This window comes from Erythrolamprus reginae, chromosome 3 (assembly GCF_031021105.1).
Source record: "Erythrolamprus reginae isolate rEryReg1 chromosome 3, rEryReg1.hap1, whole genome shotgun sequence".
Lineage (NCBI taxonomy): Eukaryota > Metazoa > Chordata > Lepidosauria > Squamata > Dipsadidae > Erythrolamprus > Erythrolamprus reginae.
Window position 1 is genome coordinate 241697621 of NC_091952.1, and position 72089 is coordinate 241769709.

Below are 72089 nucleotides of genomic sequence, written 5' to 3' on the forward strand. Positions count from 1 at the left end.
TTCCGGTTACAATTTCCTCCCAGGAGATTCCTAGAGAGGCCCCACAGAGGCTTCTCCCTGCCTTTTTGAGCCCTGTTTCCTCTCCGGAGATTCCTAGAGAGGCCCCACAGAGGCTTCTCCCCACCTTTTCCGGCCCTATTTCCTCCCAGGATATTCCTAGAGAGGCCCCACGGAGGCTTTTTCCTGCCTTTTCAAGATACAGTTTCGGAGCCTAGGATTTGTAAGTGGAAAATGGTTCTTGACAAGAGGCAAAAAAATATTGAACACCCGGTTCTTATCTAAAAAAGTTCGTAAGTAGAGGCATTCTTAGATAGAGATACCACTGTACTGATATGTTGGTGTGATCCTATTTTTAAAAAATACTGAGAGAAGGGTAATGAATGCCACCTTCTGACATTTTGAAAGCAGAAGAAGCTAAAGCAACAGAAATGCCAGTCTTTTATTTTAAGAATTATTTTATTCATAATTTCAGTGTCAAAAACAGTTTACAAAAAGGAAAAGAAATAATTGCTACTTGTATCAAGCAATCGGTGAATAGTTGAACATGCAAGAAAAAGAATGTGCAAAATTTATATAGAAGGATTTTCAGTAGCCTGCAAAAAGGGCTGCACAAAAGGATTTTTAAAATTACATAACAAACTTTTAAAAAAATCTTTGTCACCCCGTATGCCATTTCATTTTAAAAACCCTCTTCAACAAATATACAAATATAGGCAGGTGTGTTGTGTGTATATATATAGCTAATTAGAATCTAAAATGAAAAGTGTGAAAAAAATACAGTAAAATGTTAATTTACTGGATCATTGGGGGGGTGCCTATTAAATCTGAATATGCCTTATTTGCATAACTAAAGTAGCATAATTTCAGTAAAACCTCAATTTATTTGACATATGCTCTACTAACTGGACAACATGGATATTAATTTATTAAATGGGAGTGAAATCTAGAAGAAATCCAGTATTTGTGTATTGCACTCAAAAGTATAAACTTAAAGACCCATTAAATTATGGGCTTACTCATCTTGGAACTGAATTCCTGGCATTATGTACAGCAAAATTGTAAATCCAGAACTACCTGTACTAAGTTCAGCATTGTAAGATTAAACATTACAAGATTTCTGGGTCCAAATATGTTTCGAATAAAGCTCGAATGCTGAAAATGCATGCTTTTGGAGAAATTTGGGAAACAATGACCAAAATCTATGATTCTACTTGTGGCACATTTCTAAGCAAGAGAAAAATTAGAGCTTCTGCCGATAAGAATATTGTAACCGCCATCTTAATGGTTGGTTTTAAGAGTTGTAATGTAGCTCATTGATTTCTGGGCTTAGTTGCACTCATTTTGTGTTATTTTGTATCCTGCATGGGGATGGTTTATAGATATCTCCAAAGTTTTCAAATTATGGAAATGGGGGAAAAAATCTGGCATTGCAAGAGTTATTAGCTAGATATAGAAGATACAGAATCTACTATAGTGTTTTATCTGACAAGTGTTTGAATTTGCTTCCAGATTTTTTTCAGATTCTTCCTCCTTATCATCATCAAAATATTTTTATACCTCTTCTCATGGGCAAGATCCCAGAGTGATTCAACAGAATATATATTAAAAAATAGAAAACCAAAACACTCGGTTCAAAAGATAATATGTTGATGGAGTGTTAATAGATATCTATTTTAAAAATAAATAAATAATCAGTGCAGCTAATTTCCCTCCTGGATACTTTTATGGAAAGGAAAAAGACAACTAACTAGCAGTGAAAAGATTTGAAGAGAACAATTAAAAATATTTTGCATTTTGTACCTTACATCTCGTACATTACAGCTGAATTTTAGAATGCCAAATCTTAAAACAGAAAGAACCATCGTAAGTGAAATAGACCAGAAATTTCAAAGTCATAAAAGCATCATATTGACAGCAGGGCTGTATTTCTGCCAACAATTTAGCAAACAAGGGGAACTGTTTTCACAAAGAGCGGCAAGATATTGTGTCAAACTGCAGAGCTGCTAAAATGAACCATCAACAGGTTGCTGAGAAAATGTGTCAAGGCTGTTTTCCCTTCTGTAGTGTGTGAATAGGAGCCAAAGAAATATCAAGATTTCGTAGATACTGCACTTGCAAGATTCCAGGCCTGTTTTTTAAAAAAAGGCAAACAGGACCCACATCTTTGTGTGTTTACTGTTAATTTGTAGGGAAGCTTAGTTAACTGGCAGTGAGCCATAATATTCCTGGGCAAATTTGTGCAAAACCAGAGATTTTGCTAAATGATTCCCAGAAACATATACCTTAGAATCCTACTCCAGACAAAAGGTTATAAGAGCAAACTATTCTGGACTATGGTTTTTATCCCTGAAGTTCATCTCGAAGTCCTAGATTCACTTAAAAGTTATAAAGTTAATATCCTATGTAAGTGATGCAGATTATTATTCCCAGCCTTCAAACAAAATCGGAGCAACAATTAGTGAAACACTGAAACATTGATGTGTTTTGTCAAATCACAAAGTTAAAGATTCACCTCTGAGCCACCAAGTATTTCGAGTAACACGTTTTGGAAAAACTGGGTCGATACAGGTAGTCCTTGACTTATGACCACAATTTCTGTTGCTAAGCGAGACTTTTGTGAATTGTGCTCCATTTTCCGACCTTTCTTCCCACAGTTCTTAAGTGAATCACCGCAGTTGTTAAAGTTACAAATCTGGTTGTTGAGTGACTCGGCCTTCCCCACTAATTTCAGGTGTCAGGAGGTCTCAAAAAATTGATTGTGTGAGCCCCAGGTCACTGCAACTGTCACAAATATGAATCAGTTGCAAACATCTGAATGTTTTACCACGTAACCATGGGGATGCTTGCAAGTGTGAAAAACGGTCCTAAGTCATTTTTTTTCAGGGCCGTAGTAACTCCGAAAGGTCACTAAGTGAACTGCTGTAAGTAGAGGACGACCTGTATAGACAGTATTTCACAGTGCCAGAAGAATAAAAGATTTACAGCGTATGTGGAGTAATTTTTTTTTGAAAGTTGAGTGGTACAGCAAATAAAAATGGCTTCACACACATATATTTACACAAGCACACTTTAAAATCCCACTTCCCATAAGCATCGGCGGGAATCAGGGATGGGTTCTTCCCAGTTCGGATTGGATCACCTAAACCCGCTGGTGATGTCACAATGGCGTCACAGATCCAGGTCAGTCGGTGCTGATCTGTGAGGGAGGGGCCGCCATCTTTAAAAAAAAAATTTTTCTCCATATTTTTTACTGTTTGGAACTTATTTCCTCTGCCCCTACTTGAAAAGGGGCCTTTCCTCTCACTCCTGGGTTTATACTCACATTTATTCCTTTGCCCAAAGCACAGCTGATCAACTCCTCAGCTGTGTTTTGGGCCGATTATAGCTAGAGTATCCGTGGAAGCAGAATTGAATGAGGGAACTGAGCAGGCCCCACCATGTCCATATGGGATTTTTTCCTACTATATACAGTAGTACCCCTAGATACGAGCATAATTTGTTCCATAAGGGAGCTTGTATCTCGAGGCAACTCGTATCTGGAACAAATAACTTTTTTCCCCTCCGAGATAACCAAAAGCAAGGATTCTTGCGCCACCTAGTGGACGCTCGGCTCGTATCCCGAATTTGAGCTCGGGACTAGAACAGAAATGTCTCTCCCCTCGTGGCTCGTATCTTGAAATACTCGCATGTAGAGCAGCTCATATCTAGAGGTACTACTGTAGTGGGAATGCCTCAAAGGGAAAAACTAAGGTAAATGCCTTGGTGATTCAGATACTCTTTCTCAGCTATGGTGAAATCTGAATTTGAGGCTAGAAATGCCATTATTGGATAGGCAAGCATGCATGTATCTCTTAATTTTTTCTCTTAAAATCAGATATGTCATCTACACTCAGGATTCAAACTCTGTCTTAGCAAACAGGAAGGGGCTTCCTAGTAGACTCATCTTTTATCCGGAGAAGGCTTTGGGTATAACCCACATGGCATCACCAATTTTAACATCAAATGATACAGCAACTGCCAGACTGGGTTCATGAAATCATAGGAACAGCCATGATGCTCTCAAGGATAAGGTTGATATTCCTGGGTTGCAAAGTGTGCGGCTAACCAGTAGATGTCAGCAAAGAGTTAGCTTAGAAACAGTGTCTCTTTGCTGACATCTAGGGGCTGCTCGTATTTTGCAGCCCAGATACTGCAATCCTCATTGAAAGATGATCTTCCACATTTAAATTGCAGAAAGATTCTGGTTTTTTTTTTTTGTTAAGATAACGAGTAAACATCTGCAGTAAGAGTAAAAATCTGCACTGCATGCAAAGTTGAAAAACCAAAACATGTTTCTAGAAAAAAAACACCCAACTACTCAAGTAGTTTATCCAGCTGCCTAAGCCGCACTTACAACATAAGTCAGCCTTCAATGGTATCCAAGATCCACCTAGGGAAATTTCCAAATTTCCCAGAACTCAGTTACTTTGAAATACCACCAAAAAAAAAAAAAAAAGACAGCCAGATAAATTAAAACTTAAGCGTTAACAAAAAGCAGCACCAGGAAAGCTACTATCAACAGTTTCTTTAAAAAAAAACCCCCACAATAACATCTCTTTAGATGATGTACAGATGCTTCATACCGAACACTAGTTTATTTAGAAAGCTGTTTCAGAGGTAGAAACTAGGATATTATTTTCTCTGGATTCAGTTCTTTTCTTTTTAAGAATAAAGGGATATATCCTTGCAAATTTCTTTTTTAAAAAAGTTTTAGGTATAAATATATCCTGCAAACAAATAAAAAAAGCAAAATAGGGAATCGTCCCAAGTTTTAACCTAATGGTAGTGTGTCATTCCTCCGGCTTTGAAAATCCAGAAGACATTTTCAAATATTTTGCAGAGTGACTCTTCTTCGCATTTCCTAAATTGATAGTCCCCGAAAGCTTGCACAAAATTCTCACCAAGCTTAATATTTACAAAAAAAACCCCAAACCCTTGCCTTTTTACATATGTCCTAGTAGGAGACTATATTCTCTTTGAGAGTCCAAGGCCACGAGATTATGGCTACTTTTGCCTCCTAAAAGTCTCTTGTCCTGTTTGACTCAGGAACAATCAAGCCGTATTTTATTTACAAGCTATGATACAAACGGAGCCATTCTGCTCAGCCGTGTAAAAAGTGTCCCATCGGAACAGTACATTTTTGGGGGACTCAGAATCTGAACAAGTTGATAAAGTCTTGTGGTGAAAGAGCAGTCAAGCAGCTTTCCGGGTTGTTAGCCGTACAGGGGTGATCCGTGCCCTACAACACAAGAACATCAAAAATTTAAAAAGTTGTATCCGGTAGTTCTATCAGCACCAGGAACAAAATATAGCACACTAAATGCTCATCAATCATTCATCGATCATACTAAGCTACGCGAAGTTGATTTAAATTCACCTCCTTTTTATTTGATGGGTTTTTTTTCCCTTTACAGTGTTCCCTCGATTTTCACGGGGGATGCGTTCCGAGACCGCCCGCGAAAGTCGAATTTCCGCGAAGTAGAGATGCGGAAGTAAATACAACATTTTGGGCTATGGACAGTATCACAAGCCTTCCCTTAACACTTTAAACCCCTAAATTACCATTTCCCATTCCCTTAACAACCATTTACTCACCATTTTTACTGGTACTCACCATTGAATAAAACACTTAGTGATCCTGATATTTATAATCGTAATTATTTATTAACAATAATTATTATTTTTTTGTTATTTATTTGCAAAAATTATTAGTTTGGCGATGACGTATGACATCATCGGGTGGGAAAAACCATGGTATAGAAAAAAATCGCAAAGTATTTTTTAATTAATATTTTTTGAAAAACCGTGGTATAGGCTATTCGCGAAGTTTGAACCTGCGAAAATCGAGGGAACACTGTATTACTTTATAAACCACTCAAGGCAGTTTATATTATGGCTCAGGGCCAGGCTATTTACGCATACCTCCCTGAGACCAATAAGAGCTCACAGAGTTGGCCTCCTCTGGGTCCCGTCGACTAAGCAATGCAGATTGGCGGGACCATGGGGGAGGGCCTTCTCTGTGGCTGCCCCGGCTCTTTGGAACCAGCTTCCACCCGATGTTCGCACCGCCCCCACCCTGCTGGCCTTTTGTAAGGCCATGAAGACCTGGCTATGTCAGCAGGCCTGGGGGCTGTAAATTTTACACCCTAGATGGCCAATTTTATGAATGGTGTGCATGTATATGATGGTGACTGTCTTTTTTATGGGGTTTTTCGTTTTATAATGTTTTAGTTTTAGAAATGTTTGACTTCTTTTATCTTTTGTATCTATTTTATTGTACTTTTATCATTGCTGTAAGCTGCCGTGAGTCCCTTGGGATTGGGCGGCATAGAAGTTGAATAAATAAATAAATTAAATATAAATAAATATCACATTTATTTATTTATTTATTTATTTATTGATTGATTGATTGATTTGATTTCTATGCTGCCCTTCTTGAGGCGACTCAGGACGGCGTACAACATTATAAATGTAACAATATGTAAGAAATCTAAATTACTATAAAAAAGGATATACAAATTACTAAAAAATATATCAAACCCCATGGACAATCATAGGCATTCATCCATTTCAATCGTACATGGTATCGGCCGGAGACCATCACATCACTCACGGCAGAGGTAGGTCTTCAAAGCTTTACAAAAGACCAGGAGGGAGGAGACAGTATGTATCTCCGGAGGGAGTTCATTCCAGAGGGCCGGGGCCACCACAGAGAAGGCTCTTCCCCTAGGCCCCTCCAGCCGACATTGTCTGGCCGACGGGACGTGGAGAAGGCCAACTCTGTGGGACCTAACCGGCCGCTGGGATCCATACTCCTCCCTCCCTCCTATTTTCCCCACAATAACAATCCTGGGAGATGGATTGTGCTGAGAGTGAGTGACTGACACAAAGTTCCCAGCCAGCTTTCCTGCCTACAACAGGATTAGAACTCAAAGTCTCCTGGTATTTGGCCCCAAATCATCCCAACTGGTTTCCTGCCTAAGGCGGCACTAGAATTAACAATCTCCTGGTTTCCCTTGTTAATGGAACATTTAGAATATGCATAGCTGAGATAAGAAAAATAGTGTCTCTGCATTTATTAATCTATCCACCATTATATGAAATTTAATTATTTTTTAAAAAAAATGGCCTGAAAACCCACAAGATTGCCAAAAGCAATGAATTATGTAGACAAAACAAACCCCCCAGTTCTACGGTGTATTTTAGTGGAACAGGAGAAGATGGCCACCTACCTTCCATGAAAGGATGTGACAATGTCTACAAAGCTGCAAAGTGTCTCCATATTGCTCTTTCCGTGGATAACATCTCACAAGCTTGAAGTACATCTTCTTCCAATCCAAATGCCCTTTATCTGACAGTATTAGCCGCTTGCGTATCTAAAACAGAGAAGAGGCCACAAAATTATAGATTTGCAAAAGTATACAGAGATAGAAACATAGAAACATAGAAGACTGACGGCAGAAAAAGACCTCATGGTCCATCTAGTCTGCCCTTATACTATTTCCTGTATTTTATCTTACAATGGATATATGTTTATCCCAGGTATGTTTAAATTCAGTTACTGTGGATTTACCAACCACGTCTGCTGGAAGTTTGTTCCAAGGATCTACTACTCTTTCAGTGAAATAATATTTTCTCACGTTGCTTTTGATCTTTCCCCCAACTAACTTCAGATTGTGTCCCCTTGTTCTTGGGTTCACTTTCCTATTAAAAACACTTCCCTCCTGGACCTTATTTAACCCTGGCTAATGGGGTGGTCGCGCCACAAGAAGAGAACCAACGAAGAAGTAAGTACGAGGGAATATATGCCTCCTTAAAGCAGTAAGTGCGAATGTGGCAAGGCTTAAAATTAGAAATAATGTCGTAACAGGTCAAGAATCAACAAAAGAAATGCCATATTTTCAGAATATAAGACACACCTTAGTTTTTGGGGAGGAAAATAGGGAAAAGAATCTGTTTACCAGATATCCTTAGTCTGGTCAGTTTCACATTATTTTATTCCCTGGTTAGGGCTTTTAAGAAACCTTATTCAGAGAGAGAGAAACAATGAAAGACCTTGCAAGCAAGCAAAAAAACCCTGCAAAGACTTAGGGCTTGGAAAACATTCTTTGCAGAGAGTAACAATGAAAGACCTTGCAAGCAAGCAAAAAACCCCTGCAAAGACTTAGGGCTTGGAAAACATTCTTTGCAGAGAGTAACAATGAAAGACCTTGCAAGCAAGCAAAAAACCCCTGCAAAGACTTAGGGCTTGGAAAACATTCTTTGCAGAGAGTAACAATGAAAGAGTTTGCAAGTGGGTAAGAGCTGGGAACATTGTTAGCACCTGGTTAGGGCTGGAAAGAAACAATTGGAGCAAGTTAGAAAAAAAAATCTGCAAAGACTTAGGGCTTGGAAAACACTCTTTGCAGAGAGTAACAATGAAAAAGCTTGCAAGCCGGTAAGAGCTGGGAAGATCGTTAGCACCTAGTTAGGGCTGGGGAGAAAAAGCTTCGAAAGAAGCTACATTCAGAGTTTAAGATGCACCTGAATTTTCAGCCCCTTTTAGGGAGGAAAAAGGTGTGTCTTATACTCCCAAAAATACAGTAATAATTGGAAGTATCTACAAGGAGTTCCTTCGCCAAGGATGGTGTGAAATTAGAAAAAAAATGTCCTTTATGAAGGGCACGAAGGAAATGGAGGATTTAAGAATGACCGGCATGCCACCATTGCTTTGTGGACAACAAAAGGCTCTCAAGCTTCAGAGGCAAGTTAGTGTCTTGTGTAATAGTCCACCTAAGTTGAATAAGCTTCACGATTAATCAAGAATGGATGGTGAACTAAGGATGTTTCCAAGTTATTTTCTCTATATACTTCAGTATACCTATATAACACCTACGCTCCGCCAGCTGCACTGGCTACCAATTAGTCTCCAATCACAATTCAAGGTGTTGGTTATTACCTATAAAGCCCTACATGGCTTAGGGCCAGACTATCTACAGGACCGTCTCCTGCTGTATTCCTCCCAAAAACCAATAAAGCACACAGGGTTAGCCTTCTCTAGACATGTACAAAGTCCCGTCGACTAAGCAATGCAAGTTGGCAGGGCCGTGGGGGAGGGCCTTCTCTGTGGCCGCCCCAGCTCTATGGAAACAACTCTTCCCTGATGTCCGCAATGCTCCCACCCTGCTGGCCTTTCGAAAGGCTACAAAGACCTGGCTTTGCTGGCAGGCCTGGGGACCATGAATCTTTCATGGCCAAATCATATTGAATGGTATGTTTGTGTTGATTGGGTTGCTGAGTTGTGGGTTTTCACTGGGATTATTGTTTTAGTTTATATTTGACTTCTTTTTATTGTTAATTGTGTTTTCATATTGTTGTAAACCGCCCTGAGTCCTTAGGGATTGGGTGGCATAGAAGACAGATAGATAGGTAGGTATGTAGATAGGTAGATACATAGGTAGGTAGGTAGCCGCCCCGAATCTACGGAGAGGGGCCGCATACAAATCAAATAAATAATAATAATAATAATAATAATAATAATAATAATAATAATAAATAGGTAGATAGAAAGATAGATAGATAGATAGATAGATGGATAGATTGATAGATGGATAGGTAGGTAGGTAAGTAGTTGGAGAGGTAGACAGGTAGGTAGACAGGTAGATAGGTAAGTAGGTAGGTAGATAGATGGATAGATAGTTAGGTAGGTAGATACATAGATAGGTAGGTAGGTAGGTAGATAAATGGATAGATTGATAGATAGATAGGTAAGTAGGTAGGTAGGTAAGTAGATGGATAGATGGATAGGTAGACAGGTAGATAGACAGGTAGGTAAGTAGGTAGATAGATAGATAGATAGGTAGGTAGGTAGATAATCTTTGGAGCTTCCACAACATCACTTTCCACTGCCGTTTACCTGTCGGTCTGTGAAATGGTAGTGGCAAAGTTTCTTCCAGAGGAGTCGGTCTTCACTGAGCACCTGAAGACTTGGCGTCACCTGCCCAAGGCTCACAATGTCTCGCCCATCTGACAGCCGTTGCATGATGTCTAGTTGTAAACACAAGGGCATGTCTGTGAAAGTCAACCCTTTGAAATCAGGCTGGAGAAATAAAAGAGAGACAGAGAAAAAAAGAATGGGTCACCACATTGAAAGACGCCAAGGTTTCTACGCAACTTAGTAAGAAGGTTCCCCTATTGCACTAAAGCTGCCTTCAAGTTGGAGCTGACAACCTTAGGACGTTCAGGGGGTATTGAAAAGGTTTCCCATTGTGTATTCTTTCCACAGGTTGTGTCTCCTTGTTCTTGTGTTCACTTTCCTATTAAAAACACTTCCCTCCTGAACCTTATTTAACCCTTTAACATATTTTAATGTTTCGATCATGTCCCCTCTTTCCCTTCTGTCCTCCAGACCAGGGGTGGGCAATTAATTTTGCCATGGGGCCGCATGAAAAATTGGGATGGTTTTAGAGGGCCAGATTAATATAATTAACTCAGTTCTACCCAATACTGTATATTATTGGGTAGAACTGAGTTAATTATATTATAATTATAAATTATAATTATGTATTATATTATATTATATTATATTATATTTATATAATTATATATTATAATTATATTACAATTATACATTAATTGCCCACCCCTTCCTTTCTTCCTTGTTCCTTCCATTTCTCCTTCCTTCCTTCCTTCCTTCCTTCCTTCCTTCCTTCCTTCCTTCCTTCCTCCCTCCCTCCCTCCCTCCCAACCTCCGCGGGCTAGTCACAGACAGCAGGCGGGCCGCATCCTGCCCCCGGGCTGCACTTTGCCCAGGTCTACTCCAGACTATACAGATTGAGTTCATGAAGTTTTTCCTGATAAGTTTTATGCTTAAGACCTGCCACCATTTTTGTAGCCTGTCTCTGGACCTGTTGAATTTTATCAATATCAGAACTGAACACAGTATTCCAAATGGGGTCTCACCTGCGCTCCCTACTGCCTTACCGCACTGTTCATGCATTTCGAGACTGCCAGAAATCACTACCCATAAATCCTTCTCTACTGAAGTTTTTGCAACTTGGAATAAATGCCGAACAAATGATCATTAGCAATAGCAATAGCGTTTAGACTTATATACCGCTTCATAGTGCTTTTACAGCCCTCTCTAAGTGGTTTACAGCATATCGCCCCCAACAATCTGGGTCCTCATTTTACCCACCTCGGAAGATTGGAAGGCTGAGTGAAGTTTGAGCCGTGGTGAGATTTGAACCGCTGAACTACAGCTAGCCATTAGCTGAAGTAGCCTGCGGTGCTGCGCTCTAACCACAGCGCCATCCCGGTTCATAAATCATTAAATGATTCCTGCGATTGCTGCCACCTAGCTGGGCACCGACCCACCTAATGAATTTTGTCAGAATCTTCCTGATGAAAACTGTAAAGGTCAGCACATCGTCAGGTGGATTTAACTCTACTTATTGGTCTTGTTGAACCTATACAGCTTTAGAAGTAAACTAACAGCAGCTCTTTGGGTCAAAGAGTCAAGTCCCTTTGCTCACCTTGGTGATCTGGATATGGTTCAGCTGGTGCTGCCAGTAAAGAATCATCTCCATTCGGTGAACCCACATGTTTATGTTGCCAACCAGCACAGACTTGCCAACGCTCTGGACCAAGGTGCAAAGGGACATGTACAAAGTCTGCAGCAATTCTTTTATCAGTCGGATGTTCTGTTGATCCTCCAGAACTTGATGGGGGAAATGAGAGAAAAGGAACGTTCAGATACAGGCAAGGAAGAAAGAAGCCAACAAACTAAAGACAAGTCACTTTCTTCTGTTTTGGCATTTCCATCCTATGTAGCCTCCGGTCCTTACTCAACAATTTGAAATTGCCTTGCAATTATTTATTTATTTATTATATTTCATTATTTATTATATTTCTATGCCGTCCACTCCAACAGGATTCAGGGTGGGTACCAATAATCATAAATACTAAAAGCAATAAGAAATACAACTGTAATAATACAACAACGCTATAAAATACACTGCTCAAAATAAATAAATAAAGGGAACACTTAAACAACAGAATATAACTTCAAGTAAATCAAACTTCTCTGAAATCAAACTGTCCATATAGGAAGCAACACTGATTGACAGCCAAATTCATATGCTGTTGTGCATAATTCAACTTTGTAAAGAACAAAGTATTCAATGAGAATATTTAATTCATTCAGATCTAGGATGTGTTATTTGAGTGTTCCCTTTATTTTTTTGAGCAGTATACATAAAATTTTAAAAGCCATAGATACACACTGTTATTCTTAATTCAAGGCCTGTCAGAAAAGCCATGTCTTAATGGATTTCCAGAAGACAGGTAGGGTAGAGATAGTACGGATCTTGGTTGATTCCAAAGGGTTGGGGCCGCCACTGAAAAGGCTCTTCCCTGAGGCCCCACCAGCCGACATTGTTTGGCGGATGGGACCTGGAGAAGGCCAACCCTGTGGGCCCTTACTGGTCGCAGCGAGTATGAGGCAGGAAGCGGTCCTGTAAATGGTCTGGCCCCTAGCCATTTAGGGCTATAAAGGTGATAACCAACACCTTGAATTGGTCCAGAAACCGACTGGTAACAAATGCAGCTAGCGTAAGGTTGGAGTTAACAATAATTTGTACTGTAGGGAATGCCATGAGCCAGCTAATGTTCCGCTGAAGTTGAGCGGTGCTGCTGATCTTCACAAGACCTTAAACAAAGCTATTTTTTTATTCTTATTTGGGGGCATTTCTGCCTTGAGTGATAAGACAAATCTTCATTAACTCCTCCTATCTCAAAAACTGTCACTGCTCCAAAGTGTGAGACACAAATATAACGGTATCACGTTTGCGAAAGACAGGCTGCTGTGACATTTACGCAGGTTGGGAAGAAGAAGGCAAAGCGATTTTACTCAACCATGTCCTTTTTCATCCTTCTCTTAACTGGTGTCTTCCATATCTAATATGTTGGAATACCACTAGTTATGCTGCCATATGTAACAGAGGTCACAAAGAGATTGGAGGACATCGTATTGAGAAGAATTTGTATTACTATACAGTATATTGAATTTGGTAGGATTTAGTTCCAACTCTCACCTTAACAAGAACTGTTCTAAAATCAAAGATATAAACCAGAGGTGAAATTCAGTGGGTTCTGACAGATTCTGGAGAACCGGTAGTGAAAATTTTGAATAGTTTGGAGAACTGGTAAATATCACCTCTGTCTGGTCCCAGAGCGGGGTGGGAATGGAGATTTTGCAATATCCTTCCCCTGCCACGCCCACTAAACCAGGGAAAAATTTTGAATTTTACTCTTGACATAAACCTAGCCAAATTATTTGCTAAATTAATGCACTAGCCTGTTTCTTGGAAAGTCAATATAGTGTTCCCTCGATTTTCGCGGGGGATGCGTTCCGAGACCACCCGCGAAAGTCAAATTTCCGCGAAGTAGAGATGCGGAAGTAAATACACCATTTTTGGCTATGGACAGTATCACAAGCCTTCCCTTAACACTTTAAACCCCTAAATGACCATTTCCCATTCCCTTAGCAACCATTTACTCATCATTATTACTGGTACTCACCATTAAATAAGACACTTAGTGATCCTGATATTTATAAACATAATTATTTATTAACAATAATTATTTTTTTTGTTATTTATTTGCAAAAATTATTAGTTTGGCGATGACATATGATGTCATCGGGCGGGAAAAACCATGGTATAGAAAAAAACCCACGAAGTATTTTTTAATTAATATTTTTTGAAAAACCGTGGTATAGGCTATTTGCGAAGTTTGAACCTGCCAAAATCGAGGGAACACTGTATTCCACTTTTTCTATTTATATATACCCACACCAAGGGGGGACCAATGGAGATTACATATAGTACATAATGTATATTTTTGAGTGCCTGTGTATAATATGTATGTACACATACATATTATACACAGAGCATATATACATAGAGGATTAAATACAGGAGTATATTTTAGATGTTCAATAATAGTAAATATCTTATATCTCTTTGAGGTGAAGAGAGGCCAGGTGCCCTAAACCAAATCCTTGATGTGAGTGACATCAAGTTGGCCATCTTTAAGCCAGTCACATGACCTTTAAGCCACACACGACACGCTGGTCACATGATCATCAAGCCACTCCCACCTGGTCACATGGCCAGCAAGCCACTCCTATCCAGTCACATGGTTGACAAGCCACTCCACCTGGTCACATGACAATCAAGCCACACCCACAAAATAAGCCACAGCCACAACGTGGCAGTAAAAATATTTGTGGCTCTTCACTGTATGTACCATACCTTTTTGTACAACTTTCTCCAAGATATTCATGAAGTTTTTCTGCGCAATTCCACTCAGTGAAGTCAGCTGAGACTTTGCAATCAGCTCCAACAACTGTGAATAAAAATAAGACAATTCAACCTCTTGAGCCTTTGTAATCTGGGTTTTCTTCTCATGTGACCCAGTGAAACTTTTAATTATTTGCTGCTCGACTTAACAAAAAAGAAAAAAAAAGAGGATTGGAGCTAGACAGAATTATGGGAAAAGACAGATGCGAGGTTTAAAATAATTACAATCTATTGGCTTCTTCTGGTAGATTTACTTACCAAGCCGAGTCATTAAAACAGAGGACAAAGATAGACAGACGGTTGAAATTTAATCTGTTTAGAAATATACATGAATCTATGAGGATCGCCCAGAAAGTAATGCACCACATTTTTTTTCTCAGTCTACAGTAATGGTACAAATGCAAAATTTTACATATACAATATTTTAATTGTCAGGAGTGCGTGTATAAATTTTGTGTTTCTTCAGACAGATATTGTAGTTGCAGCAGTGTTGCGAGATGGCGTCTGTAAGTGATGTAACGTCACACATCACTAAACAGGGTTGGACAGTGTTATCCCATCCACCCTACAGCCCTGACCTAACTCCCTCAGACTTCCATGAGTCCTTGGAGAGGGGCGGCATACAAATCCAATTAATTAATAAATTAATACTTCTTTGGGCCATTAAAGGATGCCATTTGTGGAAGACATTTTGAGGAATAACGAAGAGATGATTCGCACATTGCAGAAATGGCTTTGTGACCAGAACAAGGAGTGGTACTTACAGGGCATGCGCGCCCTTGGAGGAAGGCCATAGAACGGGACGGAGATTACATGGAAAAATAGGGAGTGTAGAAGAAACATCATTCTTTCTTGTGTGTAAGTTTCATTGTGTTCAATAAATAATTGTTGAAGAAAAAAAATGTGGTGCATTACTTTCTGGGCGACCTTTGGACACAATGGCAGTGAGAAAGAACAATAAATCGTTCCCTCGTCTTGGTATAGAAAATGCGCATATGCTTTTCAGTTGTGCTTTCAACAGTCGACGTGGCAGCAAAGTGATATTAAGGACTGGTCAACTCCTGTTTATCATTCTCCTCAATTCTGAATGATAGTGGGAGACACATGTGGGACACTCTATTAATATCTTCCATAGGCACATGACTGATTATCTATCTATCTATCTATCTATCTATCTATCTATCTATCTATCTATCTATCTATCTATCTATCTATCTATCTATCTATCTATCTATTAGATTTGTATGCCGCCCCTCTCTGTAGACTCGGGGTTGCTCACAACACAATAAAACAGTTCATGACAAATCTAATAATTTACAATTTAAAATATTTTTAAAAACCCATTATTAAGCACACATACATACATACAAACAAACATACCATACATAAATTATATAGGCCTGGGGGAGATATCTCAGTTCCCCCATGCCTGACGACAAAGGTGGGTTTTGAGGAGTTTACGAAAGGCAAGGAGGGTAGGGGCAGTTCTAATCTCTGGGGAGAGCTGGTTCCAGAGAATCGGGGCCGCCACAGAGAAGGCTCTTCCCCTGGGGTCCGCCAAACAACATTGTTTAGTTGACGGGACCCGGAGAAGGCCCACTCTGTGGGACCTAATCGGTCGCTGGGATTCGTGCAGCAGAAGGCGGTCTCGGAGATATTCTGGTCCGATGCCATGATGGGCTTTATAGGTCATAACCAACACTTTGAATTGTTACCGGAAATTGATTGGCAACCAATGCAGACTGCGGAGTGTTGGTGTAACATGGGCATACCTGGGGAATATAAACCCAGAAAGCTGGGAAAACAGTCACGGCTAATTGGCTAATCCACCCCATGCCGTCTAATCAACTTAATCTTTAGGAATCACCAGGGACTTGACAAAAATAAAATAAAATGCTTGCACTCACAATTGTGTGCTTTCGAACCCCCACAGGAAATTATAATGCTGAACAAGAATGTCCTCTCATATGCATTTCTACTCATTTATATCTGAATTAGGCCCAGTCTAAGAAAAGAGCATGCGCAACTCAATAACATGTTGAATGTCATGCTCCAGTAAGGGTGGAAGAAAACCCCATTTTGGGTGAAGGCAGAACATACATATTAAAGGATGAAATAGCTGCCATTTCTCTCTGTCTTGGATATAGTGCTTTAACTATGATACTTCATATTTAAAATGATACTTCACCAGGAGAGCCCTTCACTCCTCCACTCGAAACAGAATACCCTACGAAAGAAGACTATCAATCCTAGATCTAGACAGCTTAGAACTACAATGCCTAAAACACGATCTAAGTATTGCCCACAAGATCATATGCTGCAACGTTCTACCTGTCAATGACTACTTCAGCTTCAATCGCAACAACACAAGAGCACGCAACAGATTAAAACTTAATATTAACCGCTCCAAACTTGACTGTAAAAAATATGACTTCAGCAACTGAGTTGTTGAAGCGTGGAACTCATTACCTGACTCAGTAGTGTCAACCTCTAACCCCCAACATTTTTCCCTTAGACTATCCACGGTTGACCTCTCCAGGTTCCTTAGAGCAGTGTTTTTCAACCAGTGTGCCACGGCACACTAGTGTGCCGCGAGACATGGTCAGGTGTGCCGCGAAGCTCAGAGAGAAAGAAAGCAAGAAAGAGAGAAAGAAAGCAAGAGAGAGAGAAAGAAAGAGAGAGAGAAAGCAAGAGAGAGAGAAAGAAAGAGAGAAAGAAAGCAAGATAGAGAGGAAGAGAACAAGAGAGAGGGAAAGGAAGCAAGAGAGAGAGAAAGAGAACAAGAGAAAGAAAGAGAGCAAGAGAGAAAGAAAGAAAGAGAGAGAGAAAGAGAGGTAGGGAAGGAGAGAGAGAAAGACATAGAGGTAGGTAGGGAGGGAGAGAGAAAGAGACCAAAAAAGAGGAAGAAAGAGAAATAAAGGAAGGGAGAGAAAGAGAGAGAGAAAGAAAGGAAGGGGGAGGAAGAGGGAGAGAGAAATAGAGCGAAGGGGAGGAAGAGAGAGAGAGAGAATTTTTTTGTCCAAACTTTTTTAGCCGCCCCCACCCCCCCGCTCAATGTGCCCCAGGCTTTCGTAAATGTAAAAAATGTGCCGCAGCTCAAAAAAGGTTGAAAATCACTGCCTTAGAGGTCAGTAAGGAGCGTGCATAAGTGCCTTCCGTCCCCTGTCCAATTCACTCTCCTTTATCCTTTCTTCCTTTCAAATATGTTCACCTATACTTTAATATCTTCTGTTCTCTTCCTTAATCGTTGCTCAGCGTATGTCGAAGGTCTCGTAGCCTAGCTGCACCGAGACATACCAACATAAATAATAATAATTAAGAATAATTTATTAGATTTGTATGCCGTCCCTCTCCGGAGACTCAGAACGGTTTACAAGGCTGCCAATCTGCCTGTTCTTTCAACCAGTTTATAATCGACATGCTAGGAATTATTTTATTTAGTTGGTTGGCGTACAATTCAGAGACAAGCCATTGTCGCAACAGCCCTGGATTGTTTTCGACTGATAAACAAAAAGCAACTGAGCCTTTGTTTGGAGTCCCTGATCTAACAACATAACACTGGCTCCCGAACTATGACCAAAAGGCTGTACATCATCTCTTTTGTTTGTCTGCACCCAAGCACTTGACTTGACTTGTTCTGGTAATCTGCCAGCCAGAACTTTCTCCTAGAAGTGAAAAGCTAAAGCAGTCGACAACAATGACTAAGCAGGATGACAGTTATGTGTAAACAGCTTTGACGTGCCAGCTGGCTTTCCTACAACATTCAATCCAGGGGGGTGATGGGGTGGGGGATGGAAATATGGGAGAGCATAACAAGAAGAGGCCAGGACTAAAATTTGAGACTGGAGCCAAAAGGGGCAAACAGGTGCTGTTCGGATTTAGGACCAGGAACTATTCTGGAACAGAGACTTAATGTGATTCGATAAACCACATTGCTAAAACCCAGATGCTCTTGAGCCTTAGAAACATAGGAGATTGACGGCAGAAAAAGACCTCACGGTCCATCTAGTCTGCCCTTATACTATTTCCTGTATTTTAATCTTAGGATGGATATATGTTTATCCCAGGTATGTTTAAATTCAGTCACTGTGGATTGACCAACCACGTCTGCTGGAAGTTTGTTCCAAGCATCTACTACTCTTTCAGTAAAATAATATTTTCTCACCTTGCTCCTGATCTTTCCCCCAACTAACTTCAGATTGTGCCCCCGTGTTCTTGTGTTCACTTTCCTATTAAAATCACTTTTCTCCTGAACCTTATTTACCCTTTCAAATTAACTATAAAATTCTTTATACTATAAAGAATTCAACTATAAATTATACTATAAAAAATCAACTATAAAATTCTTTATACTTATAATTCTACCCAACTATAAAATGCTATTTCAATATACAGACACTGTATATACAGCCATTTTATATTTTTACAATTATTTAACATAATACCCCTATGTACAGCTTTATTTCTGCTTCCTCTTTTCTACCCAACATAGAAACATAGAAGATTGACGGCAGAAAAAGACCTCATGGTCCATCTAGTCTGCCCTTATATTATTTCTGTATTTTATTTTAGGATGGATATATGTTTATCCCAGGCATGTTTAAATTCAGTTACTGTGGATTTACCAACCATGTCTGCTGGAAGTTTGTTCCAAGGATTATTATTATTATTATTATTATTTATTTATTTATCAAACAAGTATAGTATTATAGTACATATTAACATAACATAACATAACATAAGTAGAAAGAAAACAAAATTGAACGGGTCCAAAGACGGGCTACAAGAATGGTGGAAGGTCTTAAGCATAAAACGTATCAGGAAAGACTTCATGAACTCAATCTGTATAGTCTGGAGGACAGAAGGAAAAGGGGGGACACGATCGAAACATTTAAATATGTTAAAGGGTTAAATAAGGTCCAGGTGGGAAGTGTTTTTAATAGAAAAGTGAACACACGAACAAGGGGACACAATCTGAAGTTAGTTGGGGGAAAGATCAAAAGCAACATGAGAAAATATTATTTTACTTTAAGAGTAGTAGATGCTTGGAACAAACTTCCAGCAGACGTGGTTGATAAATCCACAGTAACTGAATTTAAACATGCCTGGGATAAACATATATCCATCCTAAGATAAAATACAGAAAATAGTATAAGGGCAGATTAGATGGACCATGAGGTCTTTTTCTGCCGTCAGTCTTCTATGTTTCTATGTTTCTATGATCGGCCCATTAGGTGTGGGTTTTTTTGTTTTTTGTTTAATATAAATTTTTTTATTTACAAATATAAATATAATACACAGAAAGAAAAAAAGAAAAGAAAAGAAAACATATATGTATATAAAAAGAAAGAAAATACTCTGGTTTCTCTTCAGATCGTATTAATCTTTCACCTTTTACCAGTAGGCGTGTGTTTTGCCCTCTTCAGGATCCAAATGTTTGCCTGGAGGCGAGGGAGGGTAAAAACGCCCTCCCGCATCCCGCTGGAGGCTTTCTGGAAGCCAAAAATGCCCTCCCAGAGCCTCTGTATGAACCAAAAATCAGCTAGCCAGAACACACATGCATGTTGGAGCTGAGCTAGGACAATGGCTCCCGTGCCAGCAGATATGGCTTCGCGTGCTACCTGTGGCGCCCGTGGCATAGGTTCGCCATCACTGCTCTAATCTGTGGATCATCTGGGAACACAAACAACCACATGGACTGCTTCAACTGAGTAAGCCAACCCTTGACACTCACCCGTACGACATAGTTGAACCTTCTGGAATCCAAAATAGCATTGGAGAAATCCAGTCTATTGAAAGCTTCTCCCAGGGTGCAGTAGCCATGGCGCTAAAGTAGAGAATGAAATTCATGAATGAACAATATCTTTCTATTCTGATTCGAATCAAAAGGGTTGAGGGTCTGGAATTAGATCTGTAGAACAACTGGGTATGGTTGATTTCAAGACTGAGAGGTTATCAAGATCTCGCCTTTCGTTTTTTGCAGTATAATTTTTTTTTTATTTTTCTCCACCATAGAATAAAATAAATACAGTGTTCCCTCGATTTTCGCGGGTTCGAACTTCGCGAATAGCCTATACCACGGTTTTTCAAAAAAAAAAATTAATTAAAAAATACTTCACGGGTTTTTTTCTATACCACGGTTTTTCCCACCCAATGACATCATACGTCATCACCAAACTTTCGTCTGCCATTGCTGATTGGCCGAAATCTTGGCCAATCAGCATTTTTATCGCAAAAATAATAATTACTGTTAATAAATAATTATGTTTATAAATATCAGGATCACTAAGTGTCTTATTCAATTGTGAGTACCAGTAATAATGGTGAGTAAATGGTTGTTAAGGGAATGGGAAATGGTAATTTAGGGGTTTAAAGTGTTAAGGGATGGCTTGTGATACTGTTCATAGCCAAAAATGGTATACAGTGATACCTCGTCTTACAAACGCCTCATCATACAAACTTTTTGAGATACAAACCTGGGGTTTAAGATTTTTTTGCGTCTTCTTACAAACTATTTTCACCTTACAAACCCACCACCACCGCTGGGATGCCCCGCCTCCAGACTTCCGTTGCCAGTGAAGCACCCGTTTTTGTGCTGCTGGGATTCCCCTGAGGCTCCCCTCCATGGGAAACCCCACCTCCAGACTTCCGAGTTTTTGTGATGCTGCAGGGGAATTCCAGCAGCGTAAAAATGGGTGCTTTGCTGGCAACAGAAGTCCAGAGGTGGGGATTCCCAGCAAGGGGAGCCTCAGTGAAATCGCAGCATCGCAAAAACACAGAGGTCTGGAGGTGGGGTTTCAAGGACTTCAGTGTTTTTGCGATGCTGCGATTTCACTGATACTCCCTTCGCTGGGAAACCCCACCTCCGGACTTCCATTGCCAGCGAAGTGCTCATTTTTGTGATGTTGGGGTTCCCCTGCTGGGATTTCCCTGCAGTATTGCACGGAGGTGGGGTTTCCCATGGAGGGGAGCCTCAGGGAAATCCCAGCAGTGCAAAAACAGGTGCTTCGGCTGGCAAAAGGGGTGAATTTTGGGCTTGCACGCATTAATCCCTTTTCCATTGATTCCTATGGGAAACATTGTTTCATCTTACAAACCTTTCACCTTAAGAACCTCGTCCCGGAACCAATTAAGTTTGTAAGACAAGGTATCACTGTATTTACTTCCGCATCTCTACTTCACGGAAATTCGACTTTCGCAGGCAGTCCAATCTTGGCATCTTTAAGACCTGAGGATTTCAACTCCCAGAATTATTTAGCCAGCCGTGCTGATGACAAAATTCTGGGAGCTGAAGTCTACAAACCTCTAGATCTAAAACATTATACTGTATCATTTTACTAAATGCAAAATGCAACGGGTCAAAAACCAGCCTTTTAGTAAAATATACCCATGTTACAATATTGTCAAAGTAATGTATTCCATGTCATTAAATGCATTTGATGGAAACAATGACAGAAGAGATGGGAAATTTTCAAGCAAAGTTATTATTTGTTTAAAATAACGACGGGTACTCACTTCTTTGGTGCTCCCCTTATGTACATAAATCCATTTTTCTTGGTGAAAATCTGTTCAAACAAAAATGCATTCTATTTAAACTCGTGTAGACATTAATACTTGGTACTCAAAAATTAGGAAATTAGTCCTTTGCTCCCATCTGGATTTTTATTTATTTTATTATTTATTTATTAGATTTGTATGCCGCCCCTCTCCGTAGACTCGGGGCGGCTCACAACAGTAACAAGAACAATGTAAGAACAAATCTAATAATTTAAAAAACAATAAAAACCCCATTATTAAAAGCAAACACACACACAAACATTCCATGTATAAACTGTATAGGCCCGGGGGAAATGTGTCAGTTCCCCCATGCCTGACGGCAGAGATGGGTCTTAAGAACTTTACGAAAGGCAAGGAGGGTGGGGGCAGTTCTGATCTCCGGGGGGAGCTGGTTCCACAGGGTCGGGGCCGCCACAGAGAAGGCTCTTCTCCTGGGTCCCGCCAAATGACATTGTTTAGTCGACGGGACCCGGAGAAGGCCAACTCTGTGGGACCTAACCGGTCGCTGGGATTCGTGCGGCAGAAGGCGGTCCCGGAGGTATTCTGGTCCGATGCCATGAAGGGCTTTATAGGTCATAGCCAACACTTTGAATTGTGCCCGGAAATTGATCGGCAACCAATGAAGACTGCGGAGTGTTGGTGTAACATGGGCATATCTTGGGAAGCCCATGATTGCTCTCGCAGCTGCATTCTGCACGATCTGAAGTTTTATGAACACCCTCATTTCATCCCTCCCAACTATGGATATGCCTGTTTTTAAGAAACAAAAACGGGTATGAAAACTCTATTTCAAATTTTCAGGGTTGTAAAAAGTTGAGATCAGTTCACTGGTGGGAAAGAAAGGGGATTATCTCTGCCAAATACAAATGACGATAAATGTCAGGGCAAAAGCACTACACACAGAGCAAAGTTTCAAATCCAAGTCATCCATCTTCACATTGCAATGAATCCAAGTTCTCTGGTTAAGGTCAGAATCTGAGTGCAAAATCTCTCCAGAAACTGCTGGAAGAGTTGCAAAAACCATTTCGTGGTGTGAGAAATATGTTCTTTTCTTAGTTCTCCCTCCAGTTAAAGTTGTCTCTTGTTAATGTGATATTATAATGTATTATGTTTGTTTGGTATGTGTTGTGGTTAGCTCTGGCCCAGCTCCTGCCCCAAGGACTGTGGATGTGGGGGAGACATCCACGTGCCGCAGGCCTGTTTTGCTCCCGGTGGAATCTGCTGATGAAGGCTCCTCTGACCAAGAAGACATGAGTTACAGGGAGGAGGAGAGTGTGGCAGACAGCTCAGAAGGAGAGCAATTATCTAGCTACTCCTTGAATTCAGAACAAGAGTTAATGATACAGCCACGCATGCGGAGAGTGATGCATAGGCAACAACAACTGAGAGATTATTATCAAAGAAAATGAGGCCACCTGTGGTTGGGTGGGGCTGTGGTAATTAGTGAGGCTGCTATAAATAGCAGCCTGTGGGTTTGGCCATTGTGGAGGATTATCTGATCCTTGTGCTTCGTGGCTGCTTTGCTGACTTTGACCTTTGTGTGCTGATGTTTCCCCACTTTGAAACTAAACCAGAGCAAAGTGTGTTTCACTTTGTGAAAGAAGAAGGACTGTGAATTGCCTCACAGCTGCAAGCTAAGTGTCACAGAACTGATAAGGGACTTGCACAAATCACCAGTTTGTTTGGAGACGAGTGCTCTTTGCTATAGAAAAAGAGTGCTTAGTTTATTTGAATTTTCGGTATAAAGAACATTGTTTTGAATTTTCAAACGTGTGTGTGTCTGAAATTGTATGCATTTCCGGGAGGATTCTACCAGAGAGCTCGACAGAACAGTATGTATGTTTGCTAGATTGGTTTTGGGGGGGTTTATAATGGGTTCTTAGGGTCATGGGGTTTTACTTACTGTAGTTGTTCGACTTCTTTTTTATTATTCCGGGCACAAATCAAAATGTCGGCAATGACCTATAAAGCCCTATATGGCATCCGGCCAGAATACCTGCGGGACCGCCTTCTGCCGCACGAATCCCAGCGGCCAATCAGGTCCCACAGAGTTGGCCTTCTCCGGGTCCCGTCGACTAAACAATGCCGTTTGGCGGGACCCAGGGGAAGAGCCTTCTCTGTGGCAGCCCCGGCCCTCTGGAATCAACTCCCCCCCGGAGATTCGAATTGCCCCCACTCTTCCTGCCTTCCGCAAGATGTTGAAGACCTACCTATGTCGCCAGGTATGGTGGGACTAACTATCACTTCCCCCACCACTACCTCTTTTCTGACTGTAATACATGAGAATGGTGTGATTGTGCAGTAATGATTGTTTTTAATATTTATGGGTTTTAAATTTAGCTTTTTATCTAATATTGGATTTGTATTCTGTATATTGTATTATTGTTGTTTTGAGCCGCTCCAAGTCTTCGGAGAGGGGCTACATACAAATCTAATCTAATCCAATCCAATCCAATCCAATCCAATCCAATCCAATCCAATCCAATCCAATCCAATCTATTGTATTGTTTTATTGTTGTAAACCGCCCTGAGTCCTATGGGATTGGGCAGCATAGAAGTAGAATAAATTAAATTAAATTAGAGTATCATAATAATAATATTATTATATCTGGTGTATAAGTGCACCAGAGTGCCTTCTGTCCCATTCTGTCTTACTGTTTCTCTTTTACTAGCATCATGCATATAAATATTATTGTATCTTTTCATACCAACAATACATACTTGACAAAGGAAATAAATAAAAATAAAATAAAATAAATTTCTATCTCTTACACTGAATCCTGGTGTTATTGTTCAGCTGGTCCTTCTTTCGTTTCTTCGCAGCCACATCGCAGTTCAGGTTGTGGAAGATGTTCTCCTTGTTAAATTCCTCTTCCCAGCAGTAGCTGGAAATGACACAAGAGAAGGGGAAAAGATTTTGAATCCCTTGGGAGTTTGGAGTATATATATATTCAATAAACAGTGCATAAACTTACTATCCCCACTGTGGGGGCAGAAGCCCATCACTGCCTCTAGGTGGGTGTAGGCTCAAGGTAATAGGGCTTGTATTACAATACATCTGGAAAATGTCAAATAAAGTTTGGTTCTAAGATTTATTTTAAAGTGTTGTTTACATATTTAGAGGCTACATTTATCTGAAATGCATTTTACAGTTTGGTTTTTATCTTTATAGCCCCAGTTTTATCACGCAAAGATGATTAAGAAGGATTTGTTTACGCTATTCCTTCTTATTTATGATCTTTGCTCTTTCAGGTTTTTCTGAACATGACTTTTATCGGTTCTATCTTCCTCCCCTTAAGCGTATTATGTGTCACATCTCTTCCTCTTCCTTTTTGTCTCCTTGAAGCTATTTTCAACGGGGCTTACTCTCTTAATCTTCTACAATCAAACTTTGCACATGCCCTAACAGGATTGGCCACATTCTTTCTTCCCAAAGTTTGCTGCCTCTCCCTTCTTCCTCTTATATTTTAGATATAATAAATCCAGGGGTGAAATGCTCTCGGTTCGCTCGTGCCTTTCGGTCGCCGGAGAACCGGTCGCGAAGGCAACATGAGGCTCCACCCACCGACCGGAACCCCACCAGTTGGGTTCTTTTATCCTCTGTGCACACTGCCTTCGCGACCAGCTCTCCGATGACCAAAAGCATTTCACCCCTGAATAAATCCTTTAAAGGTGTTGAGGTTGGGTAAATGCACTCTGCACACAGTGAGAGCACCACAAAATAATAATAATAATAATAATAATAATAATAATAATAACAACAACAATAACAACAACAACAACAACAATAATAATAGCAGAGATGGCTAAATTGATTGCTTTGATCAACAACAACAACACAAAAATACAATTACTTTTGTTTCTAGTTGGAAACCGCTTCTGGAGTTTATTTATTTATTTATTTATTTATTTATTTATTTTTATTTATTTATTTTGTCCAATACACAATGAGGGTTTTAGTGGGTATATATCTATATACACATAGTAAAATACATGATGAAGGTTATAGAGGAGATACTCATAGTAAAATATATCTAAGAAATAATAGAAAAGAAGATATAGTAATAGAACATATCAATGAAAGAATAGAAGAAGAGATATAGGAATAGAAGAAAGGTATAGGAGATATAGGAGAGCAATAGGACAGGGGACGGAAGCACTCTAGTGCACTTGTACTCGCCCCTTACTGACCTCTTAGGAATCTGGATAGGTCAACCGTGGATAATCTAAGGGTAAAGTGTTGGGGGTTTGGGGATGACACTATGGAGTCCGGTAATGAGTTCCACGCTTCGACAACTCGGTTACTGAAGTCATATTTTTTAGAGTCAAGTTTGGAGCGGTTAATATTAAGTTTAAATCTGTTGTGTGCTCTTGTGTTGTTGTGGTTGAAGCTAGTTAGTGCTTGAGTTGGGGAAAAAAACCAAAACTTTGATTTTGGGTTTTACCGATTAAGATAGATTTGTTGTTATAGAAATGGCTATTTATGCTATTATGCAAAAGTAAAAAGTTGAGATTTGAAGTTTCGTTCTAATGCACCAAAGGTTGTTGGAAGTTAATTCCTTTTTTTAATTTTCTACACTTTTCCTTTTCCTTCCCTATTTTTTCTTACTCTTTGCTTTTATGTTTGTATCTTATATTATAAACTAATAAAAACTTTTTAAAAAATGCTACAAAAAAGACCCGATTTTCAATAAATATACTGCTCAAAATAAATAAATAAAGGGAACACTCAAATAACACGTCCTAGATCTGAATGAATGAAATTTTCTCATTGAATACTTTGTTCTGTACAAAGTTGAATGTGCACAACAGCATGTGAAATCGATTGTCAATGTTGCTTCCTCAGTGGACAGGTTGATTTCACAGACGTTTGATTTATTTGGAGTTATATTGCGTTGTTTAAGTGTTCCCTTTTTTTGAGCAGTGTAAATATATATACGTATTGACTGTTGGACAGGAAATCATTCCTGTTCTATACCAAGGGGACTTTCACTGTACCCATTCATAGAGAAGCATATTGGGGTGAGGAGGTAGAGGAGAATCCTTATAGGACCCTAGAGAGGTTCCCCATCCTTTGCAGTATATTCAAACTTATAAGGGATTCAACCATTTCTTTTGCAAGTAGGTAGAAATACAAAGTCCATTGGCTCTGATCCCTGTTTTTTGCATCAACACCATTCTGACTTGGACATTCTATTACTTCAAGGTCTGTTGCAATCAGGAAAGAAAAGAATGCTAAAAGAATTATCTAGAGGGTTTTTTTAAAGGCTATTTATAAATAAGTTGAACCGTAAAGCAGTTCCAGAAAATCTCATCTTTAGAGAAGGATACAAGATCCAGCTGCCGTTTTCTCAGCCAAATATATATATTTTCTGCAATCATAACAGTAATTAAATAGCAGTTGCACCACAAGACCCATGACTTCTTGCCCTTCCACTAACCACCTCTTGCTCACTTGATGTCACAACTTCCTGCTTGTGTCACATCTAAGCTACATCGCTGATGATACCTTCAGGCACGGTGACATTTGTGTCTCATATAGTTGACTAACTGCAATTCAGACTTTTTTCAAAGGTCTAAAAATACTCCGTGGGGAGCAGGAGATTGCAAGAAGGACGACTGGGGAAAGCAATGTGAAACTATAGCTGTCTACACATCCAGCAAGAATGAACATCCAGGAAGTTAGATTTGATTTAGACTTCTACTTTCAACTGCGCCTTTCTACAGAGAAGCACAAACGTACGAGGATCTATCCAGAGTACAAACTGATTACAGGTAGTCCTCAACTTACAACTCTAATTGAACCCAAAATTCCCATTACTAAGCCAGACAGTTGTTCAGTGACTTTTGTCTGGTCACCGCACCTCAAGAAGGATATAATGGAACTGGAAAAGGTGCAAAAAACAGATTTAAACTTAATATTAACCGCTCCAAACTTGACTGTAAAAAATATGACTTCAGTAACCGAGTTGTCGAAGCGTGGAACTCATTACCGGACTCCATAGTGTCATCCCCAAACCCCCAACACTTTACCCTTAGATTATCTACGGTTGACCTATCCAGATTCCTAAGAGGTCAGTAAGGGGCGAGTACAAGTGCATTAGAGTGCCTTCCGTCCCCTGTCCTATTGCTCTCCTATATCTCCTATACCTTTCCTCTATTCCTATATCTCTTCTTCTATTCTTTCATTGATATATTCTATTCCTATATCTTCTTTTCTATTCTTTCTTAGATATATTTTACTATGAGTATCTCCTCTATAACCTTCATCATGTATTTTACTATGTGTATATTGATATATACCCACTAAAACCCTCATTGTGTATTGGACAAAATAAATAAATATATAAAAAAAGAATGATAAAGGAAATGGAGCCCCTCCCTTATGATACCAGGTTGCAACACCTTGGTCTCGTCAGCCTTGAAAGACGGCGTTTAAGGGGTGACTTGATCGAAGTGTATAAAATCATGAATGGGATAGAAAAGGTGGATAGAGAAAAATTCTTTTTTTCTATCACACAATACTAGGACGGGGGGGGGGGGCAATCCCTAAAGCTCATAGGTAAGAAAACGAGGACAAATAAAAGGAAATATTTCTTCACTCAGAGGGTCATTGGTTTATGGAATTCACTTCCAGAAGAGATCGTGACAGCTGTCAGTCTTGATAGCTTCAAGGCAGGATTAGACAGATTCATGGATGCCAAGTGTATCGGTGGTTATTGAAACGGATGTCCATGTGCCACCTCTATGTTGGTTGAGGCAGGCAGGATTCCCTTGAGTACCATTTGGTGGGGGTAAAGGGAAAGGGAGGGTCTTGCCTTCTCTTTCTGCTCAAGATCCCCATGGACAATTGGTGGGCCACTGTGTGACACAGAATGCTGGACTCGATGGGCTTTTGGCCTGATTCAGCAGGGCTCTTCTTATGTATGTTCTTATGTCCCATTTTATGATCTTTCCTGCCACAGTTCTTAAGCGAATTCCTGTACAGTGGAACCCCGACATAAGAGCTGCTCTACTTAAGAGCAACTCGAGATAAGAGCTGGGAGGGGAGAGATATTTTTGTTCTACTTACAAGCCCAAATTCGAGATACAAGCGCCAAGGAGCTGTCTCCTGAAGCCAAACGCTAACTTCCACGTTCGGCTTCAGGAGACAGCTGCGAAGCGGCGCGCGTGTTTTAAAAGGTTGCAGCCGGCCTGGGGGGCTCGGGGGGGTGCTTGCAGCTTTCTTTCTTGCTCTTTTTCTTTCTCTCTTTTACCTTCCCTTCTATTTCTTCTTTTCTTTCTCCTTCCCACCTTCTTCCCTCCCTCCCTCCCTTCACTCATTCCTCTCTTACTCTCCCCTTTCATAAGTTTCCTTGCTTCCTTCCTCTGTTCCTGTCCCTTCCCCCTTTCTTTCTTTCTTGCTTGCTTTCTTTCTTGCTCTTTTTCTTTCTCTCTTTTACCTTCCCTTCCTCTATTTCTTCTTTTCTTTCTCCTTCCCACCTTCACTCATTCCTCTCTTACTCTCCCCTTTCATAAGTTTCCTTGCTTCCTTCCTCTGTTCCTGTCCCTTCCCTTTCTTTCTTTCTTTCTTTCTTTCTTTCTTTCTTTTACCTTCCATTCCTCTATTTCTTCTTTTCTTTCTCCTTCCCACCTTCTTCCCTCCCTCCCTCCCTTCACTCATTCCTCTCTTACTCTCCCCTTTCATAAGTTTCCTTGCTTCCTTCCTCTGTTCCTGTCCCTTCCCCCTTTCTTTCTTTCTTTCTTTCTTTCTTTCTTTCTTGCTCTTTTTCTTTCTCTCTTTTACCTTCCCTTCCTCTATTTCTTCTTTTCTTTCTCCTTCCCACCTTCACTCATTCCTCTCTTACTCTCCCCTTTCATAAGTTTCCTTGCTTCCTTCCTCTGTTCCTCTCCCTTCCTTTTCTTTCTTTCTTGCTTTCTTTCTTTCTCTCTTTTACCTTCCATTCCTCTATTTCTTCTTTTCTTTCTCCTTCCCACCTTCTTCCCTCCCTCCCTCCCTTCACTCATTCCTCTCTTACTCTCCCCTTTCATAAGTTTCCTTGCTTCCTTCCTCTGTTCCTGTCCCTTCCCCCTTTCTTTCTTTCTTTCTTTCTTTCTTGCTTGCTTGCTTGCTTTCTTGCTCTTTTTCTTTCTCTCTTTTACCTTCCCTTCCTCTATTTCTTCTTTTCTTTCTCCTTCCCACCTTCTTCCCTCCCTCCCTCCCTTCACTCATTCCTATCTTACTCTCCCCTTTCATAAGTTTCCTTGCTTCCTTCCTCTGTTCCTGTCCCTTCCCTCTTTCCTTCCTTCCTTCCCACCCTCCATCCATTCATTCACCCATTCCTCTCTTGATCGCTTAAAGCCGGTCCCTGGTGCAAAAAGGGTTGGGGACCTCTGTCCTACAGGATTGGGTGGCAGAGAAGTTGAACATATGTAAATTTAAAAGTTTAAGAAAGTTTACAAGTTAAGTGAAAGAAACTTCATTATTCATTTATATGTACATGTACATTTCTTCATTAAAAACATGTCTTTCTGCATAATTTAGACTAACTTTGTGAGTTTTTTGAGGGCTGGAACCAATTAAAATTATTTACATTAATTCCTATGGGGAAAAGTCGTTCGAGATAAGAGCTGCTCGACTTAAGAGCCCAGGTCCGGAACGAATTAAACTCGTATCTCGAGGTACCACTGTACTTGCTTGAGATAACTTGCTTAACATGGTTTGCAAGCAGATCTGGATTGCTTTTTGACATTTGCTTATCAGAAGGTCACAAAAGGTTATTGCATGACCCCCGGACTCTGCAATTGTCATAAATGCATACCAGTTGCCAAGTTTCTGAATTTAGATCAGGTCACCAGGGCAGTAGTGGGTTCCTACCGGAATGGTAAAAGATGCCACACCGATAGCAAAAGTTGAGCTGCTTGTGTAGCTTTGGTTGTCTTGAGTGCATGTACACATCCCAGTGTGTTTTTGCTTCTGTGCATATGCAGGAAGCAAAATGTTGTGAGGGGATGCGCTTGTGCGTGAGATAATAATAATAATAATAATAATAATAATAATAATAATAATAATAATAATGGAGAAAAAAGAAAGTATGGATCATCGACATCGCAATTCCAGGAGACAGCAGAATTGAGGAGAAGCAGCTAGAGAAATTAGTGAACTATGAAGATCTAAAAATCGAGCTGCAATGACTCTGGCATAAGCCCGTGAAAGTGGTCCCAGTGGTACTTGGCATGCTGGGCGCAGTGCCAAAGGATCTCAGCGGACATTTGAAAACCATCGGAATTGACAAAATCTCCATCTGTCAATTGCAAAAGGCCACTTTACTGGGATCGGCAAACATAATTCGCCGCTACATCACGCAGTAGGTGCTTGGGAAGCGCCCGACTGGTGATAAAATACGAAATCCAGCATAGTGATCTCGTTTGCTGTGTTGTACTGGCATAATAATAATAATAATAACAACAGAGTTGTAAGGGACCTTGGAGGTCTTCTAGTCCAACCCCCTTCTTAGACAGGAAACCCTACATTACATCAGACAGATGGTTATCCAACATCTTCTTAAAAACTTCCAGTCTTTGGGAATTCACAACTTCTGGAGACAAGATGTTCCACTGATTAATTGTTCTAACTGTCAGGAATTTCTCCTTAGTTCTAAGTTACTTCTCTCCTTGTTTAGTTTCCACCCATTCTTCTTGTTCTACCCTAAGGTGCTTTGGAGAATAGGTTGACTCCTTCTTCTTTGTGGCAACACCTGAAATACTACTATCATCTCCCCTGGTCCTTCTTTTCATTAAACTGGACATACCCAGTTCCTGCAACCATTCTTCGTATGTTTTAGCCTCTAGTCCCCTAATCATCTTTGTCTTTGATTTTTTTCCTAGAGTCTCAATATCCTTTTTGCATCGTGGTGACCAAAACTGAATGCAGTATTTCGTATTTTGGTAATTTTTTTGCTTCTGTGCATGTGTGGATGTAAAAAAATCACCAAAATTACGCACGCTTTCCTTCGCAAGATTTTCTGTGTGTGTGTGCAAGACAACCAAAGCTGCACAAGCAGCACACTGGTTGTAGCAGTAGGAGCAATGCTGCAACCATCATAAATGTGAAAAACGGTCATAAATATTTTTTCCCCCAGTGCCACTGTTAACTTTGAATGATCACTAAACAAACCAAATCAAGGATTATCCACAACCTCTGAGATTACAGTAGTCATCACAAAGTGCAGGATTGTGCACACCTATCACTCCTGGGATAAGTTTTACAGTATTTCAGGCTATGCAAAATAAAAACTACGTTTTATGTCAGGCGAACTTTGCAAACACAATAAATAAATCTATTTATAATTGTTAATCCCTCGGTAGCAAGCATTCTTATTTACATTGCAGCCTGTTTTATCTCTCTGGTTACAAAGCTGTTATCGTGGTTTTTTTAAGTGCTTCCCTGAAAGAAAACAGCCAGCTCACCCATCGCTTGAGCTACACAAAGATATCATGTTCCTACGTGTGCATTGGTAACAAGATCCTATTCACAGTCTTTCACAAGCAACTCTGTTGTTGAACCTCCTGGGCAATTTATGGATTTGTATTCAATCTCATTCTTGGTTGTCTATAGTTACGACCAAGGATAAGACATGGTTGGACTTGCATGGTACAGTAAACTTAGTCATTCGATGCTCTTCCGTTATGTAGAAAAAAACAGAACACATGACTCATGTTTATATTTAACAGATGGGAATTAGACATCATTCTTCTCAAATTCCCTGAAAGTCTTTAAGCTGTTGCTTCATGAAAGGAACGGAGAGATTTTCTAGAAAACTGATCCTAGGTCCTTTTTAACCAATGATCCGAGGTGCCAGAGACAAAGCTTGGGGCACCAATATTAAATTAAATTTATTAAAGTTAATATTGGTGTTAATATATGAAACCGTTCTGCTTTGAAATCTGATTAAAACCCTGGGAAATATTCTTGCTCAGAATGTCTGTATATTGAAATAGCATTTTATAGTTGGGTAGAATTATAAGTATAAAGAATTTTATAGTTGATTTTTTAATAGTATAGAAACATAGAAATCTGACGGCAGAAAAAGACCTCATGGTCCATCTAGTCTGCACTTATACTATTTTCTGTATTTTATCTTAGGATGGATATATGTTTATCCCAGGCATGTTTAAATTCAGTTGCTGTGGATTTACCAACCACGTCTGCTGGAAGTTTGTTCCAAGCATCTACTGCTCTTTCAGTAAAATAATATTTTCTCATGTTGCTTTTGATCTTTCCCCCAACTAACTTCAGATTGTGTCCCCTTGTTCTTGTGTTCACTTTCCTATTAAAAACACTTCCCTCCTGGACCTTATTTAACCCTTTGACACATTTAAATGTTTCGATCATGTCCCCCCTTTTCCTTCTGTCCTCCAGACTATACAGATTGAGTTCATTAAGTCTTTCCCGATACGTTTTATGCTTAAGACCTTCCACCATTCTTGTAGCCCGTCTTTGGACCCATTCAATTTTGTCAATATCTTTATTATAATTTATAGTTGAATTCTTTATAGTATAAAGAATTTTATAGTTAATTTTAAAGGGTTAAATAAGGTTCAGGAGAGAAGTGTTTTTAATAGGAAAGTGAACACAAGAACAAGGGGGCACAATCTGAGATTAGTTGGGGGAAAGATCAGAAGCAACGTGGGAAAATATTATTTTACTGAAAGAGCAGCAGATGCTTGGAACAAACTTCCAGCAGACATTTATTTATTTATTTATTCAATTTTTATGCCGCCCTTCTCCTTAGACTCAGGGCGGATTACAACATGTTAACAATAGCACTTTTTAACAGAGCCAGCATATTGCCCCCACAATCCGGGTCCTTATTTTACCCACCTTGGAAGGCTGAGTCAACCTGGTTGGTAAATCCACAGTGACTGAATTTAAACATGCCTGGGATAAACATATATCCATCCTAAGATAAAATACAGGAAATAGTATAAGGGCAGACTAGATGGACCATGAGGTCTTTTTCTGCCGTCAATCTTCTATGTTTCTATGTTGGGTAGAAAAGAGGAGGCAGAAATAAAGCTATACACTGGGGTATGATGTTAAATAATTGTAAAAGTATAAAATGGCTATTGTTGAAACTAAACGTAAGAATATAGATACAAAGTAAAAAGGCCTTTCATAAAGCTGAATGAAACCGTTGGTACTGAGCGTTGTAAAATAATATATATGATATAAGAAATAGATGTCAAGATAGACAGCAAGGGGGGAGGATTTGTTATATGTTTCTATGTTTCTTTTTTCTCTGTTCTTTTTGTCTATTGATGTGGAAGTGGGAGTAAATTGCTATTGGCATTTTGTATACAGCCAATCCAAAAATGCATGGTTTTCAGGAAGGACATCAACACGTGCTTAGAGAATATAGAATATCCAGGAATTTTCTGATGCATCTACACAAATTTACTGGTACGTGTCCATATAATACCTGCTTTTAGCTGATGACAATGAAAAATCTTGAACAGGAGCAGCTGTAACTTGAATCCAGGAAGAACTACAATGTCTAAATCAACCTTGGGAATTTTTACAACCTTGGGAATTTTTAAGAAGTATGGAGTTCAATTCCCATGCTGGACGGGGGTGTTCTGGAAGTTGAAGCCCTCACATTGTAAAATTCACAAAGTTGTAAAACACTGGTCTAGATGTTATCTAAGGAGGCCTCACACCTCCCCCCAGGAACCAACTTACTCCTTATTTTCAGCTGAAACTATATCTTTGTTTACTGGGCATGTTACCAGGACATTGAAATATCACCTGCTCAGATGATTCAACAGTACTGTATTGCTCAACATCATGTGATGATGGGCTTTGGAACATCTTAAAAAAGACCATTTTGAAATGTCACTAGCAGTGATGAATTTCGGAAACTGTAGGTGAAGTCCAAAGCCATCATCACTGGGAAGGTGGTAATGAATACACTCGCACAAGGACGACAATCTCCATGATAAAGTGTTTTAGGATTTTTAAGGTTTTTAATTAATTGGATCAATTGTATTACTATGTTTTCTATATATGTTGTGAGCTGCCCCGAGTCCTCGGAGATAGATAGATAAATAAATAGATAGATAGGTAGATAGATAGATTAGATAGATTAGATAGATAGATAGATAGATAGATTAGATAGATAGATAGATAGATAGAAACATAGACAGACAGACAGACAGACAGACAGACAGACAGACAGACAGACTGGACAGCTATTTGTCTGGAATTGTATAGTCTCCTGCTTGAGCAGGGGGTTTGGGCTAGTTGACCTCCAAGATAACTTCCAATTCTGTTATTACGTTAGGAACAATAAAGCTACTTCCTACATGTAGCCTACGAACAACTGGACCGCCACTGGATATGTATTTTCAATAACTCTTTCTTTCTATGTTATAATAGGCTGGATTTTAGCAGACAGGCAATAACCCAATTCTCATATATATTGCCTTGCTTGACAATGATAAGCGTGCTCAAAATGCCAAAAAAAATAACCTTACTCAGGGCATCTTGCTCCAAGTCTTGAGCTGGAACTGTTATAGACAGATGTTTTATGCAAGCTGCTGAAAATCCTCAGAATTCTGTCAACCCTTCGGAGCTTATTCAGATTAGGGAGAAAGGAAAATAGGCTGCGTGGACATCTGTTTGGATTAAAACCTTTCCATGAGCTCAGATCAGTTATCCATAATGTGTGCGTATGTGTGTATTTTTATATGTCTAACATATTTTTGCTGATAATGAAAAGGAAGGGAGACTAGCTTTAATCTCTAGATCACAGGTTCTCCTCCTCTCAGCTTGTACCAAGGAAGGGTTATATGGGTTTCTTGGGGGGTTCTTTTCTGTCGAACCATCCTGGTATGTACGTATGTATGTGAACTGGAAAATGAAGAGAGACTACTATTGATATATTTTGAGGTTGTTTCCTCTCATCAGCTAACCATATCCTCACTGGGATTTGAACCTGTAACCTCTGCCTTATAAGGCAGAGAATTAACCTCTAGGTCACAGGATCTCCTCCTTTCAGCTTTGTAACAGGGAAATACATATATATGTATGTACGTATGTATTGAGTGATACAATATGTGATATACAGTATATATATATATATATATATCACATGTTTTTTGCTGAAATTTTAAAATTAAGGAAGACTAGGATGGCACCATTTCGGCCTTGTTCTGGCCTCATCAGCTAGCCACACCCTTACTGGGATTTGATCCAGCAGCTTCTGCCTTGCAAGGCAGAGAATTAACCTCTAGGCCACCAGACCTGATCCCTTCAGCTCTGTACCGGGGAGGGGCTATAAGTTTTTTATGTCGGATATATATATATATTCATGGATATATATGTATGTATGCATGTATGTGTATGTATGTATGCATGTATGTATGTATGTATGTATGTATATGTATATGTATGTATGTTTGTACGTATGTACTGTATGTGGGTATGTATGTATGTATGTATGTATGTATGTGTGTATGTATTGCAATACTGCTTTAACCAGCAGAAGTAGCAAACCAAAGGTCTTAATAATAGTGCAAACTGGTAATCTCAGAATTCGATCTTCTAATAATCTATTTCACATGGATGGACGAGTGATACTGCATAAATTTAAAATGTCATCTGGGGCTGTATTGACCAAATGCTGATTTAAAGGATGAAAACTTTTACACGAACTACCTACCAATAAAATGTTCTCAGGGGGACTGTCATATTTAGCCACAAGCCCTAACCTCAAAAGAGTTACATTTAATTTTGCTCTTTCGGTTTGAAAGCATTCTGCATCCTCTGAAGTGATGTCGGCAAAACAATGCAACAGTTTGTAAAATTACCATCCCAAACAAAAATGTTTGGGGCTAATCCTTTAAAAGAACTTTGTCGATTCCACTAGGTAACCCACACAAAGCCGACTCATTTTTTTTCATTTTGTTCGGAAGAGTTCTTCATCAAAGCAAAACAAACAGGAAAAAAAACGCTGGAGAATGTAGCTAGTCCTCTATGGAAGCTTTTGTTTTCTTCTAGTTTTCATTTTATTAGACGGAGGCAGATGCAAAACCTTTCTTTGTGATGCAACAATCACTGCAGGACACAAAGAATCCTGGAGCTAGATTGGTCAGTACTTAATAATTTTATTGTCGTTTTGCAGAGGAGTGTTTTAACTTGCAAACAGAGATTACTGTTTAACTGGCCGACGCTGGGTCACATGCCAAGCAAAACAAACCAGAATGACCTGCCATAATACCCAGCAGAGATTTTTATTCGCTAAACATATTCAAGAAAAACAAAACTCTCAAGAGTTTAAAAATAGATTCAGGCCATTTTGTTCAGCTCAACTTTTCAATAACAGAGCCCTGAAACCACTTAACTGTCAGGATCGATGGGGTGTAACTAAACAGATAACACAACTAAGCAAAAATTCAACTATTGGGGATGTTCTGTCTCTCTTTTTTTAAATATAGATGGATATTTCACCACAATAGCCACCCACTGATTATGATGCAAAGCTAACCCAAAGTTTATTTAAACTAGCATTTTCCTGGAAAATAAGAACAGGAAACATAAATGGAGCCTTGAAAAACTGACAATAAAGTTTCAATCGGCAGCCTGGTTTCTGACTCTTGCAGACAACTTATTTATTGTGTAAAGAAGTCAATGTCATCACATTTAATGGACTTTGTTTTTGGAGATGTAAGCTAATAGGTCTTTGGCAGCTCAGTTATGTGCCTGCTAACTTTGAAACAAACTGTTCTGTGCTCAGAAGGGTTTAGTGAAAAGCTAACTGAGGATTTGGTCCAACATCTGTTTAAATCCAAAATATCTTGCCCAAACTCGACTATAAACCATGGGGATATTGTTATTATTATTATTGTTTGCATGCTATAGCAATGTTTCTCAACCTTGGCCACTTTAAGCCATGAGGACTTCAACTCCCAGAATTCTCTAGTCCACAGTCGGTACAGGGCAATATGGCCTCCTGGTAGTGAAAATGGACCTGTGTGTGCAGCTCCAGCTGACTGGTGCATGGGAGGGTGCGTCGGTGTGAGATTTAGCTTCTGCGCATGTGCCGGAAGTGAAATATCATATGAGGACACACGCGCAAGCAAAATTTTGGCGACGTCCCCCAATTTTTTTGCTTCTGCATATGCGGAAGCCAAAATATCGGCAAAATATCATGCGCGGAAGCAAAAATATTGGTGAAAATCACCAAAATCTTGCTCGCATACCCTTCCTCACCTTCCTCACATGAGATTTTGCTTCTGATGCATGTGCAGAAGCCAAATCTCATGCTGATGTGCATGAGCCCATCTGCCGTACATGTGCCCACGCTGATCACCGAGAGCGACCCGGTAGCATCGGCAAAGAGGAGCCTTCGCCTGCTCTAGCCAGTCACCTTAAACTGGCCAAAGTCGAGAAACACTGCTGTACAGCCTTCTCTAGTCTACAACTGACCAGGATTTATCGGCCTACAACCAGCATCATCCCCAGCTAGATGAGACCTAGATGTGGAGGATGAGATCTGGACATCTTGGACTCTGCTGACGTACTGCATGAGTCAAAAAGAGGGCTGTGAAAATATTTGCTGACCTCTCACATCTTGGACATAAACTGCTTCAACTCTTAACCTCAAAACGATGCTATAGAACATTGCACACCAGAACAGCTAGGCACAAGAACAGTTTTTCCCGGAATGCTAAACAATTATTTGCTAAACAAATAATTCCTTCAACACTGTCAAACTATTTACTAAATTTGCACTACTATTAATCTTCTCATCGGTCTCCTTACCCATCTCCTCCCACAAATGACTCTATGACTGTAACTTTGTTGCTTGGTTGCTTGGTTCCTAATATGATTTGATTGTTTATTTGTACCCAGATTATCATTGTTGTATTTTATGATTCTTGGTGAACTTTTCTTTTATGTATACTGAGACATATTTTTTTATTTTTTTATTGGATTTGTATGCCGCCCCTCTCCGTAGACTCGGGGCGGCTAACAGCAATAATAAAACAGCATATAATAATAATCCAATACTAAAAACAGTTAAAAACCCATTATTATAAAAACCAAACATACATACAGACATACCATGCATAAAATTGTAAAGGCCTAGGGGGAAAGAGTATCTCAATTCCCCCATGCCTGGCGGCAGGGGTGGGTTTTAAGCAGCTTACGAAAGGCAAGGAGGGTGGGGGCAAATTCCTTGTGTGTCCAATCATACTTGGCCAATAAAATTCTATTCTATTCTATTCTATTCTTCTATTCTATTTTATTCTAAATTATCTTTTGGGCATTCAATCTTTGGGAGATCCTCACCTGTTAAACATGATCCCTTTTAGGGAGTCTTGGACTACAATTCCCACTACCTCCAGCTGATTATGGGAGTTGTAGCTGAAGATGACACCTTTCAAGCAAGCTGGCAGGCTGCCCTCCCATAAGGGAAAGAGTCATGTTTTTAAGAGGTGGAGCTCACTTATAACAACAAAGAGAACATTGCACATGTCTTCACAGTACACTAGTTTCCTGGGAACTCAAGCGTGGAACACCAAACTCACAGTCTTTGTGATGGCACTGTCATGCTGGCTTGAGTTGGCTCAGTTCATGTTTTTCTTGCTGGTGTTGGGTCTTAGACTTCGGACCATCAATTGGGAGGATTGTATAAGGACCATTTTCTGTATTATTCATGTTGTCTTATATTTTTGTTATGGATTGCACCAGTAGAGGCTAAATCAATTTCGTTGTATATATGTACAATGACAATAAAGATTATTATTATATTATTAGGATCAGATTTATATGGAACCACTGATTTTTTTCATAAGAGCAATAGAAGGGGATTTTCTGTGATATTCGACAGCATGTTGTGGGTACCATGACTTTCATGAATGGACCTTTCCAATTTAAAAAAAGGTTAGTGACATGGCTAATTAAACAGCCACATGGTCAAAGGCATTAGGAAACACTGGGATTAATTACCATGATTCAAGTCCATGAAAACTTACAATGAAATGCATAATTTTATGTTTTCCAGTCTACAAAAGAGTTTTAGAGCCTTATAATTTTTGACCTTATGATTCTTGTTGAATTTATCTTTTCTTTTATATACACTGAGAGAATGTGCTGAAAGACAAATTTCTTGTCCAATCACACTTGGCCAATAAAATTCTATTCTATTCTATTCTATTCCACTCTATTCTAAACTTCAGATATTATATTATTTCCTATATTACTTCATTACTGCTCTCCTTCTCCAAATCTTGACCTGTTCTCAGAGGGTACATTAGTAAAGCAGCGATACAAACTGAGTAAAAGCTTAGGAACACTTGCAGAATCACTGAACATGGAAATTCAACTCCTAGCATCACCTTAAACATTTTAGATCCGGGGTTTCCAACCCTGGCAACTTTTAAGACTTTAAAGTTCCTCAGAAGAACTCTGGGAATTGAAGTCCACAAGTCTTAAAGTTGCTAAGGATGGAGAGTGAGACCCCTGTTTTAGATCTTCCTTTCCTGAACCAGCCCTTTATAGAATCAGAAGTTACAATTTTCAGAATTTCCAGTCGATAAAAAAAAAATTCCAGCCCCTGGAAAGAGGATGGTGTTTGTTATTATAGTCCCCAAATATCTGGACAACCTACACCAGGTTAAGAGGAGGCCAAGTTGGAATTGGCACCTTGAAGCCCAAAGGTAAAATATTACCAAACTACTACAGTAGGATGAAGCCAACAAATATTTTGTGCAGAGCTGCTTGGTTCGCCCTTCCCCTGCTGATTATTATTCGCTTCAATTCCAAGCTTGCAAGATTCTCCTGCCCACAATGACGCCACAAGCCAGGAACAAAAACAAAAAGGCATAGCAGCCTGGCTCAAACAACACAAAAGCATTCTGCATTGTTCCTGATGGTATGGTGGCTTTTAAACTTTTTATTTATTTATTATTTTTGCAAAGGCCCATATACATAGACAAAGAGATGGATGGATGGATGGCTATACAGGTAGGTAGGTAGGAGAGAGAGAAATGATAAATAAAAAGATAGGTAGATAGATAGATAGATACATACATACATACATAGGAGAGAGAGATGATAAATGAAAGGAGATAGTAGATAGATAGAAAGATACTGTAGATACATACATACGAGAGAGAGAGAGAGAGAGAGAGAGAGAGAGAGAGAGAGAGAGAGATGATGAAAGGATAGAGAGATGATAGATAGATAGATAGATAGATGATAAGTAGGTAGGTAGATAGATAGGGGGAGAGATGATAAATGAAGATAGATGATATAGATAGACAGATGGATGGATGGATGGACGGACCGACAGATAGACAGATACTGTAGATACATACATGAGAGAGAGTGAGAGAGAGAGAGTGAGAGAGAGAGAGAGAGAGAGAGAGATGATGAAAGGATAGAGAGATGATAGATAGATAGATAGATAGATGATAAGTAGGTAGGTAGATAGATAGGGGGAGAGATAATAAATGAAAGGACAGACAGACAGATAAATAGATTGGGGGAGAGAGAGAGATGAAATACGTTTCCGATCCAAATTCCGCTTCTCCTCCTTGCTCAATTGCTCCTGCCCCGAGTGTGCCCCCCCCCTCCACGGCTCCCACTCCGAGGCTACATTAAGCCTTTATTTTTTTTAACTTTTCGCAACCTCCGGCCCACCACCACCGACCCCCACCCCCGCGCCTCTCACCTGTTCCTCTCGTTGTCGCAGCCGCCGTGCTCCTTCCCGTCCAGGAACCTGGTCCAGCCATCCGCCGTCTTCACCCAGTTCTGGCCAGGCGATCGCCAGTCCTGTCCCAGGAAAGGCATTGCGGGCAATCGAAAAAGAGGGGTGTTTGACCGCCCCGCCGGTTATAAGCAAATAATAAAATAAAATAAAATGAATGCGCAAAAGAGAGCGAGAGCGCGCGAGCCTTAGGCGGCCTCCAAAACAGAAGCTCTTAAGGATGCTCGGTGGCCAAAAGGAAACCCGAAGCTGCGTTTTTGAACGACGCCGTTTCTTCCCTCGACCCTCCTTGCACGACGATCGGGCTCTGTTTTTTCCGACCGCTTCTCTCTGCCCGAGCTCCGGCCGCCGAGTCTGTATTTATCCGGGCCAGCTTGGTGGCTCCTTGTTGCCGGAAGAAGAGCACAAACTCCGCCCCGCCGCCGGGGAGGGGAGGACACGTGGCTTTGTTTATGGCTGCTGCTGCTACTCGGGAGCAGAAGCCTCTATGTTTGTGTGTGTTTGTGTGTGTGTTGTGTGACACGGGGTTGTTGCTTTGGCTCGCGGGTGCTTCTTGCACAATCCTGGAAATGGAAACTTGGCCTCGCTCAGCTGACCGGTCTCAGTATTTGAAGACACCCCCTCCTCCTCCTCCAGATCAAAATTTTGGAAAACAACAACAACAAAGGCAGGGGAGTAAGACCTGGTGCCCCCAAGTGGTCCTTATTATTGTGGTTAGTAGTACGGGGGTAAGGTTACAAGGCCACGTAGCACTCTCGGGGAATGTTCACAGGGGAAGTTGGTATTTTTATATATACATATATACATACACACACACACACACACACACACACACACACACACACACACAGTAAAATACATGATGAAGGTTATAGAGGAGATACTCATAGTAAAATATATCTATGAAAGAACAGAAAAGAAGATATAGTAATAGAACATAGAACATATTACTATTAATAAAACATATTACTATCGTGTAGCAAGAAGCCAGTGGAAGAGAACTCACTTTATTTTTTTGAAATATATATATATATATGAAAATATATTTATATTCATTTATTCAGATCTAGAATGTGTTCTTTAAGTGTTCCATTTATTTTTTGAAATATAAACATATTTATTGATTAATTGATTGATTGATTGAGTCTACGGAGAGGGGCGGCATACAAATCTAATAAATAATAATAATAATAATAATAATAATAATAATAATAATAATAATAATAATTAATAATAATAATAGTCATGGGCTTCCCTTAGGTATGCCCATGTTACACCAACACTCCGCAGTCTGCATTGCTTGCCGATCAGTTTCCGGTCACAATTCAAAGTGTTGGTTATGACCTATAAAGCCCTTCATGGCATCAGAGCAGAATATCTCCGGGACCACCTTCTGCCGCACGAATCCCAGCAACCGGTTAGGTCCCACAGAGTTGGCCTTCTCTGGGTCCCGTCGACTAAACAATGTCGTCTGGTGGGACCCAGAGGAAGAGCCTTTTCTGTGGCGGCCCCGACCCTCTGGAACCAGCTCCCCCGGAGATTAGAATTGCCCCCACCCTCCTTGCCTTTCGTAAACTTCATAAAACCCACCTCTGCCGCCAGGCATGGGGGAAATAAGACATCTCCTCCGGGCCTATGCAGTTTATGCATGGTATGTTTGTGTGTATGTTTTCTTTTAATAAGGGGTTTTTAGTGACTTTTAATTATTAGATTTGCTATATACTTTGTTATTACTGTTGTGAGCCGCCCTGAGTCTACGGAGAGGGGCGGCATACAAATCTAATAAATTGAATTGAATTGAATTGAAAGTGTGGGGAAAGTTTCATCATCGCGGAGGGGCATCATAGCGGGGGTGGGGTGGGGGGGAAATACATTCTTCCCTTTGGGAAGAAAATATTTGTTTAATGAGCTTCTTTAATAAATTGAATAAATGTGCATGGGTCACAAATAGAGTTTCTTTTCCATAAAATTAGCACTATGCCAGAGTGCCTGTGCAAGGGAAGCAAGCAGTAGTCGGCTGCACCCGGTACGGGCAACGCTATAGTGTGGTAGTGGAAATGGAGATGCATATTATTATTATTATTATTATTATTATTATTATTATTATTATGTCAGTACAACACCGCCAACGAGATCACTATGCTGGATTTCGTATTTCATCACCAGTCGGGCGCTTCCCAAGCACCTAGGACTGTGTGATGTAGCGGCGAATTATGTTTGCCGATCCCAGTAAAGCGGCCTTTTGCAACTGACAGATGGAGATTTTGTCAATTCCGATGGTTTTCAAATGTCCGCTGAGATCCTTTGGCACTGCGCCCAGTGTGCCAAGTACCACTGGGACCACTTTCACTGGCTTATTAAATTAAATTAAATTATTATTATTTATTAGATTTGTATGCCGCCCCTCTCCGTAGACTTGGGGTGGCTCCCAACAATAATAACACAATATATAACAAATCTAACAATTAAAAGTCACTAAAAACCCCTGACGTGTACATATGCGCACCTGCGCAAGTTTAGGCTTTTGCACATGCGTCGGAAGCAAAATCTCATGTGAGGATGCTTGCGGACGCAAGATTTTGCAAATTTTGACTGTTTTTTGCTTCCGCGTATGCACATGCATGGAAGCAAAGAAATTGCCAAAAATCAGAGAAATCTCATGTGCGTGAGCATCTTCATGTGAGATTTCACTTCTGTGCATGCGCAGAAGCCGAATCTCACACAGACGTGTGTGTGCCGGTGTCCAGGAGTGACCGGTAGCACCGGAGACAAGGAACCCTTGCCTAGAAGGAAGTTACATGCTTGAAAAGTGATGTTTGAGTTCGGACATTTAGACCTGTTCCTGACTACCTGAGGATTGTTTGTAGATCAGTTGTACTGTGATTGAGCAACAACTGAAGGGGTGTGTTGATCCTCCCCTGTTATTTTTGAGTGGACAGAATCATTCACACACCATGACGTTCTATCCTGTTTTTCTATAGGAATACAGAATAACAGAGTTGGGAGGGACCTCATAGGTCATCTAATCCAATCTCCCCCACAAATTCAGAACTCCAAATACAAACTGAATAATCAAATTATCACAGATAACCCCTATTCGGTTAAGGTCCTTGTTACTAATTACAAAAGACCTAAGTGCCAAAGCCCACTGCAACAACATCGCCAAGAAGGCTTCAAGAGTAGTTAATCTAATCCTATGTAGCTTCTGCTCTGGAAATCTCACACTACTTACCAGAGCATACAAAACTTTTGCGAGACCCATCCTAGAATACAGGTCATCTGTTTGGAACCCATACCGCATCTCAGACATTAACACCCTCGAAAATGTCCAGAGATACTTCACCAGAAGAGCCCTGCATTCCTCCTCCCGTAACAGAATACTGTATGGAACTAGACTTACAATCCTAGAAAGCTTAGAACTAAGACGCCTTAAACATGATTGCCCACAAGATTATATGCTGCAATGTCTTGCATATCAACGACTACTTCAGCTTCAACCACAACAACACAAGAACACATAACAGATTCAAGCTCAATATTAACCACTCCAAACCTGACTGTAAAAAATACGACTTTAGTAATAGAGTTGTTGAAGCGTGGAACTCATTACCGGACTCCGTAGTATCATCCCCTAACCCCCAACATTTTACTCTTAGACTGTCCACGGTTGACCTCTCCAGATTCCTAAGAGGGCAGTAAGGGGCGTGCATAAGTGCACCAGAGTGCCTTCCGACCCCTGTCCTATTGTCTCTCCTATATCCCATATATCTTCTCTTCTATCCCCATATCTTTCTTCTGTTCTCTCATTGATTATTTTATCCTATACTCTCTCTTCTATTCTTTCTCTAATTCTATTTCATCAACACAATCTGAAGTTAGTTGGGGGAAAGATCAAAAGCAATATGAGAAAATATTATTTTACTGAAAGAGTAGTAGGTCCTTGGAACAAACTTCCAGCAGACGTGGTTGGTAAATCCACAGTAACTGAATTTAAACATGCCTGGGATAAACATATATCCATTGTAAGATAAAATACAGGAAATAGTATAAGGGCAGACTAGATGGACCATGAGGTCTTTTTCTGCCGTCAGTCTTCTGTGTTTCTATGTTTCTAACAGTGTCCTCTATTACCTTCATTGTGTATTATTGTGTATTGGACAAAATAAATAAATAAAAATAAATAAATAAATAAATAAATAAACAGGAGACCCTACATCATTTCAACATATCCAGTCTCTTCTTGAAAGCTTCCAGTGATGAAGATCCCACAACTTCTGAAGGCAACTTCTGTTCCATTGGTTGATAGTTTTCACTGTCACAATATTTCTCCTTATTGCTAGATTGAACTCTCCTTGTTTAGTTTCCATTCATTATTCCTTGTCTGGACTTCAGGTGCTTTGGAAAATAGCTTGACCCCCTCCCCTCTACTCTCAGTGGCACACCCTTCAGAGGTGGGTTCATGCCGGTTCGGACCAAGCTTCAACCACAACAACACAAGAGCACACAACAGATTTAAACTTAATATTAATCGCTCCAAACTTGACTGTAAAAAATATGACTTCAGTAACCGAGTTGTCGAAGCGTGGAACTCATTACCAGACTCCATAGTGTCATCCCCAAATCCCCAACACTTTACCCTTAGATTATCTACGGTTGACCTATCCAGATTCCTAAGAGGTCAGTAAGGGGCGAGTACAAGTGCACTAGAGTGCCTTCCGTCCCCTGTCCTATTGCTCTCCTATATCTCCTATACCTTTCTTCTATTCCTATATCTCTTCTTCTATTCTTTCATTGATATGTTCTATTACTATACCTTCTTTTCTATTATTTCTTAGATATATTTTACTATGAGTATATCCTCTATAACCTTCATCATGTATTTTACTATGTATATATAGATATATACCCACTAAAACCCTCATTGTGTATTGGACAAAATAAATAAATAAACAAACAAACAAATAAATAAATAAATTCGGTAGAACAGGTAGCGGGAATTTCCCCCTGCTCGCCAAACTGTCAACGATGGCCAGCTGGACATGCCCCTAAACTGGCTCTCGGTGGTGCCATAGGAGCCGCCATCTTGTTTTTCGCTTCTGCGCGCATGCAATAGCTGTTTTTTTGCTTCTGCGCATGCACAGAAGCTGGGTTTTAGCACAGAGCCTGCACGCGCGTGTAGGGCGCATGAGGAAGCGATCCAGCAGTGAAGTGAATCAGAATTCACCCGGACCCCTCAAATATTGGAAGACTGCTATTATGTGTTTCCTAGTCCTTCTCTTCACTATACTAGCCATGCATAGTTCCAGCAACCATTCGTTGTGTGTTTTAACCTCCAGTCTCCTAATCATCTTCTATGCACTCTTTCTAGAGTCTCAACATCATTTTTATAGTGTGGTGACCAAAATTGGACACAGATGTGATCTAGATGTGATCTTACTAAGGCTTTATAGAGTGGCATTAATACTCAATTATTGATTAAATCCCTCTGTTAATGCAGTTTAGGATTGCATCGGCTTTTTTGTCTGCTGCCACACACAGTTGGCTTATTTATTTACTTACTTACTTACTTACTTACTTATTTACGTGTTTGTTTGTTTGTTTATGCCTTTATTTATGCCTTTATTTGTTTATGCATCTGCCTGCCTGCCTGCCTGCCTGCCTACCTACCTACTTATTGTCTGTCTGTCTGTCTGTCTGTCTGTCTGTCTGTCTGTCTGTCTGTCTGTCTGTCTGTCTGTCTGTCTGTCTGTCTATCTATCTATCTATCTATCTATCTATCTATCTATCTATCTATCTATCTATCTGAATTTAAAGGGACCTTGCAGGTCATCAAGTCCAATCCCCTGCTCAAGCAGGAAACCCTACACCTCCCCAGCCAAATGGCAGTCCAATCTCCTTTTGAAAATGTCCATAGTTGGTTTAAATTAATTGGTTGCTCACTAAGCCTCCAGGATCCTTCTCATAATTACTGCTATTAGCCCTGACGGATATAGACTGATGGATACTGTTAAACCACAGACAACTCAACTCAATATGATTTGCATGTAATTTCTCCTGGAATACAAAATAATGAATTCAAATGTCCTTGACATTCTGGAGAAGGTTAGCTGTCTCCCAACTTCACTTCCACTTTTGAATCATGGGCTAATGAATGGACACTTTACTTTTTTAAAACTTAAGACTGGCTGATTAGAGAAGTCACTTAGCTGTGAGTCACACATGGCCATATTTTTTCCATCATGAAATGTAATTATCTGGGGAAACTATTCAAGATTCTTGTGAGCAAATCCAACCTAGGGAGGCAGGTGTGATGGTCATGTCATGATCCAGTAAGAGCCAAATTGAAGTCCATCTATTCTTGTTAATGAAAGCTCACAAGTTAGTGGTGGAAATAATTAGAGGAAGGAGTGCTATATACAACATCGTGAACTTCTGGAGGGTAGATGGAATATAAATCTTCCCAAGAACAACATGATCAGTTGGTGCAAAAATTTTGGCAAAGAGATAAATTTAGAAACATGGGAAAAGATATGGGTGTATAACTGGAAAATAACAAAATCAATTTCCTTTAAAGAAAACCAAATCAAGATGTTCTATAGATGGCACCTCCCACCATATAGAATTTCCAAAATGTTTCCGTCAGTGTCGCCTATTTGTTGGAAATGTAAAAAAGAAACTGGCACATATTACCATACATGGTGGACATGTCCTGTGGCTAAAATATTTTGGAACAAAGTAGAGAAATGGATAAATGAAATAACAAAGGAGAAGATAAAAAAAATCTCCTGAATTCTTCCTATTGGGCATTTCAAATACAAAGTATAAAAAAGAAATTTATTATTTAATAATACATATATTGGTTGCGGCGCAAATTACATTTGCACAGAAATGGAAAGAAAAGACAATACCAAAAGATGTTGAAGTATTTAAAAAAATTATAGAATGTGCAGAATTAGATATGATGACAAAACTTTTGAATAATCAAACTGAAACAGAATTTTATAAAATATGGGATAAAGTATATGATTGGTGGAATTTTAAAAATAGTATTAAAAATTAAATAAGTAAGAATGTATAACTATGTGAAGATGTATAAGATAGAGCGAAATCGTTTATATTATGATAAAGTTAGAAGTGTTATTTTTTCCTGCATTATTAATATTTTGTTTTTTTCAAATAAGTATACAATATTTTATAGATAAAGAAATTTAATTAACATGATTAATATAAAAAATATAGAGCTAAAATTTAATTAAAATGTAATGTACACGTATGATATCTCTGTATTGATCTGACAACAGTTAGGGTTTTATATTTTTGTATTAGTTAGACTTCTACGACAAGCGGAGCAATGGTAGCTCCTTAAATGTTTAATGTTGTTTGTCTTTGTCTTTTTGAAAAATAATAAAAATATTTTAAAAAAATCTTCCGAAGAAATAAAATATATTTATAAAATATAAATATTTGTTGAACTGTGCCCATGCAGTACTTCTTTGGCCTCCTCAACAACCCCCCTGTGAGGTAGGCTAGAGAAAGAGAGGGGGGGGAGCTCCACTGACTTAGATCTGATGATGGTTTTCCTGGTCCAGAATTGTATAGGATCCCTGTTTGGGCAGGGGGGTGGACTAGAAGACCTTCAAGGTTCCTTCCAACTGTGTTATTATTTTATGTTTATTCTATTCTAAAATAAATGAAGTAGGAAGATGTTCCATTCAGAATGCTTGTAATTAATGAATTAATTACCGTATTTTTCGGAGTATAAGATGCACCTACTCCCCCCTGTTGTGTTTGGGCCTGGGCCAGCTGTTGCTCCCACATATGTGAGACAGGCATCACAAAGTGATTGCGAAAGCCTGGCTGACAGCCAGGAAAACGTGGCAGACAGCCCAGAGGATGAGGCAGATGGTTCAGAGGAGTTGGCAGACAGCCCACAGGAACTGGCAGACAGCCCAGGAGATTTAGCAGGCAGCCCGTCGGAGAGCCTCTCTTCTTTGGATTCAGATGCTGAACAGATAATCAATATGCGTAGCCGTAGAGCAATGCAACGTAGGGCTCAATTAAGGGATTATCAACGGTGATTCTGGTGTCACCTGTGTTTGGGTGTGGTTCCCATAATGAGGGCTGGGTGTGCTTCCCATAATGAGGGCTGGGTGTGGTTCCCATAATGAGGGCTGCAGTTATAAAAGAGAACAGAGGCAGAGGCAAACTGTGGGTGTTTATCTGTGTGGTTTGTGTGGCTTTGTGGTTCCTGCTTTGAAGTCTCTGCTCTGGCCTTTGGATTTCAACCCAGCATTGTCAAGCAAGTGGGAGTTGAAAACTCTGGGACTAGCTGCTGCTCTCGTGCTTCGAAAATTAAGAGAACTCTTGGAACGTCTCTGCTACGTGAATTTTGTATTTGTTTGCTTTTTCATGAACTTTGTCTCTAGCTGAATTTTCACCTCGAACTGTGTTTTACTCCTGAAAATAAGGACAGTTTTCTTTAGCCTTTTCTGTTTAATACAAGTTTGCTGATTAGCAATGCACGTGTGTCTGACCTTCTTTCCTGGACCGTTAATTAACGCCTGAGGCCGGTCAGGCAGAACACCCCCCAGTGGTGGGCTACTAGTTGGAGCACTAAATTGCGCTCGCTGCGGCGGCTTATATTGCTTGCGGGGCCAGCGCGATTTTGCTTCTGCACCTGTGGAGGTAGCAAAATCGTGCACGGAGCCACAGGTGCGCCCGTGTTTTGGTATGCGGGGAAGCAAAAAACCCTTGCAAAATACGGCTCTACCTGTGGCTCCTTGCGCGATTTTGCTACCTCCACAGGTGCAGAAGCAAAATCACGCTGCCCCTGCAAGCACTTACGAGCCGCGGCGGTGAGCGCAATTTACTGTTCTGGCTAGTAGCCCACCGCTGTTCCCCCCCTGTAAAAAAACTGAAAATTTGGGTGCGTTTTATACTCCAAATGTAGCTTTTCTGAAGCTTTTTCCCCGACCCATAACAAGGTGCTAACAATCTTCCTGGCTCTTTGTTTTGTTTTCATTGCTGCTCCCTCCAAAAAAGGCTAATTGCTCCAAAGGATGTTTTTTCCAGCCCTGAGTCTTTGCAGGCTTTTTTCATTGCTACTTGCTCTGAGTAAGTTTTTTTTCATGCCCTAACAAGGTGCTAACTTCCCATCTCTTACCGGCTTGCAGACTTTTTCATTGTTACTGTCTCTGAAGAATGGTCCTCTTAAGTCTTTGCAGGTTTTTTTCATTGCTATTTGCTCTGAATGAGGTTTTTTAAAGTCCTAACCAAGGGATAAAATAATATGTTGAAGCTGACCAGACTAAGGACACTAGCCAGAATACCTGGTAGGTAGATTCCACCCCACACCCCTATTTTCCTCGCCCCAAAATTAAGGTGCGTCTTATACTCTGGTGTGTCTCATACTCTGAAAAATACGGTAATCAACATTCATAGATGAAAAACTCAATAATCATATACCTAAAGTGAATAGGAGTTGATTAAAAATAGACATGAGAGATACAGAGGAGCAGGAAGACTTCATAAACCAATGAAGGAAATGGAGCAATCTTGTTAGACCTGACATCTTCTGGATTACAGGTTGTAATCGCTTAATAGGAAAAGCACAATTTGTGATAGGATCAGAATGAGCTTCTGCTGATAATAGGGGAGATTAGCAATTGTTCCAGGAATGGAATGGGGACAGCTCAGAAGAACGTGTGGGTGATGCCATCTTTGTGCTTGAAGATATGTGTTCTTGATAATGAGTGTTGATCAATCTCCCTTCCATTACTTTTGGGGGCTGGGCATCAAGATCTTGCCAAAGGAGGTACCTTGGGTGGTTCTGAAGCTCAGCAGTGGATTGACATGGCATGTGTCCATTCCCTACACTCCCTCCCACCGGACGGAAAACCCTCACCCCCATACCGGAAATGTTGGGAAACTCTGTCTTAGATTAAAAAATGGGGGCCATTTTGTTTGCCCTGTTTTGACCACCATTTTGATTTCTTGGGCCATATTTTGTTAGGTCAAGTGTAGGCAAAGTTGGCTCTTCTATGGCATGTGGACTTCAACTCCCAGAATTCCTGAGTTAGCATGATTGGCTCAGGAATACTGGGAGTTGAAGTCAACAACAACAACAACAGTGATGTGCCGGTGCCTGGAGGCTGTTGGGGCCTGGATGGGTGTCAACAGACTCAAACTCAACCCAGATAAGATGGAGTGGCTGTGGGTTCTGCCTCCCAAGGACAATCCCATCTGTCCGTCCATCACCCTGGGGGGGGGAATCATAGGCCCCCTCAGAGAGGGTCCGCAACTTGGGCGTCCTCCTCGATCCACAGCTCACATTAGAAAACCATCTCTCAGCTGTGGCGAGGGGGGCGTTTGCCCAGGTTCACCTGGTGCACCAGTTGCGGCCCTATCTGGACCAGGACTCATTGCTCACAGTCACTCATGCCCTCATCACCTCGAGGTTCGACTACTGTAATGCTCTCTACATGGGGCTACCTCTGAAAAGTGTTCGGAAACTTCAGATCGTGCAGAATGCAGCTGCGAGAGCAGTCATGGGCTTACCTAGGTATGCCCATGTTTCACCATCACTCCGCAGTCTTCATTGGCTGCCGATCAATTTCCGGTCACAATTCAAAGTGTTGGTTATGACCTTTAAAGCCCTTCATGGCATCAGACCAGAATACCTCCGAGACCGCCTCCTGCCGCACGAATCCCAGCGACCGATTAGGTCCCACAGAGTGGGCCTTCTCCGGGTCCCGTCAACTAAACAGTGTCGGTTGGCGGGCCCCAGGGGAAGAGCCTTCTCTATGGCGGCACCGGCTCTCTGGAACCAACTCCCCCCGGAGGTTAGAACTGCCCCTACTCTACCTGCCTTCCGTAAACTCCTTAAAACCCACCTTTGCCGTCAGGCATGGGGGAACTAAGACATCTCCCCCTGGGCATGTTTAAATTGTGTATGGTGTGCTTGTGAGTGTGTATGTATTGTATGGGGTTTTCTTTTTAAATCTTAAATGTTTTAAATGTATTCAGATTATTCATGATTTGTTTTTCTCTGCTGTGAGCCGCCCCGAGTCTTCGGAGAGGGGCGGCATACAAATCTAAATAATAAATAAATAAATAAACAAACAACAATAATAATAATAATAATAATAATAATATAGATGAAACAATCGTCCACGTACTCAGCTGCTGCAAAAAGATTGCACAGACTGACTACAAGCATAGACACGATGCTGTGGCACAGATGATCCACTGGAACTTGTGCCGGAACTACCATTTACCAGTGGCAAAGAATTGGTGGGATCATAAGCCCGAAAAAGTGGTCGAAAATGAGCAAGCAAAACTACTGTGGGATGTCCGACTTCAGACTGACCGAATTCTGAAGCATAACACACCAGACATCCTGATTGTGGAGAAAAAGAAAGTATGGATCATCAACATCGCAATCCCAGGGGACAGCAGAATTGAGGAGAAGCAGGTAGAGAAATTAGTGAAATACGAAAATCTAAAAATCGAGCTGCAACGACTCTGGCATAAGCCAGTAAAAGTGGTCCCAGTGGTACTTGGCACGCTGGGCGCAGTGCCAAAGGATCTCAGCAGACATTTGAAAACCATCGGAATTGACAAAATCTCCATCTGTCAATTGCAAAAGGCCGTTTTACTGGGATCGGCAAACATAATTTGCTGCTACATCACGCAGTCCAAAGTGCTTCGGAAGCTCCTGACTGGTGATGAAATGTGAAATCCAGCATAGTGATCTAGTTTGCTGTGTTGTATTGACATAATAATAATAATAATAATAATAATAATAATAATAATAATAATAATTTATTAGATTTGTATGCCGCCCCTCTCCGAAGACTCGGGGCCGCTCACAACAACAATACATAATATACAAATCCAACATTAAAAACAATTTAAAAACTCTTATAAAAAACAATCATACAACCAGACAAACTATACATAAATCGGAGCAGCTAGGGGTATATCAGTTTCCCCATGCCTGGCTACATAGGTAGGTTTTCAGGAGTTTGCGAAAGGCATGGAGGGTGGGGGCAGTCCTAATCTCCAGGGGAGTTGATTCCAGAGGGCCGGGGCCACCACAGAGAAGGCTCTTCCCCTGGGTCCCGCCAGACGACATTGTTTTGTCGATGGGACCCAGAGAAGGTCGACTCTGTGGGACCTAATCAGTCGCTGGGATTCCTGCTAAGCACAAGTCATAGAAGAGCCAACGTTGCCTACCACTGTGTTAGGTACATCTCTTGCATTGATTGTCATGGACAGTTCCCCAAATGTGAACACTATGATACTGTATGTTTCAACATCCCCTGCTAAGCACAGAGAATCTGTGACAGATGCACAAGATTCTTGGCCGGCCATCCATCCATCCCATGTGGAAAGTATTTCTTGAAGGTAGACATCTTGACAATCACTGTCTTAAGGACAAACCATCGTGTCACAAAACCTTCCGCTTCATCTAATTTCCCAGGGATGCCGAGGAGGTTAGATGAGGCAAGGCTGATAGATTGTTTTGTACATGTAACAATAACACACAATCATAATTTCTAAACTATCACATTATGTTTATTGCTTTCCTGAAGAAATCTTGGCTTTTTTAAAAAATGTTCCATTTCTTGTGGTTCAACTTCAAGCATGCACATAAGGATCAGATTGTTACGCTTTCTTTATTTCAAAGATTACGCAAATCACCTTTGTTTTCACCATTTCTACTGAGGTCAGTCGGGTAGCCATGATTTTGCTGTCATGCAGACTCTGGGTTTTTACCTGTCGTAGCTGAATTGCATTGCGCATATACTTAATAGCAATCGCACTTAGATTTATATACCGCTTCACAGTGCTTTTACAGCCCTCTGTAAGTTGTTTACAGAATCAATAGATTGCCCCCAACAATCTGGCTCCTCATTTTACCGACCTTGGAAGGATGGAAGGCTGAGTCAGCCTTGAGCCTGGTGAGATTTGAACTGCAGGCAGCTAACAGTTAGCAGAAGTACCCTGCTGTACTGCATTTTAGCTACTGCACCATCACGGCTCAGTTAAGAAACAATATCCTAACACACAGGTGTCAAACAGGTATTACATAATTACTATATATAACATAATTTATTAAATTAATTTATTAAACAACTAGGATGCTTAAAATCAGAATAAAATGTTGAGTGCAAGCACATGGAAAGATATTACTGTGTTTCCCCGAAAATAAGACACTGTCTTATATTAATTTTTGCTCCAAAAGTTGTGCTACATCTTATTTTCGGGGGATGCCTTATATTTCTCAAATAAGACAAATTCACAGGCAGAAAAGATGACACCCCCAAAGAAAGTGTACCGTACGGTACACTGATTACGGTACGGCACCGGTCAGTATGGCAACCACACACACAAACGACGGCATTTATATGGTACAACAGTATACTCCCGCTATTGCAGCTTCCGGCCACCAGGGGAACTACAGTCTACGCACTGTAGTGGAGACTGCAATGGCGGTGAGACAGCAGCAGACTGTATCTGCTGTACTGGACGGTACAAAGCGATGGAAGGGGCCCGCAGGGGACGCCACATTATTACGGTACCACTATGAACAGCTTTGAATGGTGCCGTATGTTTTTCCACCGTACCGTATGTAAACTTGACTACGCCTTATTTTCGGGGGGTGCCTTATATTAGCAAATTCTGCAAAACCTCTGACACGCCTTACTTTCGGGGTATGTCTTATTTTCGGGGAAACAGGGTAGTTAAAAAAAACCAACAACCCTGGAATGATGCAGGGAGCCAATAGCCATACTTGTTGGAGGATTCTGGGAGTTGAGGCCTACATACCTGCATTTTTTTCAACTTCTATTCTTCAGTCTGACTCAACACTCCCCTTTCTCAACCTTCAACCTCTCTTCTTACTTTCTTATTCCTTTCCTCCCCTTTCTCCTTCCCTCCATCATCATCTCTCTATTAACTCTATATTTTCTACTACTTTCTACTCCTCAACCCCCCCCACCCCCTTTCTATATACCTGAGGATTATTGATGCCATTGAAGTAAATATGATATGAAAGTGAACAAGAACAAGAACTATTAGCTTGAGATTTTAAGATAAACTGAAAAATACAATGTGGATTATTCACTGGGCGTTTGGAATTGGTTGTAATGGGGGGGGGGGACAAGGATAAGTGAAGATACTAGGAAGAGAGGAATCAATAAGGCCTAAAATTAAGAGGCACAAGAAATAATAATTAGCTAGTAAAATTAAGTCATAGCAATATTTTGAGAATAAAAAGGGAATTAATTGGTGGTTGACCCAGGAGACAAAACTAGGGGATTAGGTGGCATTAGAGTGAAGTAACATGTGCCAAGGTTACAGGAATTATAAACAGAAATGAAACAAAAATAATTTGAGAAGTGGGACCATTAGTATAAAAATAAGGAACATAATATCAGTCTGCCAAATATAAGTTGAGTGAGGATGAGAGACACTCAGGGAATGGTGTCAGAGGGAGGAAGAAGAAGAAATAGAAGTGGGAGGTAGAGGAGTGGAAAGAAGAAGAAATTATAGAGAGTTAATAGAGTGATGATGAATGGAGGGAAGGAGAAGGAGGAGAGAAGGAGTTTAAAAAGTAGGAAGAAGGGATGAAGGTTGAGAGAGGGGAGCGTTGAGTCAGACTGAAGAACAGGAGTTGAAAAAGATGCAAAATAAGATACAGTGGTACCTCGGTTCTCGAACACTTTGGTTCTCGTACATTTCAGATACCGAACAAAATTTTTGGCAAAAATTTGCTTCGGTATCTGAACAAAAATTCGGATACCGAACAGCCACAGAAAATTTTGTTTATTATCCGAAATGCTACAAGATCTGAGGGGACGGGGTGAGACGGAATGGGAGTCGGAATCCGACACGCCCATCCTGGCTGCCCACTTAACAGCCTCCCAGTCTCTAGTCTAAGCGCTCCAAGCTCTAGGAAAGGTGGGGGCGGCTGCAATACCGGCAGCTTTGGGGGGCTCCTTTCCTCAGTGGTTCATCTTGTTACCTGTAGGCAGCTGCACCAACTTTCTCCTTCCTGGTGGCAGCGGCTTTCCATCGAGCGGCAGCAGTGCCGGGAACGTCAGCGGCTTCCCTTCCTTGTGTGACGTTCCCGGTGCTGCTGCTGCTCGGTGGAAAGCTGCCGCTGCCGCCACCAGGAAAGAGAAAGTTGGTGCAGCTGCCTACAAGTAAAACAAGACGAACCACTGAAGAAAGGAGCCCCTCCGAAACTGCCGATATTGCAGCTGCCCCCACCCTTCCTACAGCTTGGAGTGCTTAGACTTTATTTCCCATAGGAAATAAAGGAAATAGGGTCTGGGAACCAATTAAATCCATTTCCATTATTTCCTATGGGATAAATTAATTCGATACTGGACCAAACTGGTTCTCGACCACACTTCTGGAACGAATTGTGGTCGAGAACTGAGGTACCACTGTATTTGTTTATGAAATGTTGAAAATGCATATGTGTCTTTTTGATATATTTTAAGGCATGTGTGTTTTGTTATAAAAATGGAATTTGTGGAGAAAATAAATTGGGAAAAAAAGTGACCCAAACAGAGTTATCTTTGCTTTGCAATCACGCAGCAAGAAAATATGGCTGCTTATATAAGACTGCTTGAGTGATAAACACCTTCTCCCCCACCCCAAACCCTGAAGGTCTAGTTGTCATAATTCAAGTCACAATGTCCCTTTCCCCCACCCTGACCCAGATTTGATGGATCTGTTGACTGGCAGAGTTGCAGTGACAGCTGGCAGGCACACTATGCCCGAAGTGTTATGTTCTCCTTAAAGCGAAATGCTCAAGGTTGTATATATAAATCTCCGAATTGTGTGTCTTCCTCAGGGTTGGGAGGGGAGCAGTAAGGTGCAATCGAATACCTGAGGGAAATGAGGAATGTTTGAAAGCTAACCAGTGACAGGCTTCTACAGGTACTGTCCGGTGCGCAGAACTGGTAGAAAATTTTTGGTCAGATACGCAAAACCGATAGAAAAACTTTGATTTTTTTTCTTTTTTTCCCTTCTGGGCTCTGGGTATGTTTTTTTCTATCGCAGTAAATGAGATTGAATGTGTATAATTTTAGAAGAGCTGTGTGCGTGTATGTTTGTGTGTGTGTACATACACAGACAGTTTATATAGTAGATAACGTATATGTGTGCCTGTGTGTAAAATGTATGTACACATATGGCATATATGTGCATGAATCTGCTGCACGAATCCCAGCGACCAGTTAGGTCCCACAGAGTGGGCCTTCTCCGGGTCCCGTCAACTAAACAATTTTGTTTGGCAGGACCCAGGGGAAGAGCCTTCTCTGTGGCGGCCCCAGTCCTTTGGAACCAACTCCCCCCAGAGATTAGAATTGCCCCCACCCTCCTTGCCTTTCGTAAGCTTCTTAAAACCCACCTCAGGCATGGGGGAACTGAGATATTCTTTCCCCCTAGGCCTTACAATTTACGCATGGTATGTTTGTATGTATGTTTGGTTTTATAATAAGGAGTTTTTTAGTTGTTTAGTATTGGATTGTTACATGCTGTTTTTAATCACTGTTGTTAGCCGCCCCGAGTCTGCGGAGAGGGGCGGCATACAAATCCAATAAATAAGATAGATAGATAGATAGATAGATAGGTAGGTAGGTAGGTAGGTAGGTAGGTAGGTAGAATTAAATAGTATATTTTGGATGTTCAGAAATAGTAAATAGATAGGGAAATTGTATATGTTTGAGACAAGGAGAGGCCAGGCACTCTAACCCAAACCCTTGACATGAGTGACGTCAAGTTGGCCACCTTTGAGCCAGTCACATGACCTTTAAGCCTCCCCGTCACATGATTGTCAAGCCACTCCCACCTAGTCACTTAGCCAGCAAGCCACACCCACAACATAAGCCACGCCCACAGTGTGGCAGTAAAAATTTTTGCAGTCATTCACTGCAGTTAACAAATTATTCAGATTATTAGCAAGAGAAGATGCTGTATTTTTGGAGGGAAATAAATGACAGGTCTATGGAGATTCTCAGTCATCCAGGCCATGGTTGTCTCCAAGATGCGTTTTTCCAAAAGACGACTGGACTTTCTTGTTTTGTTTTGTTTTGTTTTGTTTTCCTTTGAAAACATTTTCCTCATCTTCCAAGAAGCTTCTCCAGTTCTAACTCAGTAAGAACCTGGATGAGAAGTGAAATGTTTTCACAGGAAAGGAAAAAAAAACTCCAAGAAAGAAAGTCCAGTGGCCTTTTGGAAAAAGGAAGAAATAATGGATTTTCGAAGAAGAGTCATAAACCAGCAAGATCCTGGGTGGGGCAGTTGAAAGAGGGGTTTTTTTTTGTTTAAAAGGCAGCCACAATTATGTAGATGTGCTATCACTGGGGGGTTTTAACAAGAGATTGGACATCCATTTTTTTCTAGAATCATAGGGTCTCCTACTTGAGCAGGCAGTTGGATTAGAAGACTTCCAAGGTCCCTTCCAACTCTTTTGTATTCTATAATTATCTTTATCTACTTTCCTTCCTACCAGGCACTTCTTTCTAGCCCAGGCACCATGTTATAAAAGGCTGAGTTATTTAGGTAGTTTAATTATTTGCTGCATAATAAATACATTTGTATCTGCTCAGCTCTCCCAGGAAGATTATGACGCTTCACCAAAAAGTGTTTGCTTTACTGTTAATTCGACATGCGTAAGATAAATTCTGCAACCCAACAAGATGGACACAGACTTCAGAGGATAATCAGAACTGCAGAAAAAACTGTTGCTGCCAACCTGCCTTCCATTGAGGACCTGTATACTGCACGAGTCAAAAAGAGGGATGTGAAAATATTTACTGACCCCTCATCTCCTGGACATAAACTGTTTCAACTCCTACTTTCAAAACGTCACTACAGAGCACTGCACACCAAGACAACTAGACACAAGAACAGCTTTTTCCTGAATGCCATCACTCCACTAAACAAATAATTCCCTCAACACAGTCAAATTATTTACTAATCTGCACTACTATTACTAGTAGTTTTTTCTCCCTCATCATCCCCATTCATCTATGTTGTGTCCAGAGGACAGTTAGGCCTTGTACCCGCCCCATATTCCTTGGGCGGGAAAATACTGCAAGGTGATTGGTTGGCTCAGCCTGGCAGCCCGGGATATATATAGCTGCCAGGCACGGCCATATTTGTTGCTGTCTTATTCCTTGCTGTAAACCGTGATTTGCTGTTCTAATAAAAAGATCCGTTCTTACTTAGAGAGTCTGCAGATGATTTGATTCTTGTAAGGATCTAACAACCTATTTCCTCCCAGTTATGACTGTATGACTGTAACTTGTTGCTTGCATCCTTAAGATTTTTATTAATATTGTTTCCTCATTGCTTATTTGACCCCTATGACAATCATTAAGTGTTGTACTTTCTGATTCTTGACAAAGGTATCTTTTTCTTTTAAGTACACTGAGAGCATAGGCACCAAAGACAAATTCCTTGTGTGTCCAATCACACTCCGCCAATAAAAAATTATTCTATTCTATTCTAAAACCTTCAGGAGCTGCTGGAAAGAGAACAGAAATCAAAATCAAATGTAGAGGTGACATGTAAAATCCACGTCAATGGAAAAGAGACTCAGAAAGGACTCGATTAAGCTCATCCATTGGCTTGGAATTTTACTGGTTCACTTCAGCTGTCGTTTGATAACAGAAACCCCATCAGTATCACTTACTCACTGGTTTCAAGTGGTGTTTCCAAGCAGCCCTTTGACTGACCTCATCACATGACAATTGTTCTCCCACTCCTGCTGCAAGTTACTGTGGGGAAAAATAGGCCTTTTGAGTTGAGTCATCAGGTGATGAAGGCCTCAGGCGACTGGTTTATCATGTGACAATTAGCATAAAGGTGTTGTATGAGAGAAAGCCTGCCGTGGTGGTGACACAGCATCCAGTACTCTATGTGATTGGATGCTATTCCTGGCAAAGACTATTTTAGCTTCAACCACAACAATACACAAGCCCACAATAGATACAAACTCAAAATAAACTGCTCCAAACTAGACTGTAGGAAATATGGCTTTAGCAACCGAGTAGTTAATGCACGGAATCTGACTCTGTAGTATCACCAAAACTATCCACTGTTGACTTCTCCCGATTCCTAAGAGATCAGCAAGCCGTCCTAATGTTTCTGTACTATTAGTACCAATATCATGTACAGTGGTACCTCAAGATATGAACCCCTCGTCATATGAACAACCCGAGATACGAACCCGGGGTTCAGAAAATTTTTGCCTCTTCTTATGAACTTTTTTCGTCTTACGAACGCCAAACCCGAACTTCCGGGTTTGGCGTTCGGCTTCGGGACGCTGCTGGGAAGCCCCCCGGCTGTTTTAAAAGGTGACAGCCGGGCTGCGGGGCTTCCCAGCAGCCTCCCGAACCCCAAACTTTTGCCGAACTTCCGGGTTCGGGGTTCGGGAGGCTGCTGGGAAGCCCCGCAGCCTGACTGTCACCTTTTAAAACAGCCGGGGGGCTTCCCAGCAGCCTCCCGAACCCTGAACCTGGAAGTTCGGCAAAAGTTCGGGGTTTGGGAGGCTGCTGGGAAGCCCCGCAGCCCGGCTGTCACCGTTTAAAACAGCCGGGGGGTTTCCCAGCAGCCTCCTGAACCCGAACGCCAAACCCGAACTTCCGGGTTCGGCATTGGGAGGCCGCCGAGAAGCCCCGCCACCTGGCTGTCACCTTTTAAAACAGCTGGGGGGCTTCTCGGTGGCCTCCCGAACACCAAACCCGGAAGTTCGGGTTTGCCGTTCGGCATTCGGGAGGCCGCTGAGAAGCCCCCAGGCTGTTTTAAAAGGTGACAACCGGGCGGCAGTGTTTTTTTGCGTGTTTTTTTTTGTTGTTGCATGGATTAATTGACTTTACATTGTTTCCTATGGGAAACAATGTTTCGGCTTACGAACCTTTTGTTTTACGAACCTCCCCCTGGAACCAATTAGTTTTGTAAGACGAGGTATGACTGTATATGAACATTGTTATATCTTTGTATACTACCAATACGTACTTGACAGATAAATAAATAATATTAGAAAGGTCAGGAAGGAAGGAAGAAAGAAAGAAAGAGGGAAAGGAAATAATTTGCAGGCAGATATCTCAGTTGAACATTTGGAGAAGCCACAGGATGATCAAGAGAAAAGGCCGGTTGAATGAATGGCTGCTAGAGATAATTTGCAAACATGCAGTCAATAGGTCATCCCAAAGGTTCTCTTTCAAAAAGCAACTGGATTTTCTTGTTTTTCCTGGAAGACGTTTAACTTCTCATATAGAAAGCTGCTTCAGTTCTTGAAGAAGGAGCGAGTTGAAATTGAAGCTTCTTGGATGAGAAGCAAAATGCCTTTCAAAGTTCAGTTGCCTTTTGAAAAAGCACCTTTGAGACAATCGTGATCTGGATGACTGAGAATTTCCTTAGACATGCAACAAATAATGTTCTTAAGTATCTCTTTGAAGTGGACATGTGGAGCTGAACAGGCTCAGCTACCACATCTGGGTTGCAAAACTCTTGAGGATCAATAGAGAGCAGCAAAGAGATACAAGCCCCATTTCTTTGCTGCCATCCAGATGTTTGAGGTTCTAAGAAATCCACCAAATTCTCTAAACTTTGTTCATCTTCTTAGCATTGAAAGTGTTTGGTAGCAGCAAGGCCTACATTTATTTATTTTATTTGTTTGTTTTGTATTGGTGATGTACAAAGATATAATAATGAAAGTCTTGGCATATTCCCATGTACGTTTCAGAGATTTTTAATGACGTTTCGATGAGGTCCCACTTCTCATCTTCAGGCTGGTGCTTTTGTTCTTGTGCTAGGGCGAATACAGCAATTTACTTCCTTGCAACACAGTTCCTTCCTTCCTTCCTTCCTTCCTTCCTTCCTTCCTTCCTTCCTTCCTTCCTTCCTTTCTTCGCCTATTGAAGTGTATAAAAGTGAAGTGGATTGTATAAAATCATGCATGGGATAGTGTTGTGATTCCGTCTGAGGCCCCTCAGGGAACGGCTGATCCTCTGCCGGCTTCCTGCTCAGAGGGGGAGGATGAGGAACAGGAGGTTTAGGCAGACGGGGAGGAGGAATCTCAGGCTGAGGGAGAGGGAGGACAGCCAGAGTCCCCCTCGGGGGAGCTCTCCCCAGCAAGCAGCCTGGATTCCTTAGATGAAAATGCACAAGCAATCATAGATCTCCGGCAGAGAAGAGCAACACAACGAAGGGGACAATTAGCCAGGTACTTTCAGCACTAAAGAGGCAACAGCTGGGTTTGGGTGTGGTGCTCTCTGGAAAGGCTGAAAAGGCAGACCCACCCTTCCTGGCTTGTGGAGTATTATCTTTGGGAGTCCCGGGACCTGGCTGTGATCTTTGGCGTCTTGGAATTCTGGTTTGTGACTTTGAATACTGAAACCTTGGGGGGGAAAGGTGTGGGTCTTATTCTTTACAGTGGTGGGTGTGCCAGCAAGAAGTCTGCTGTATTGTCTGGCCATCAGGACTCTGCTGTGAAGTCTCATAGCCTGCCTGTTGGGAAGAACAGGTTTTTCTCTGTGTTTATTTTTCAAACTATAAAGTGCTTTTGCTTTTACCAGCGTGTCTGGCTGCTTTTTCCAGTTGGTGTTGAAGTCTGGGGGCACCCAGACAGAACAGATAGAAAAGGTGGATAGGGAAAAATCCTTTTCTCTATCACACATTACTAGGATAAGGGGGCACTCCCTAAAGCTCATAGGTAAGAAAGTGAGGACAAATAGAGGGAAATATTTCTTCACCCAGAGGGTCGTTGGTTTATGGAACACTTCCAGAAGAGGTCATGACAGCTGTCAGTCTGGATAGCTTCAAGGCAGGATTAGACAGATTCATGGGTGCCAAGTGTATCGGTGGTTATTGAAATGGTTGTCCAAGTGCTGCCTCTATATAGGTTGAGGCAGGCAGGATTCCCTTGAGTACCATTTGTTGGGGATCCAGGGAAAGGGAGGGTTTTGCCTTCTCTTTCTGCTCAAGATCCCCATGGACAATTGGTGGGTCACTGTGTGAAACAGAATGCTGGACTTGATGGGCTTTGGCCCGATTCAGCATGGCTCTTCTTATGTTCTTATTAATTGGGAGTCTGTGAGAAAACATGAAATACTCGTAATATTTAACAGTATAATTTTACCTGATTAATTGTGCTCCTTGAGAAGAGCCATTGGATCATTTGCAATAAGGAAATGTTTTTGATATTTATTATTCATTTTACTCAATGTATATTTGACAGCAATCCAGAGCAGTGAAGCACAGTTAAGACCAATGGATGAGAATATATGTAGCTTAAGGTAGAACTATGGAGTTTTAGAGTTAACATGTTTATGAAATTACCTTTCCAAATGCTAGAAACACTGTTTTTTAATTTTAGAATGTGCTAGAGACTTTAGGACACAAAAACCTTCAGCGTTCAACTGATTAACATCTTGTCAGTTCCAGGCCTGTGGGAGAATACAATCAACCAATTAAGGTCAGCAGCAACAGATCTTGTTAACTTTTCATTATTAGAGAAGGGCTTGGAGAAAAGCTGCTAAGGAAGAGATATTTTGAGGACAGGCAAAATGGCGGACCTTATTTGAATTTAAGACTATTCTTGCCAGGCAGAGCATATGAGGACAAAAAAGATGGCCATGTCTTCTTGTGGGATATCTGGTAACTCTAAAGTAGAGGTGTTCCAATGATTCATTTTAAAGGGGCAATAAAACTTTCAGTTTTTTCTTTGAAGTTTCTTGAATGAGAAGCAAAACGCCTTCAAAGAAAAATCAGAAAGCCCAGTTGCCATTTGAAAAAGCATATTTGGAACAACCATGACCTGGATGACTGAGAGTAGAGTAGAACAGAGTAGAGTAGAGTAGAGTAGTGGAATGGAGTGAGGTGAAGTGGGGTGGAATGGAATGGAACAGAACAGAACAGAATTCTTTATTGGCCAAGTGTGATTGGATGCACAAAGAATTTGTCTTTGGTGCATATGCTCTCAGTGTACATAAAAGAAAAGATACATTTGTCAAGAATCATGAGGTGCAACACTTAATGATGGTCATAGGGGTCAAATAAGCAATGAGGAAACAATCAACATTGATAAAAATCTTAAGGATACAAGCAACAAGTTACAGTCATACAGTTATAAGTGGGAGAAAATGGTTGATAGGAATGATGAGAAAAACTAGTAGTAATTGTAGTGCAGACTTAGTAAATAGTTTGACAGTATTGAGGGAATTATTTAGAAGAGTGATGGCGTTTGGGGAAAAACTGTTCTTGAGTCTAGTTGTCTTAGTATGCAGTGCTTGGTAGCGATGTTTTGAGGATAGGAGTTGAAACAGTTTGTGTCCAGGATGCGAGAGGTCAGTAAATATTTTCACCACCCTCTTTTTGATTCATGCAGTATACAAGTCCTCAATGGAAGGCAGATTGGCAGCAGTTGGCAGCAAAGAATCTCCATAGACATCTAAACTAGGGGTGGGCAACTATGGTCCCCATCATAGTTCCCTCTAAGCTGAGCAGTGAGCAATCGCTCACTTAAAAATCATCATCAGCTCAGAGTTTTCCAAACCTGCCCAGAAGCCGAGAGGGAAAGAGTGAGAGGGAAGGAGAGAGAGAGGAAGAGAGGAAGAGAGAGAAACAGATAGAAAAAAGAGAGGAAGGAAAAGAGAAAGAAAAAGAATGGGAGTAAGGAAGAGAGAAAGAAAATCAAAATCTAGTTTGAAACTAGCTCAACTATTTAAGTGGCATTTTGATATTGATAGAGTTGCCCTATTATGAGATCACTGTTATAGACACACAGTGCAGTATTTTATTTTGAAATTCTCTGAGGCAAAACAGGGTGGGTTTTTTATTTGTTTGTTTGTTTGTTTGTTTATTTATCTATTTATCTATTTATCTATTTATCTATTTATCATCTATTTATCTATTTATCTATCTATCTATCTATCTATTTATCTATCTATCTATTTATCTATTTATCTATTTATCTATTTATCTATTTATCTATTTATCTATTTATCTATTTATCTATCTATCTATTTATTTATCTATTTATTTATTATTTCTGTGCCGCCCAGTCCCGAAGGGACTGCCGCTCAGACACTATACTTTTCCGCCCACCCCCCAAAACAATTAGAGGGAACACTGGTCCCCATACAACCTGTGATGGTCAACTCCCAGAATTGAAGAGTCAGTCATTCTGGGAACTGAAGTCCACAGAGTGTAAAAGGGCCATAGTTGCTCACCCATGCTCTAAACATTGCCCAATTCTGCCAACATTGTTAGGAAGAAACCTCCAGAATTAACTTCCTGCACTGTATCTGAAAATTTGGACGTTCTGCAGGTATACCATATTTTCCACTGATGAACTGCAGGTTGCCCAATAAACTACAGGTGCTTTAGAAGTTGCAATGGAACCTCCAAAAGGTGCTGATGACCCAATTTCAAAGTTATAATGGCTTCCCACATACAAACATTCTATTCACCAATCACAAGTGCTTAGTAATTGACTCATCTTTACAGCCATAGGTGGCATCTCGTGGATCACAATTTTAATCTAATTTTTATTTTTGCTGGTTTCCAGTGTTTACTTCCAGTTTCCAATTCCCGAAACAGATAATTGATTTGCTTAGCAACTGTGGTATTTGCTTAATAACCATTGCAAAAACCAATTAATAAATAAATAATAAATAAAATAAATTTTAAAATGTTTTAAAGTCAGGTCTGATCATCTGCTCAATGACTTGCAATGATTTACAATTGTAATTTCGGGCTCAATTAGTAAGTGGTAAGATGAGGACTATCTGTATAGACTCTGAAAATGGTCACAAACATAACGTGCTCAGGTATCAAGTATATTTTCTCCTTATTCCACATCCGTATACAGTGGTACCTCTACTTACGAACTTAATTCGTTCCGTGACCAGGTTCTTAAGTAGAAAAGTCTGTAAGCAGAAGCAATTTTTCCCATAGGAATCAATATAAAAGCAAATAATGCGTGCAATTGGGGAAACCACAGGGAGGGTGGAGGCCCTGTTTCCTCCCAGGTGACTCCTAGAGAGGCCCCACAGAGGCTTCTCCCTGCCTTTTCCAGCCCTGTTTCCTCCCAGGAAATCCCTAGAGAAGCCCCACGGAGGCTTCTACCTGCCTTTTCCGGCCCTGTTTCCTCCCAGGTGATTCCTAGAGAGGCCCCACAGAGGCTTCTCCCTGCCTTTTCCGGTTACCATTCCGGAAGCTCGGGTTTGTAAGTGGAAACTGGTTCTTGATAAGAGGCAAAAAAATCTTGAACACCCAGTTCTTATCCAGAAAAGTTCCTAAGTAGAGGCATTCTTAAATAGAGGTACCACTGTATTTATAATTTTTCGTAGAAGCTTTCCTTGTAGGATGTGCCCAGCAAATAGGAAAATTTAGGGTGTAGCTCTGATCCCCGTTAGAAAGATCAAATATTCCTCTGGGGAGAAACATTAACCATCGTTTGTAGAGGCAGCAGAAAAATTTCTGAAGGCAGCAATACTAAGCTAGCGTTCAAAGCTCACTTCATTATTTTAAAGCTAACCATTTTTGCATTGCACAATTGGTTTATATTGTATAAATGTTCTTGGAATTTCCTGGAACTGCAGGTTTGAAGTTTACGTCTATGTTTAATTTTTTAAAAAGAAAACACCACTTAGCTCTGAAAGAATCAGTGAACATGTTTACCATTTGCAATAGCTGTTATTACTTAACGGTACGGCCAGTTGACGTACCAAGATAAATACGCCTCAGAGAAATTGAGCAATCGGTATCCTAAAACTATCCTAAAACTAAGTGTTTTTAATAGGAAAGTGTACACAAGAACAAGGGGACACAATCTGAAGTTAGTTGGGGGAAAGATCAAAAGCAACGTGAGAAAATATTATTTTACTGAAAGAGTAGTAGATCCTTGGAGCAAACTTCCAGTAGATGTGGTAGATAAATCGACAGTAACTGAATTTAAACTTGCCTGGGATAAACATATATCCATCCTAAGATAAAATACAGAAAATAGTATAAGGGCAGACTAGATGGATCATGAGGTCTTTTTCTGCCGTCAGACTTCTATGTTTCTATCCTTTCTTTTAAAAGGATATACCTTATATCAATTAATGGCATGATATTGAAGGAGAAAGAGAGAGAGAGGGAGAGAGAGAGAGATGATACAGACGTGGCAGAGAATGAGAGAGATAGATAGGTAGGTAGGTAGCAGTGATGGGCTCCTACGCATACGGTCAGGTACGCAGAACCGGTAGAAAAATTTTGAATTTTTTTCTCTTTTTCCCCTCTGATCTCTGGGTATGTCTTTTTCTAGTGCAGTACTGTGTTCCCTCGATTTTCACGGGTTTGAACTTCGCGAATAGCCTATACCACAGTTTTTTAAAAAAATATTAATTAAAAAATACCTTGCGGGTTTTTTTCTATACCATGGTTTTCCCCGCCCGATGACATCATACGTCATCGCCAAACTTTCATCTGCCATTGCTGATTGGCTGAAATCTCAGCCAATCAGTGTTATCACACAAAAAAATTATTATTGTTAAAAAATAATTATGTTTATAAATGTCAGGATTACTAAGTGTCTTATTCAATGGTGAGTACCAGTAATAATGGTGAGAAAATGGTTGTTAAGGGAATGGGAATTGGTAATTTAGGGGTTTAAAGTGTTAAGGGATGGCTTGTGATACTGTTCATAGCCAAAAATGGTGTATTTACTTCCGCATCTCTACTTTGTGGAAATTCAATTTTCGCGGGTGGTCTTGGAACTCATCCCCCGCGAAAATCGAGGGAATACTGTAAATGAGGTTGAATGTGTATAATTTTAGAAGAGCTGTACATGCGTGTGTGTGTACACATACAGTTTATATAGTAGACAATGTATATTTTTTGTGTGCCTGTGTGTAATATGTATGTACACATATGGCATATATACATAGAATTAAATAGTATATTTTGGATGTTCAGTAATAGTAGATAGATAGGGAAATTGTATCTCTTTGAGGCGAGGAGAGGCCAGGCACCCTAACCCTTGATGTTAGTGACATCAATTTAGCCACCTTTAAACCAGTCACATGACCTTTAAGCAGTGAAGGGCTACCAAAATTTTTACTACCACACTGTGGGCGTGGCTTATGCATTTTCTTTTAACATCTTTCAGTGCAAATTTGGTGTTCTGGAGTGGAGCTCCATTTTCACTACCCCACTGCATCCCCCCCTCCATCTGGACAGTAGCCCACCCCTGCCTGTAAGCCACCCAGTCACATGACCATCAAGCCACTCCCACCTGGTCACATGGCCAGCAAGCCACACCCACAAAATAAGCCACACCCACAGCGTGGTAGTAAAAAAAATAGCAGCCCTTCACTGGTAGGTAGGTATGCAGGCAGGCAGGCAGGCAGGCAGGCAGGCAGGCAGGCAGGCAGGCAGGCAGGCAGGCAGGCAGGCAGGCAGACAGATACTGTAGATAGATATAAATAATAGGTAAGTAAGTATATAGATAGATTGATTTTTACTACCAACATGTGGGCATGGCTTATTGTGTGGGTGTGGCTTGTTGGTCATGTGACTGGGTAGGAGTGGCTTGCCGGCCATGTGATCAGGTGGGAATGGCTTGACAATCATGTGATCGGGGGGTATAACATTTTAAGGTTTTGTGCTGAAACCAAAAGGTTCAGTATGATAACAGATTAGGCAAGTAGCTTAATTTTCTTTAATTGCTATAAAAGTTTAGTTCTAGATAATGAATAAAAGGATTAAAGTATTTGTGTGTAAAAACATACTATTTAATTATTTCCTATTTTAAAAGTAATTTCATAAATAAAAGTAACCAAACCACCACCACTCCTCCTCCTCCTCCTCCTCCTTTTCCTCTTCTTCTTCTTCTTCTTCTTCTTCTTCTTCTTCTTCTTCTTCTCCTCCTCCTCCTCCTCCTCTTCCTCCTCTTCCTCCTCTTCCTCCTCTTCTTTCTCCTCCTCGCCTTGCTGAAATAAACCAAATCAAATATCTACTATAAGTATTAAATTTCCATGGCAGACTCATTGCCTGACCTGAACAGGTTCTAACACCTTTCTGCCCCAAAACATTTTTTCTTCCTTGCCAGCTGGGTGAGATTACTATCAACTTTGGATCCAATTACTCATCAGGTCATGCAACAACAATGACGTTGTTATAACTATGTTTAGAAACATGCAGGCAAAACCTGCCCAGGCAGAGTTGCATGTCTGCTCTTGAGTCTGAAGCGCTACAACCTTGCCGAAGGATAAAGTCACCTTACGCACATGGTAGACACACGTGGTATAATTTCATTTTTCTTCTAATTAATTTGAAATGAAAAGAAATGGATGTAGTTCAGTAGAAGGTTGCTACTGGTTCGCACTGATTCTGCAAACTAGTAGTGGCGCTAGCAGGAGGCTTTGCCCACTCGGCCAAACATCATAAAAAATGCTCTGTGCACGGGCAAAGCAGCTGCTCATCGCTGGTAGTAAAAGTCTATCCTGCACATGCGCAGAAGCAAAAACACACTGGAATGTGCATGCACGCATGTCAGAGACTTTAAGCTGCACACACAGTGCTAAATGCAATCTGCCCCTGATATGGAGTGATTATTGATTATCATTGGAATCGACCATAGCTTCCTTTCGATTGCATTTCTACCTGGCTATATACCTGAAAATAAGATCCTGTGTTATATATTTTTTGAGGTTGACCCAGGTTGTTGGGAGCAATATGCTGACTCTGTAAACTGCTTAGAGAGGGCTGTAAAGCACTGTGAAATAGTATATTAGTGCTACTATCCCAACATATGAGTGCCATTGCCAAATAATGGTTGTAAGTTGAGGACTATGTATAATGCATTTCAGCTCTCTTGAAAGTAGCTTAAATTTAGGAAGTGCTTGGGATATTTTCACTTTGATAATTGCATGGCAGGAGTTTTGTCCCTGGAGCGAATGTAAAACACTCCACCCTTCTCAGCTAATTCGTGTTGGTAAGTTCTGATTCTCAAAAGTGCTAGAAATGCTTTGGCATCTACAAATATTTCCAGCCAGTCTACATTCTTAAAATAGACATTCTTTGTTGCATTATTCCCAAAAAGCTGCCAAGAATGTGACATCAAAGTAAGTTTATGAGGCTCTTCTTCAACCAACCACAGCCTGCCGAGTTTGCAATCAAGCAAAAGAATGTTAGTTTAAAGATTTTTCTCGGCCCTTGCATTCTTGAACACATTTACTCTATGTTCCAAATATCACTATTGTTGAAATTTCAATTTTATTCTTTCAGTCCTATAAAAATAAAGATTGACCATAGACACGAGGATCTGTAAAGAAAATGATTTATTGTTGCACATTTTAATAATATGGCATGTTATACTGTTATATTATTATTATTATTATTATTATTATTATTATTATTATTATTATTATTATTATTATGTCAGTACAACACAGCAAACGAGATCACTATGCTGGATTTCATATTTCATCACCAGTCGGGCGCTTCCCAAGCACCTAGGACTGCGTGATGTAGCGGCGAATTATGTTTGCCGATCCCAGTAAAGCGGCCTTTTGCAATTGACCGATGGAGATTTTGTAAATTCCTATGGTTTTCAAATGTCTGCTGATATCCTTTGGTACTGCGCCCAGCGTGCCAAGTATTATTATTATTATTATTATTATTATTATTATTATTATTATAATTATTATCATCATCATCATCATTATCATTATCATTATCATTATCATTATCATTATCATTATCATTAATTAAATTTGTATGTCGCCCCTCTCTGAAGACTCATTTATGTCCCTATAAATAGTAAAAACACACTGTTCCATTTTGCAATGTACTGTATTTTTCGCAATATAAGATGCACCTTCCCCCCCCAAAAGAGGCTGAAAATTACATGCACAGCTTTGCTTCTGCTTGTGCCCACACGCGTCCCAGTGAGATTTTGCTTCTGTGCATGCGCAGGAAGCAAAATCTTACAAGGGGATGTGCACGAGAGAGAATTTGGTGGGGGTTTTTTGCTTCTGCGCATACGCAGAAGCAAAATCTCTCTGGGACGCGTGCGGGCACAAGCAGAAGCAAAGCTGTGCATATATTGCAACAGTAGCGGCAGCAGCGGCAGCCCGCACCTGCCTGAGACCACGGCAAACAGGAAATTTGGAAAAACGGACTTCTGGTTTGCCCATTGTACTGGTTTTTTTTGCACTCCAGAGCCTTCAGGGAAGCTTCCTGAAGTCATGAAGTGCAAAAAAACAGTACAACAGGCAAACCGGAAGCCCATTTTTCCAAACTTCCTGTTTGCCGTTTGGGCAGTTTTTGCCACTCCAAAGGCGAAACGGCCTCCCCCAAGGCTGAAAATCAAGTG

The 72089-nt window shown here is 40.6% G+C and overlaps 1 protein-coding gene across 1 annotated transcript; it reads right to left on the minus strand.

The window, feature by feature from the left end:
* Positions 1-437: 437 nt before the first annotated feature.
* Positions 438-42213, minus strand: FBXO32 (F-box protein 32). The gene is made up of 9 exons (XM_070748261.1): positions 41660-42213; positions 24711-24823; positions 21897-21946; positions 20116-20208; positions 14334-14427; positions 11553-11737; positions 9935-10117; positions 7272-7415; positions 438-5278 (listed from the first exon to the last, which is right to left on the minus strand). The coding sequence occupies exons 1-9, from the start codon at positions 41776-41778 to the stop codon at positions 5189-5191; spliced, it is 1071 nt and encodes a 356-aa protein (XP_070604362.1). The 5' UTR covers positions 41779-42213; the 3' UTR covers positions 438-5188.
* Positions 42214-72089: the final 29876 nt, after the last annotated feature.

Excerpts from the sequence above, each read along its gene's own strand:
- FBXO32 (XM_070748261.1), bottom strand. The coding sequence starts at position 41,778 with ATGCCTTTCCTGGGACAGGACTGGCGATCGCCTGGCCAGAACTGGGTG. Across the intron at positions 21,947-24,710 it reads CAATAACACCAGGATTCAGT|ATTTTCACCAAGAAAAATGG; the intron begins GTAAGAGATAGA and ends TTGTTTGAACAG. Across the intron at positions 11,738-14,333 it reads GGAGAAAGTTGTACAAAAAG|TTCTGGAGGATCAACAGAAC; the intron begins GTATGGTACATA and ends TCCCCCATCAAG.